Source organism: Hordeum vulgare, chromosome 1H (assembly GCF_904849725.1).
Source record: "Hordeum vulgare subsp. vulgare chromosome 1H, MorexV3_pseudomolecules_assembly, whole genome shotgun sequence".
Lineage (NCBI taxonomy): Eukaryota > Viridiplantae > Streptophyta > Magnoliopsida > Poales > Poaceae > Hordeum > Hordeum vulgare.
In genome coordinates, this window is record NC_058518.1 from 495723392 (window position 1) to 495795270 (window position 71879).

The window sequence follows — 71879 nt, forward strand, 5'->3', positions numbered from 1 at the left end:
AGAGAGAGATATGGGAGGAAGAAGGGGAAGAATGAGGCGGGGGAGCGATGAGGTACAGCTAGAGAGAGATACGGGAGGAAGAAGGAGGCGGGGGAGCGATGAGGTACGGCTAGAGAGAGATACGGGAGGAAGAAGGGGAAGAAGGAGGCGGGGGAGCGATCAAGAAGGGTTGTTGGTCACCATGGCCGTGTCCGCCACCCAATAGCAGCAGGTCCCCGAGCAACCAATCCCAAGCTTTGACGTCTTCCTGGACCACGAGAAAAGAAACCTAAGATTCAATGTCTTCCCTATCCAAGAGCAACCATATACAATATCCGAGGTCTTCCGTTCTAGGAATCCTACTGTGATTTTTTAACTACAACATTACTATAATGTTTGACATTATTTTCCTCTTAACTGATCTCTTTCATTTTATGCTTCATATGTACTGCACTAAAAATGTAGCCAACAGTTTATTATCGGGTGCATTCAAGTGACCTCCTAAATCATGCATGTGAGATATGATGTCTTAGCACAAGGCTACAAATATTTTGCAGTTGCACAGACTACCTTAACTTAGCATATATGCGTGCATCCTTCATACTAATGCACATCCCATCAGAATAAATGTGGATTATCTCGTAGTTAGATGCTTAGAGCATAGGGAATTAAAGTTAAAATAAATCTAGAGGATATGGTTTGTCTTAAGTGAGCAAGCGACTGGAAAAAAAATTAGAGCATTGCCAAATCTGCGAGTGAGATCTAATCTAATTAGAGAAATGATTTTTTGCTGAACTCTACCTGATGTACATAAATTCTCATTTCTTATTTAACATGTATTTCTGTTTAAAACGAGAAAGATGTGGTACAATGTTAAATTAGGATGTTCAACTCCAACTAAACATCTTTTGCAACTCCATTCTGTCTTGCTACCGCAATAGCTTTTTTCTTAGTGGTTTGGGTAACTGATAGTGGGTTTGCTTTTCTTTCATGTATTAGATATGGAGTCCGTGCTTCTCGGATTTTCTGAATTTTATCTTCAATTATGCTGATTTTTCTGTCAGTGAATTTTCAATCAATTATTTACTCATGTCTTCGACTTCTTGTTTCTGCTATTTCCTAATTGTGCTCCCAGTCTGGATAAAATTCATTAGCACATATCCCATACACCGATATTTTGTTTTACATAGTTATTTTTTTTGTTTAATCGAATGTAAACACTGCATACTATGTACTTTGGTCTTTTTCTAGGCGCAAGCCACCAAGTTGTTCCAGTCCAGGGGCAGCCAGGCTCGAGACACCATCATCCTGGTCTCGCCATGTTGGGTGGTGGCAGAGACCAGGCTAATGCTCCTTGTGGTGACATCTAAGTCGCGGAAGGTGTTGCCAACTACGATGTCCACCAATACAATCAATCATATGGTGTCGAATTCATATTCTTTGGTGAAGAATTGTAGTACAACCAACTGAAGGCCACCACCACCATCTAACATGTGCAGTGTCGAATTCATGTTCTTTTGTGAAGAATTGTAGTACAGCCGACTGAAGGTCACTTATCATGCTTAAGATTGTGGCTACTTACAGCCAATCATATGAGCCATTTGTAAAGAATTCTTGTGATGAATTCATGATTTTCTTTTCATTATTCAAGATGATGTTTTATTATGTTAAGTTATAATGATCATGTCTTCACGTATTTTTCTGAGCAACTCAGGCAAATACACCTAGGCATACAAGGTTGGGTTGTAATTAAAAATGGCAATTCATCAAGTTGTAAGCTTCGACCTCACAATAGAAAGTTGCAATTCATCGAGTTGATAGCATCCATTTTGATACTGAAAAGTCACAGCCTAGCAAAGTTCGTAATGTTGAGTTCCAAGCCTTTAGTAGCAAAAAAAATTTTTGCAACTGCCAGATGAATGAAGTACTCCCTTTGTATCTAAATAATCATAGTTGAAAAGAACTAGTTTAATTTTCTCCAACTATAATTATTCAGGTACCCAGGGAGTAGTTAAAACTGAAATAAAAAACACCAGCAGATGGTGTTCTCATTTTAAAAACTGGGTTTTGGACATATAGGGCTATTTTGCAAGGCAAACACAATGGGGTGGTGGCGCAGTTGGCTAGCGCGTAGGTCTCATAGCTAAAGCGAGTGATCCTGAGGTCGAGAGCTCGAGCCTCTCTCACCCCAACTCATTTTTTGTTAGTCGACCTGTACATCTCCATAATACGAACTTGATTTATGTGGTGCTGAGCTCCATCCATGCTGCGTGCTGATCCTTCGAGCCTCGCTCGCTCTCCAATCCTCGCCTAGACCTGCCCTGCTAGGCTGCAATGCTGGTGTAGGAGTACTACGGTTTTTCTTTCCTTCACATTTAGCCAGGAATATGCTACTCACTCTGTTCGCTTTTATAAGGCATTCTAGATGTTTCAGACAGTGCCCAAAACAATTCAATGTGGGCTTTCTGAATCGTACATCTCCATAATACGAACTTGATTTATGTGGTGCTGAGCTCCATCCATGCTGCGTGCTGATCCTTCGAGCCTCGCTCGCTCTCCAATCCTCGCCTAGACCTGCCCTGCTAGGCTGCAATGCTGGTGTAGGAGTACTACGGTTTTTCTTTCCTTCACATTTAGCCAGGAATATGCTACTCACTCTGTTCGCTTTTATAAGGCATTCTAGATGTTTCAGACAGTGCCCAAAACAATTCAATGTGGGCTTTCTGAATCGTCTTATAGAAAGGAACGGAGGGAGTAGTTAATTAGGCAAGTGCAGCCGTGTGTGCTAGTTGTGTTCTCTTAGGATCCTAACTAGGGTGATCAAGCTTGCCGGTTGATAGATAGATTAGGAAATAGTACTAGCGTCCAAGATGCCGCCGCCGGTCAGAAATCCCAGTGGGTTATGAAGGGGGGAGATTGACCATACTGCGACGGTTCGTTGTGGCAGTGCCAATAATAAAAAAATAGCATTTTGATGATATTTAAAAAAAAAATCATTTGGAAATGGCACTTGTGCACATATGTGACATCACATAATTTGGAGATCATAATATCTTACGGAGTAATGAAAAAATATACAAAATCATACCTATTCTTGGTTGTAAAGTCTGTACTTAAATAACATCATTCTTTTGATGTTCTTTGAAATAAAATCTTCAATAATATCCTCATAATCAATCTTCTCCAATACTTCACTCTCAAGTGCTATTATGGCCAAATCAGTAAGTCTTTATTGTGTCATGGTAGTATGCATATAAGACTTCAATAGCTTCAATTTTGAAAAGCTCCGTTCCGTTGATGCAACAGTCACAGGTATGGTCAAAAGAACTCTATATGCAATACTTGCATTGGGAAAACAATCGTGCCGCTTCAAAAACTTTAAAATTTCAACGGGGCCAATATTTTCTTTTGGGATGAAATTTTGAAGAAACATCAACTCCACATACAGTTCATTGGCATCAATGTCGGATTTTCCATCCTTTGTAAGAGCAACCTCCAGATTATCACAAGAAGCTTTCAAGCTCTTCTTATCCAAGGACTGCAATGTTTCGGAGGTAAATAAGAAACCAAATATTTTTTGATAACCCTGGTATTGTTCAAATCTGCTTGTGAGTGAGCTAATTGCTTGATCAACAATACGTACAAAATAGTTTACTCTGAATGATTCCTCTGCAGACTGTGTGGCAATGTTTGTGTCATCTGGGTTCTCATCAAAATGTCTCTTTCTTTTAATTTCCCGTCTTTTACGAAATGTTGTACCAATATCCATCTCAAGTGCAATTCCTTTGGCCGTCTCTAATGCTTCTAAAAAACCAGTTTCCCGATACTCCTTGAAGAAAGTAATCAGTCCTTGCACTTTCTCAATAGCAACATCAATAAGCATATCCTTTGCTTGCAAATGTTTGCTTACTAAATTAACAGCATACAATACCTCATACCAAATGACTATTGCCACTATAAATTCGTACTCTCCAAGTTCATTATTTGCCAAACCTTTAGCCTCACTGCTCGTTTTTATGTCATTATCTGTCTCAGATACCTGAAATAAAATAAAAAAATATGGTATACTTGGAGATATCTAAAAGAGTTGCATCACTATAATATGAGGAAATTGGGTAGGGCCTCCCGAATGTCTGCACATTGAAGTCGAATAGCTTTAACACTGTCAATACGACTCTCCCAACGTGTAGCTGACACTGACTTGAGAGTTAATCCGGTGATGTTCTCCTTCAGAATATGCCACTTCTTAGTAGAATTAGCAAAAATAGTATATATGCGTTGAATAATTCCGAAAAAGTCTTTAGCTTTACCACAAGTCTTAGCCATATCACAAAGTGTCAGACTAAGGCTACGACAACCACAAGCAGAATAGAAAGCTCTAGGATTTACATTCAAAAGTCTCCTTTTGACTCCATGATGTGTTCTTTTCATATTTGACCCGTTATCATAACCTTGTCCTCTCACATCATCTATATCAAGATCAAGAAGCTTTAGTTCATTCTCTAGCACTTCAAACAGTCCTTGCCCACAGAAATATTTTGCACTCTTTATTTTCTTAACAATCTCAGACTTAATAGCAGAAGCAAGCAAATGTATCAACTCATTCTGAATCTTATGATCAAGATAATGTGCATGAGTTTCTTCATTTGTAATACGACGAACATGCTCCTGAATAACCGGATCAAATTCAGCCAACATCTCAACCAAACCCAAGAAATTTTCATTGGTATCTTCGTACAATTTGCTATTGGTACCATGAAATGCTAGATTATGCTTGAAAAGAAATTTTACAATGCAAACAATTCTGAACAAAACTTTTCTCCAGTGGTCCTTTTCACTCTCAAGTTGTCGCTGCATAGCTTTATCAATAGTTTGATGTGTTTGCAATCTACTACGCAACTCATACCAAGTGGTCATATTTAAAACATGATATGCACTTGTCTCATGCTCTTTGAGTCTAGTGCCAAGATGTGTCCAATCATTGTACCCCTCATTTGCCAAATTACCTTTTCGATGCCCTTTTGCAAATAATTTACAACCGAAGCAAAATACTCTATCTAGTTCCTTAGAATAGACAAGCCAATCCCTGTCGCAATGCTCTCCATTTGATAGAATTCTAGTGTAGAACAGTGCAGAAACCTCCTTTTATATTTATCCTTACGACCTTTCTTAAACGACGTGTCCCTTTGAGGGCCCTTTTCTCCTAAAATATCAATTTGCTTAGAATCAAGAGAATCACAATACCTTGGATCAAATATATCAATATGAAAAGAATCACCAACATCTGCGGTAGGTGAAGTATTCAAGTTGCCATCAACATTAATATCCTCAATGTTATCACGGTTTTCTTCACATTCGGCATTATTTTCTGTCTCATGATCATTTTCGACATTATTATCAGCTGCAGGCTCATGATCAAGTGATTGATTATCGGAGGACACTCGTGGCTTTTTTACAACATACATGTCCATATTTCCATACTGAGAATGAGTTAATTTCTCGGCTTTTTGTTTCTTCAAACGCTTTTGATAACCAGATTCATGTTTTCTAAGTGAAGACATGACTTGAAATTGAATCTTGTAATGCTGGACGCCGAATTGATGTAAATAATAAAATTAGCTGCAAACTTGATATAAAAGATCAGAAATAAAACTCACTCAAGGGACAAGAGCTCACGGCAAGCCGGACACTGGTTCCTGTTCTTGTTCGGTTGTTCCTGATTTCTGAAATCTGAATCCTGATTGTTGTTCCGGTTCCTAAATCCTGATTAGCTGATTCTTATCGCTTCCTCGTTCCTGACTCCTGCTGATGAGAAAAAAGAATAAAAAATTCTATTTGCATGTTGCATCATTGCATGAACGTGAAGGAGGTTGGAGGCTGGACTAAATCGCTGCGCTGGAGGCTGGACTAAATCGTTGTTCGCTGACGCTGGAGGCTGGACTAATTGCTACTTCCTGTCCGGTGCTTACTGGTTTTGTGATTCCTGACTCCTGTCTCCTGATGAGTGATGATCGCTCCGCGCCTCCGCTGCTGCGCCGGAGCCTGGAAGCCCTAGCCGCGAACAGACGAACACGAAGGGACAGATAGAGATCGCAGGGATAGGGCATTGATGCGTGGGCGTGTCCGCGTGTGTCATCTCGATCGCTCGCCAGCGCCAGAAGGCCCAACAGCGCCGCAACGGGGGAGCAGTCCCAGTCAATTTTGGAGCCTGTAGGCCCATCTAACATCATTAAGCCTAATAAAACTGTAAATAAATTTTGAGGCCCCTAAAAACTGGAGGCCCTATGCGTCCACACAGGTGGCACACCCCCAGGACCGGGCCTGAGCTAGGGTAGGGATAGCTTATTCCAGCTTATTCTAGAAGCCAGCAAATGAACTGGCCGCTAGTAGCACTAAAGATAACACATTGCAATTCCTAGAGGGTAGGTCATAGAAGTGTTGTGGACATCTACGACTGAACTCTGCTGTCCATGTTCCCGAGAATGATGCAGTCCTAGTAGATGTACATGGGGTTCTTAGTCACGGGTTAGCTGAATGTCATGTTGATGTCTTCGCAGAACCCAAACAACCTCACCACCTCGGCAAAGACCAGTGGCAACAACACTGTGGAAAAAAAAGAATTAGGGATCTAGAGGAAGAGGCGTAAACAGGCAGGAGCAATGCGTTGGCACAAGAAAAGATAGTGATCCAAGAACATGCGTCGGCAATGATGTTATTGTTTAGTGTCACGGTTCAAGCAGATGATACTTAGAATTCAGATAATTTTTTACTGGGGATTTAAAACAAATTCGATGTTCATTTGAAAATAATGGTAATAAGAGATACAGTAAACACGGTGGGGTATGTTAGAGCATCTCCAACACACACGTCTCCCTCCCTCCCTCCCAACCCTAGCCGCCTCCCCCTCCCCCTCCCTTCCTCGCCGCCGCCTGAGGCAGCCGCCGGGCAAGCCCGGGGCGTCAAGGATGGTGGAGGTGGGGCCTGGGCTGCCCTGCCTCTATGTGGGGAGCCCCGTATCTGGAGCGGCGCCGCCATTGATGAGGCACGACAGGCTAGCAGCCGTGCGGACGGTGGATCTGTCGTCTCGGCAGCGCGGGCGGCGAGATCCGGTGGTCGTTGGCGTCCGACGGGCTTTTGCGGTGGCCGGTGCGCGCGATCTGGCGCCTCCCCTCCTCCCATGTTCGGCGTGCGGGCCAGCCTGGTCGGGCCGCGCTTCCATGGGTCGCCGGTTTTGTACAGGAGGCGTTGCTGGTGGCGGGGATCTAGTTCGGGGCGAAATCCCTGGCCGTCCATGACCGGCCGCGTCGACGGCGACTCCTGAGGGCATCGTTCCCCTCCTTGGAGGCGTCGGTATGGACTGATCTCCTCATTTCCCCTTCCCCTAGGTCTCCCGAGCGAAAGTCTTAACTTTGTTGGGCGGCGGTGGCGCTTACGGCGTCGTTCCCTTCTTGAAGGCGCCGCTTTGGGTACCTTGGGGCTGGGTGGCGTTTGTGGGTGGTGGGCTACGGCGGTGGTGCGGCCCTATCCTAGCATGGATCTCCGTCAGTTGCTTGGAGATGGACTCGCGTAGGTGAAGGTCGTCGTTTGGCGTCATGGTGGCGTCGATGGTGGAGGCACCTCTACCTGATCTGAAGATGGACCAGTGGAAGATGGTGGCGACGACACATGTGAGTGCGCCGGACCGGTTTGTGCCCCGGACCCGGTATGTGGTTGGGTCAGGGTCTCCGGCTTTAGATGTTAGGCTTAGATGAGAGGTCTGGATATTTGGTCCAGCTTGCACCCCTTCATCATATGGATAGAAGTAGCGACAGATGTTGCCAAGATGGCGGATTCAGGCATATTATTGTACTGCTTTGTAAGGTCCTCGAGAATAATCAATAATATGGCCGCATGCATCTCCCAGATGCAGAGGCCGGAGGTCATCCTTCTTTTTCTAAAAAGTAAACACGGGTGGGGAGGGGCTGTCAGATTTTAATTTCGATCCAAACATAGCATAGTATTGTTTTCTATGCAACTACCATACTTCTGTTGATCGTTGGACACTCAAACTGAAGCTTCATAAACTATTTCTCAAGGGAAACTTGTTATAAGAACTTGTTGTCACATTTGGAAACATTGAAAGGAAAATTATTACTTATGGGAAAACTAACTTTGTAGGTTAATTCTGGACACTTATATATCATATCTGGATCAATGCATGATCATCTTGATCTAGATCCAAGCAAACATGAAAAAAGAAAACAAAATATTTGTACCGACCAATCTTAAGTGCAACACTATTACAAAGAACATAATATATAGTTGTACCGAGCAATGCCAAAATAAATTCTATTATAATAGTTTTCTAGGAGAGCATCCAGACTGCAAAATAAAATTACCATGACACCAACACACAAAGTTACATCAAAGTCAGCTATGTCAAGAATTATAGAACTGCCAACAACAATGACAAACTAAAGAGGAAATAAAATTAGCGGAAGGAATCTAAGAACTCAGGAGGAGGAAATACGTCACCGCAGAAGTATGATGCATACATTTATATCGTCTCTTTAACAGATTAACACTGGAAAGTGTGAAGGGTTCTAGTAGTAGCAAAGTTTGTCCGAAACGGAATTTTGCCGAACTGCGCAAAAAACTGCCCACATTGTAGGAGCATGACTCTATACCACAATCTCCGAATTCATGCAGCGAGATAGAATCTCTGAATTCATACTATGTGCACGTTCTAGAAGCATTATACCTTGCAAACTGGACATATCATCAAAGAGATGGGAGTAATCACATTTGAACGACATACATACCATACATAGTATATCTCTGCAGCAAGTAACTGGGCTTGTCCAGAAGAAAAGAAGCCAGGACAGAGCAAATACAAAATTATGACACAGAGACTACACTGAAACTACCAAAATATGTATTCCAATTAGTCACTTTCCTCTGCAACACATCAGAAAATCAATTAATAAATGAATTAAGATAGAAGAGAGGTAAGAAAATTTAGCCTTTATTTACTGAAGAAAGCCAAAATAGAGCAATCGCAATAGTGGAACGAAGCCATTAATAGAAGTTCTTTCTGCAACACATGAAATATCAATTAACAAAGCAAATAAAGTAAAGCAGATGTAGGCTGCAAGAGAAGAAGAAAATGCATTAATTACTTCTGTTTACCAAATATCATTTTCCATACTACGGAGCATCAATGATTTGTTTGTATACAATTTTTCAATAATATAAAATCAAAATAAAGAGCACGTCTATCAACATTCTTTCATAGTGTTAGTCTTCCAAAAGCATACCTTTTCCCTCAGTTTTGTCAATGACATTCATGCGATTAAAATGCCCTTCTGATTCAAGTAAAAGAAGATTAAGGTTGTAGATCCCAAAAGAGAATAGTAAAGAGAGCACCAGCTATCACGAATATTGAGCATTCATCATGCATAGTTTTTTTGGAGATAAGAATAGCAAAATGATATAACTGCATAAATTTGGAATCGACTGCTTATCCATTAGATAAACTGGACCATGATATATGAACAATACCTTATCGTCACTCAGATTGAACTCCATTATCTTCTTGCATTTCTTCATACAGTGTGCAATGCTTGCATCCGTCAATGAGAGCACCCACCAAAAGTCCAACGATTAGAATTGCTAGTTATGAAAAGTAAAGGAAACCTCGAGCAAGTGACATGCCCAACAATCTAATAGATAGGCAGGGCCAGAAGAACTTCTGACATGCATTTATGTTCAGGAATTCTAGCTCTTCTAACCATCCTGCAAATAAGCACATATTAAACCAGTTGCAGCTCCTAGTCATATGTAGAAAACACCTAGAAGTTACATACAACACAAATTCCATCATTTAGTTTACATAAAGAAAATGCCGGTCGTCAATATCTTGAGCAAACTGAAGCTCGACTATGTTGAGATGGTGATGCCTTGCTTAAATAAGAATGGAACAACCCATATCACGAAAATAGGTAGCAAGATCAGTGGCAATTTCCGGGGAGCAAGGGGTTAGGAGAGAGGGAGGCAGGGTCACGTGTAGGTGTGATGAGAGCGAGGTGGGCATGAACAGGTCACCACAAGGTACGGACGACGCGCACACATACCACGCATAGGTCATCCTTGACCCGTATGCGAAGTCGAGGAACATAGAGTGGCCTGCGAGCATCCGCCATCGCATTGAAGCCAGAGGTGGCTAAGGTTTGTGAGGAAGTTGCTTCGCGTGACCATGCCGAAGATGAAGATGATCTATCCCATTGAAGAGAATGATGGGAGAGATGAGAGGAGATGCGACATAGTGGGGATGGAGAAGAGAAGAGGCACCGTGGTGGGGATGGAACGACCAACAACGGGTCCATAGTCAGTACCTAGGTGACAATCTCTCTTTCTTTGATCCTCAATACAATGATCATCACATCTTCACTTTGACCCATACGATGTAATTCCTTTTGTGCGGTGCATTTGTTGGGATCCAATGAATTGTGGGTTTATGTTTAGATTATTCATGGTAAATATTTGAGTCACCTCTGAATACTTATATGATTCTTATGTGCATGATTATGATAGCTTTGTAATTCTCTCTGATCTATTGAAATAGTTTGGTCAACTAGATCGATACTTCTTTGATGAGAGAGGTGCGTTGTGGTAGGTTCAACTTGGCGAATTCTATATCCTAGTGACAGAAGGGGACAAGATGCGTCTTTGTGTTACTGCTACTAAGGATAAAACATGGGGTTTATACATATTGCTTGAGTTTACTTTGTCTACATCATGCCATTGTTTTCCATGTATTACTCTGTTTTATTTAATTCCCTAGATGCATGTTCGATAGCGGTCGATGAGTGGAGTAATAATAATATGTGCAGACAGGAGTCGGCCTATTTGTTTGTGGACGTGATGCCTATATACACATGATCATTGTCGTGAATATCGCATAACTATCCATTTTTCTCTCAATTGCCCAACAATAATTATTTTACCCACCATATCTTATTTTTTCCATGAGAGACGCCAATAGGAAAAGCTATGGTCTCCGGGTTTATTCACAATATATTGATAAAACCTTCATTACCTCCAGATGGAGGGAGTACAATTATCTACACACTCCGCTGGAGGGAGTACTCCCTCCATCCGAAAATACTTGTCTTAGAAATGGATGTATGTAGACTAATTTTAGTTATAGATACATCCATTTTATTCATTTCTAAGACAAGTATTTCCGGATGGAGGGAGTACAATTATCTACACACCTCACTTGCTTGCAAATAACAAAACAAGAGAATTGACAACCCTCTTGCCCGCGTTGGGTGCAAGTTGTTTGTTCTTTTGTATGCAATCGCTGAAGACGGTTGTGGTTGATATTCCTATTGGTTCGATAAACCTAGATTTCATAACTGAGAAAAATACTTACACACTTTATGCTGCGATGATCCTTCCTCTTCATGGAAAACCCAACGCAGATCACGAGTATTAGGTGCGGTCGGTAGCCGGAGTGTTGACGGAGACGTGCCTGGAGAGCTCGTACTTGCCTAGCAGGACACAGATCAGCATGCGCCACTTGGGGAAGTTTGACTTCTGGAGGTTGAGGACGACAGGGACGTGCGTTTTCATGCTGGCGACATTCATTACTAGGAAAAAGCCTACTAGTAGGACGGGTTAAACATCTAGTAGCAGTGCAGGTGCCCGCGCTACAACTACGATGCTACAACTAATTGGTAGTAGTAGCGCGGTGCATCCCGCGCTACTAGTACATGTGTTAGCAGTAGCGCGGATGCCACACGCGCTACTACTAACTATCTGTAGCGCGTGTCTGTGACCCGCGCTGCTACTATTAATTTGAAAAACCAAAAAAAATCATGACCCATGCTGGAGAAGAGGGTCGCTTCGACGAGTAGGTCATGTGCACCGCCGGCCGGAGATGGGAAGGAGATAAGGCATCGTCATCCTGTACACCAGTGGATGGGAAGGAAACCCATTAGGGGAGGGAAGGGAAGGGAAGAGAAAATCGGAGATGGGCGAGAGAGTACCTAGCTTCACAAGCAGGAACGCCCGTCCGAGAAGAAGCACACGGAGAGGAGGAGCTCCATGGGGTCGTCCGCCGAGCAAGAGCGCACGTACGTCCCGGCTCGCGACTGTTGGGACAAGTTGGAGCTCCAGGTCGAAGCCCATGGCGGATCTACGGGCAGGCGCCATGGCTGCCGCCTGACCTTCTCGTGGCTCGAGGGGAGGGGAGGGTATGTGATGGGATGGATGGGTGGAGAGAGATGGGCCATTGCCGACGACGGCGAGGTCAGGAGGAGATGGGACGACGTTGGGTGGTGGTGCCAATGCGTGAGGGGAGGGGATGGGAGAAATGAATCGGAGAGAGCGGGAGAGTGACGGGAGAGAGGAGGGATTCGGGGGAGGATATATGGGGACTTCACGGATGTTAACTTAGTAGTAGCGAGGGGTAAAAACTCGCGCTACTACTACTAGCGCTAGTCTATACCCCGCGCTACTACTAGTGCATGTCCCGGGGGGCAGGGTTGAGACCACTTAGTTATAGCGAGGGGTAAAAGCCCACGCTACTACTATCAACCTAGTAGTAGCAGGGCTAAAAACCCGCGCTACTAGTAAGTACCGGTAGTAAGGGGTAAAAACCCGCGCTACTAATAAGCGTCTATCTATAAGCTTTTTCCTAGTCGTGATTGACGATGAGGGAGGACGGAGATGCTGCCGGAACCACAGTGGAGGAAAGGACGCCGAATGCCATGGCGGCGGAGGCAGCAGAGGACTTGGCTGGTGAGGACATTGCGGCAGCGAATGCTTGGTCTATATCAAAAAAGCTGATATACCATATAAACGGGAAAGTGTTTCTAAGGGAAGACACCTCTTAATGGGGCGATAAGCAAACCATCATCAGATGACATGTGAAGATGGAGTGGCGTTGCTGGATAGCCCCTTGTGGGTTCTTGGCGGTAATAACGTTTTTTCCTGTATCACGCGTCCAATCACTATTGAAGAATCGGGGACACCTGATGGCCCCTTGAGTGGAATCTTGGTGATTGTCCTTGTTGATGCTGGCGGACGTGCCTTGATTTGTCCCTCGTATACATGGTATGTCTGATTGCGGTTATGTCCATGTAATGGCTGCGTGCGTGTATCACCGTCGAAACTTGACAATTTGGCTTGCAACTATAACTTATTCTTTGAAAGTGGGGGGTGGCAGTACTTGGTGACTTAAGTTCGGTTGTGCTATTGAGCACAAGTCCTCGAGCTCCAGAGTGAAAATTCTAGATGACCTTTACTGGTTGTACGTGGCAATGTGGTGTTCCACATCATAATTTGTTGAGAGTCATTATTCTAATAGTTTGCTCGGACTTCTTCTTTGGGGTGAAAACCCCAAGATTTTGTTGGATCTCGCGACGACGACGCTTGCGGGGTGTTCCTTTTTTGGTGGTATCATTATCGAGGTGATTTTTCTATAGTGTGGTCGTGTCATTGGTGGTGGTTGAGAAAGGTGATTTGTGGCACACATGTACGAGGGCACCGACCCCATTTCCTTGGCTTTCAATTTTAAATCTTTTATATATTTTAAACAAAAAGTCCAAATATGTTTCATCTAGTGTTTTGTATGACGAGGGCTTCGAAATAAGACCACTTTTGAATATGTTTTGCCAAGTTTTTAAAACTTCATCAAGTTTCGACTGCTGAAACTTGACACGAACGAACAATAAAATCACTATCTTTCAGAAATGAAAACTTAAAACTTGGTTTGCTCTCATTCAGAATTGAAACAACTTTGCTGATAGTGAAGCAATCATGTGGCCACGCACGGTTGGGCAAGTGGTGGCTGATGCTAATGGTTATTTATACAGTCTTGAGTTTGCTTCAGGACATAATTTTTTTATGTGTGTAACGCGCGCGTGTTTTAATTGTATGGAGGTTGGATCGATGCTTGTATTCTTTTGATGTGACATTATAAATCAATAAAACCTATCTTATATTGAAGAAAAATGCTATAGCGAGGAGCCTGTCCTCTTGTGACATTTAAAAAGAGAGATACAAGATCATCCGAAGAAAAAGAAAAATAAAAGCCCTTCCGAGAATTGGGAGTGACCACACCCCTCTTCTGATTGATACATTGGCTAGGAGAATTACATCTTCAAAATTATTCAGATTTGAGAAGTGGTGGTTAGATCAACCTGAGTTTAAAAACATAGTTGAGAATTCGTGGAAAACCCCAGTCTCTATGAGAGGTGCTATAGAAGTTTGGATGTGTAAATCTAAACGTCTTAGGAAGAAGATTAAAGGCTGGAGTATCAATATCGACTCGGCCATTAAGAGGAAAAAGAAAGACCTGATTCAAGAGTTTGACATTTTAGATGTGTCTGCCGAGAATGACCGCAGTTCTGCGGAGGATAAAACTAGGATGAAAGAAATCAAGTTGGACCTTGAGAGTATTATGAGGAAAGAGGAGACTGCCTTGTGGCAGAGATCTAGAGATCGTAGAATTAAAGATGGTGACAAGAACAATGCGTATTTCCACGCTCTAGCTAATCATAGACATCGTAAGAATCACTTAACGGAATTAGTTGGAGATCATGGGACTGTGCATACCACGGGGGAGATGTTGGATGTGGCGACTTCTTTTTATAAAGATTTATTTAGCCATGAAGAGAGACATAACATTCATCTGGGGCCTTCCTTTTGGAAGGAGGAGGAGTTGATTTCTGAAGAAGAAATGAGAATCTTCAGAAAAACATCTCTGAGATGGAAGTAAAAGAGGCCATCTTTGGCTCTTATAATAATGGTGCTCCTGGTCCTGATGGATATTCCTTTTTATTTTACCAAACATTCTGGGATCTTTTAAAAACTGACTTTATGGCTATGGTCAAAGATTTTGAGGAGGGTAGATTAGATATCCATAGACTCAATTTTGCGCTGATTGTTTTGATTCCTAAAGAGCCTGGGGCCAATACTATGAAGAAATTTAGACCAATCAGCTTGAGTAACCGTGCGGTAAAAAATTTCTCTAAAATTCTTACCAACAGATTATCTCCTATTAGTGATAGATTAATCTCCCCTAATCAAACTGCTTTTATTAAAGGGAGATATATCCTTGAGAGTGTGGTGCTAGCTCATGAAGTTATCCACGAGATTAAAAAGTCTGAGATGCCTGGGCTTGTGCTCAAATTAGATTATGAGAAAGCATGTGATAGAGTTAGTTGGGATTTCTTGTTTGAGATGCTGGAATCCCGTGGTTTTGGTGCTAAATGGATCTCTTGGATTAAATGCCTGTTATTACATAGCACCTTTAGTGTGCGGATCAATGATACTACTGGTCCTTACTTTGTTGGTGGTAAATGTCTTAAACAAGGTGATCCTATCTCCCCTATACTATTCAACCTGGTTGTTGATGTATTTTCTAAAATGCTTATCAAAGCTGCCTCGTGTGGGTTGGTCTCGGGCCTATTAGATAATATCATTCCAGGGGGAGTTGTTAGTCTCCAATATGCAGATGATATTCTCCTCTTTTTAGAGGATTCATATGATAAAGCTAGAAATTTTAAATGGATCTTATCCTGTTTTGAAAATTTGTCACGGATGAAAATTAATTTTCATAAAAGTGATCTCATTACTATTAACGTGGCTGAGGATAGAACGAGGGTTTTTGCCCAGATTTTCTGCTGCAATTTGGGATCTTTTCCTATTTAATATTTGGGAGTTCCTTTACACTATGATAAATTGAGAAAGGAGGACCTCCAACCTTTGATTGACAGAATCATTAAAGGTATATCTGGCTGGTTGGGTAGATACTTAACATACAGAGGCAAGATTATCCTGCTGTGTGCTTGCATTGTAAGTATTCCGGCCTATCTAATGACAGTCATGAAATTTCCAAAATGGGCCATTAAAGCTATTAATTCCCAGATGTCTCACTTCTTATGGGGGAACATGGGGGACCAACATAAGTATCATCTAGCCCATTGGGGCCTAGTTTCTAGGAAGAAAGAGTTTGGTGGTTTGGGGATACCCAACATTAGAGAATTTAATATGGCCTTACTAGCTTCACGGGGAAAAAGATTTTTTAATGATGTGGATAGTGACTGGAAGAAAATTCTAAGATATAAATACAATGTGTCTAACCCAAATATACTTTGGTCTAGGCAGCAGGGAGGCTCTCCCTTTTGGAAGAGTGTGACCTGGGCTTTGAATGCCACTAGAACCTTATATAGATGGAATATTGGTAATGGTAACCATATTAGTTTTTGGCATGACATTTGGGCTGGAGATTGTTCTCTGAAAGTAAGATTTTGGAGCCTATTTGAGATATGTAATCAAGAGGTCTGTACAGTTTCTCAGGTTTGGAATGAGACATCTCTTAGGTTGTCCTTTAGAAGGTGTGTAGATAATAATGATATGAATGACTGGAATAAGCTCATTGATTTTATTAAGAGCTTTTGCCTAACTGATCTACATGATAAACCAATCTGGGAATTAGAATCTAATGGGATCTACTCTGTACGCTCCTTCTACAAGTTTATAAACTTTGGTGGTGTGATTTCTCCTTTTGGAGATAGCTTATGGAAAACATTGTGCCCTCAAAGTATTCATGTGTTCCTTTGGCTTTGTTTATATAATAAAATATTAACCAGAGATAATGTTGCTAAAAGGAAACACCTTGATGATTTTACGTGCTTGTTTTGTAATGAACCTGAATCTATACAACACCTTTTCTTTGAGTGCATTAATGTTGGTGTTATCTGGACAACTATATCTGAATTTTTTCATTGCAATAAAATGCGTTGTTTTCGTGATGTAGCTTCCTTTTGGAAACTGAATAAGAAGAAAAAATTGCTCAATATGATTATTGATGCCTCCTTGTGGAGTGTTTGGACACTAAGAAATGAATTTTGCTTCCAGGGGCGCACTTGGAGAGGTCTAGGTTGCGTCCTTGTCAAGTTAAAAGGGATTTTGCAACAATGGTCGGCTCTCTGCGACACTGCTCAAACGGTTATACTGAAGAACTTCGTCACAATGCTGGACAGGCGCCGGGGGGAGCTGTTCTCTTCTCCACCTGACTGTAATATATAAGAGTTGTTTTTCGGTGGTTTAAATTGTAGCTGGGCTGAGTACTTGTTTTCCTTTCCTAAGAAAAGGGGCGGTAGGGAGGATGACCTACAGGTTCGAAAAGACGTAATCGTTTCGATGCGATGTTTGTCCTGGCTTTGCTCTGCTTCAATAAAATGGGGCAGGGAGGGAAACCCCTTTCTTTCAAAAATAAATAAATAAAACCTTTGCAAACTAATATAAGATGTTTTAGTCAAAATGTGAAACCAGTTAAACCTTATGTAATGGTTTAATGTGATTTAAAAAAAAATCTAGGTCTAATATAAAATTCATCAGAAATACAAAATACTTCAAACATAATAAAAAAATACATCGTCACCATTAAACCACTGAACAACCACTATCACTGAAAGAATACTATCACTACGAAGACATTTTAGCTTTATATAAAGTGATAGAGGTCGGACTGAAGAAAAATATAGTACAGTACTATAAAAATAAAATAAATTTTCAAATGAAACTTGCTCTGAGGTTTTCTTAAAAGACAAATAAGAACTCTTAGAATAATCCCATTTATATTTAGCTAAAAAGGGAAGATATACTTTTTGAGGGGAAATCAGAGCTCCCGCGGTGCCGCCCTAGCGACAGCGTCACCGCCGGCGCCCCAATCCCAATCCCAATCCCACTCCCACTCCCATCCCGCCTCCCGCCTCTCACGTGCGCCGCCGCCGCCGCCGCCATTCCCCTTCTTCCTCGCCGGCGCGTCGCGTTCCCGCTTCCTCCACCCCGTCCCGGTCTTCGGCCACTGGGGTTCGACTTCGAGGCACCCGGCGCACCATCCAGATCCGCCCCTGCTCTCCGCCCGAATCGCCATGGCGGGGCAGTCCGACCCGCATCTCTCCCTCTTCTCGCCCTCCGAGGTAATCCACCCCTTCGCCCACCCGTATCTGTATGTATCCTTGTCGACCCAGGAGGGCCTGTTCCCTCGCTGCTGGCTCCATTTGTGATGGCGGCTGGTTGGTTGGTGCAGGTGGAGTTCGTGGCGGAGGACGAGATCGTGGAGATCGTCCCCAACATCCGCATGGAGGCCCTCAACATGATCTGCGTGCGTGCTCTCAACGAATTCTCAGTTTTACTTATCAGTATCTTTCTCCTAGTCCACTAGTAGTTATGTGCACTGCACCTCCATTGCTTCAGATTTTATCCGGCCATTTATAACACAGTACTTGTCTAGATACTTTATGCATCATTTGCTGTCTAGTCACTGGTACACTTCGATGTTCTGCTGACTGTTGGTTGCTGTATAGCATCATTATGTGGGAATTCTTGAGAGGGTTGGGCCAATTTTAGAGGTCAGTCATGTCTAGGGTATGTTTGGTTTCTACTGCCAAACATTGGTGAAGCAATCCTCCACTCTGGGTTGGCTAAAATTTTGGCAACAATTTTTGAATGGAGCATTAAAGGATCTGCAGGGAACCTTTTTTTTTTTTTTTTTGCAACAGACCAAGCAATGGACAAATGTCAAGTGGTGCTACACATCTCGCCAGTCTTGACTAACATTGTACTCACCTTCACCATGTAGGGGGATTTCGGACCCTTCTTCCCCCAAATTCCAAGCAAGGTCCCTCTGTGGCTCGCTGTGGCGCTCAAGAGGCGTGGCAAGTGCACCATACGTGCACCCGAGTGGATGACTGTTGGTGAGTGCTCGCTCGCTCGCTTGTTTTAGTAGCTTCATTTCCTGTCAAACCTGTATCTTAGCTTATAGGATTACATTTGCTACATGCCAGCCAGTGCATATATGACAATTCATACAGGGGAGCTCTGTACCTCTAACTTATTGAGTGATGCATGTGACCAGTGTGCACTTTTTCTGAATTTTTGTGTGCTTGCCCAGTTATCCTTCAGTTGCACCATCTGGTGAAACTGACACTGCTTATATCCTCCTATTTCGCCCCTTAAATGTTTGTTATCTTTGTTGCTAGAGCGCTTAACACAGGTGTTGGATGCAGAAAGAGAATCACCTAGAGAATTTCAGCCATTACCATTCCACTATATTGAAATATCTAAGCTTCTGTTTGATCAGTAAGCAGACCTTGCAACTTTCTGACTGCTTTTATTCTGTAGTAAGAACCTATGTAGCTCCTTTAAAGAAACATCATATATAGCCTAAGTCTCTTCTTTTTGTGTGCAGTGCTCGTGATGACATCACAGATGCTTACTTGGTGAGTTATAAAGAATTCTGAAGGAAAATTTGTACTGTCTAGTTTGCTATGTTTTTCTTAAAAGATTCTTACTTGTGGCTTTGATACAGGTGAGATCTTTGATCGAGGATATCAGAGATGTCAGGTTCCATAAGGTAGAGAGTGGATTAGAGACAATATCTGGCCGTACTCATGCTGTGAAGGTATCTTTTTCTCCTCCACGTCCAGTCACTGGCTCCTAAAATTCTGCTGTTAAAGTTATCATGGAGATGTGTAATATGTCGCCTTTTTTCTCCATTACATTAACAGTTCTGGTGTTTTTATTGAAGTGATCTTATATTCGTATCCTAGGTTAACCTTCTCGTTTCTCATGGAACTCTCTAGTTAACAATACACTTCTACAAAAGTTTGAACACATCTAGGGGTTCTATGAGTATTCAAATGTTGATAATATGATTATGGGTTACAAAATTATGAGGGGTTCTGATTTTTTTAAATTTTATTTGAAACTGGAACATTTCATTCCATACTTAAATCCGCCCAGCAAAATTGCTGACGACCAAAGATGATACAAAGTCTGGGGCCTGCTCATGCCACACAGAAGTGGCTACGGCTACGCTAAAGTATATACGGTAGTTCATGGGCAGCTTTATTACATTCACGCTTTCAGAAATGAAATTCGAAGCTGTCAAAACTAGCTTGACATAAACTTCGAGTCTCCCTCAGGAGGACTCCGATAGACGCTGAATCATGTTCTCTTGACTTTGGAGCATTCACCAGATTGAGGGAGTCAGACTCAAAGGTAACTCTGTGCAGCCCTAGCTCTAGCCCAGCCTCAACCGATTTAATGCACACTGCTGCTTCTGCATGTAACGGGCTAGACAGGTAATCAAGCTTCCCAGCAGCCTCTGCGAGGAACCCCCCCTGATCTGTTCTGAAGATACATCCCCATGCTACAGCTCCTAAATCAGCATGAAATGCAGCGCCAAAGTTCACCTTGATGAAGTTCTCCTTCGGCGTGCACCACACAGCTTTGTCCTTCTGGACAGCTTCGGCCTGCTGCATTGGGGCTGGTTTCGCAAAGTCCATAGTGTCCTTCCTGACTGCAGCGCACACATCCTCAGTTCATTTCACCTTGTCTCCGGCATTTGCTTTATTTCTGGCGGACCACCACATCCACAGCAGAACAAGAGCATCATCATGCCGCTTGCTGTTCAAACTCCATAGGTGATCAAACATCTCCTTTCGGTTCTGGCATTTCACAAACTCTAGGCGGACATCGTTCAAGTCCAGCTGCCTCCAAACCTGTTTCATGTTTTTGCATGTACAAATAGATGGCCCCTGTCCTCATCTAGCTTCCCGCACATTGGACAGATCGTGTCGAGATCAACCTTCTTCCTTTTTATGTTCATTCTCAGAGGTAAGCTATTCCGAGTGAGCCTGCAAGTGAAAATCCGTACCTTACCCGGCATGGATAGGTTCCAGTAACGACTACAAATGTCAGCACCATGACTTGCACCTGATGAGGATTCAGCATCACGGCATAGTCACACATCCCTTAGTCGCATGCCGAGGCGATAAGCTGATTTTACAGAGAACCTTCCCTTGGGGTCAAAGTGCCAAGCAATATGATCTTTCATGCCATCATGGATTGGAATAGCTAGAATATCTTTTGCATCTTCTTCACAAAAGAGGTCCACAACCAACTGATCATCCCATGTTTCCTTTACTGGATCCGCCAGGTCGCTTACCCTAGTAATGACAGCGTTGCCTCGGACGGACCTCGGCTTTGTTCTGTCACCCCGCGGTATCCATGGTCCTCCCACACCTTAATGTTATCCCCTGAACCCACTCATGAAATTACTCCTTCCTTGAAGAGTGCAATGCCTTTGAGAATACTTCTCCATGTGTAAGAAACGCCAACCTTCGTCTCTGCCTCCAGGACTGAACAGTTTTGGTAGTACCGAGCTTTGCTGCCTTGAGCACAAAGAGTATCCGGGGCGTCCAGCAGCCGTCACCCCTGATGGACAGCATTGCGAGGTTGAAAATGTGTAGATCCCGGAAACCCAGGCCTCCCTCCTTTGATGAGCCTGGCATACTGCTTTACCTTTGTCATACATGTTTCTTACAGTATTACTGCACATTGTTTATTACTTGTGGTGCAGCAATCTGAGCCTAGTTTTTTGCTCACTATGTTTTATAAGTTAACAAGCTGATATCTTGCTTACTGCCTTGTGCTTCCTTTTTTCTGAATTTTGACAGCTAAAAAATCTCTCTGCAATGGAGGTGAATATCGTCCGTCCATTTATGGTGAGAACTTTGCAGGCGTTCTACAAGCATGACAGCCCGCAGATGATTCAGCAGGCAGACAATACAGGGAGCAGATCAACACCAGTCACAGACCGCGGTCCAAGAGTAAGCCCTCTTTCTTGTAGTCATGATTTCTGCTGTCCTCTAGGAAGTAGCTTCCTTTAGCAGATTCTCTCCAAGGTGCATGTTGCTCACGGAACGATTACCTGCCACAAATCTAGTTAGCTTGATCAAGCTGAGCGGGCCTATATGACGGATAAATAAGTTTGGATGTTTCAACTAGACACAAGAACCTGTACTCCGTTTTTTCATGCTTCTGATAACATGCCTAGTAAAATCTTTTGCTTAAATCCGTGAACTCCTAATTGTATGGATTGTCATCAAAAGTTGCACCTAACAAATCCCCCCTTACCTTTTGCTTGTGCAGAGAGACCTAAGGCGCAGGTAACGAGTATACTTGTGCCGAAACAGCTAAGGCGCATGTAGTGAGCAAGACAGTGGATTGTAGTGAAGAAAGGTAACCGCTGCGCTGTTGTGATGTGCTGTAATGTTATTAGCTGAAAGCCATTTTAGTTCCCTCGGCGTGTGGATTTTATCCTACTGTATCGGATCATGATGGATGTGTGTTTATCTATTAACCACAAGGTTTTAGAATGGTCCTACTTCCGTGATTGCGTTTTAAGGAGGCCACTGTGGTTTCCCCGCAGTTTGTGGTATGCCGCTGTATCAGCCGTGACGTTGTACTGGTCTGTCTGTTGCTTTACCAGTTATTAGGCGATCATGAGTGCATTGATATTACTCCCTCCGTTTAAAAATAAGTGTTTTAACTTTATACTAGGCTTGAGACACTTATTTTGAGACAGAGAGAGTATGTCATAACGACCAATGATCGCTGCAGCGGGTCCGATGCCGAGTGTTTGATTTTGGATGTCGACATGAGGATGCACTTTGAGATGTTGGTTGGTCGGAGTCGGCACTCTGTTGGATGCGCTTCGAGTGGTCTGTGTTGACAGGCTGAAGTGGTTCCTGAATGCGATGGTCCCAGAAGAAGATGGAGGGTGTTGTACTACTAACGTGAAAAAAAAAGTTGGATGGGGTGAGAGAGGCTCGAACTCTCGACCAATGATCGCTGCAGCGGGTCCGATGCCGAGTGTTTGATTTTGGATGTCGACATGAGGATGCACTTTGAGATGTTGGTTGGTCGGAGTCGGCACTCTGTTGGATGCGCTTCGAGTGGTCTGTGTTGACAGGCTGAAGTGGTTCCTGAATGCGATGGTCCCAGAAGAAGATGGAGGGTGTTGTACTACTAACGTGAAAAAAAAAGTTGGATGGGGTGAGAGAGGCTCGAACTCTCGACCTCAGGATCACTCGCTTTAGCTATGAGACCTACGCGCTAGCCAACTGCGCCACCACCCCGTTGTGTTTGACTTGCAAAATAGCCCTATATGTCCACAACCCATTTTTAAAAATGAGAACACCATCTGCTGGTGTTTTTTACTTCAGTTTTAACTACTCCATTCATTTGGCAGTTGCAAAAAACAAAAAAAATTAGATGGTACTCAAGGCTTCGTACTCAATATTATTTTGAGTGGCATCCATGCTGCAAAAAGAGAAAAATTGATTATGGTTGTTCGTCCTCTATGGAGGGAGATGCACTTAAACCAACCGCATAGTGTGTAAGGATGTCTCCACGATGGTGTTATTTTGCTTTCGAAATGAGAATGGCTCGGACGGCTATCATTTTGATTTTTCTTAATAAGAGGGCTCATTTGCCTTGATTTCTGATATTAGTAGGGTACTAGTTGTTGATTAAAAAAAGATCAGCATAGATAGTTGAAGGCATGGGGACCAAATATGCATGAGTTTGGGAAATCACTGTTCAAGCCCTATCGGATGGGACCACTTTGAAACTCCCATTTAAATAATGATGTAGATATGTAGATATAGATATATGTATATTCATTCCAGGGTCCTCAGTCTTAGTTTAGAATTCAATCTGGTCTTCTTCTTCGACCTAGGTTTTGGATCAAAAACTTATGACTATTTGTGGACTTGCTTATGTAAGAATTGAATCAACAATTTTTCTGCTACGAGCTACGAGTTGGTCCAGTCCGCCTTAAAAAGGAAAAAAACTGGAAAGAAGAGAGAACTCTATCTGAATGAAATGCAAACAAAGAATTTGACTTTCTCACTCTGATTTAGAAGCAAATTTCCATAGAATTCAAAATCAAATATATTTCTATAGTTTCTAGAAATGTGCTGCCTCGAGTCTTGGCTAACAAAGCCCGTGGCATACGGGAGGACTAAATAAAAAGTTATTGCGCATTAAAATTGAATTCTAACCAAAAATCATTAAATGGATATAAATGCCCATGAATGCAATTCCAATGGTAGGGGAGTTCAAGTCGAGTCTCCTTATGCTTATTAAAGCCATTGCATTGAGACGAAGAATCCATTTGCTATTCTAATATTCTGGTAGGTAAATGCACTAGCGATTGATTGGCCGCGAGGCTGATGGTTGACTATTCGTCTAACAGATCAATCTTGACCGACTACCATCATTATCATTACAAAGAAAAGAATTTCCATTACTATATGACTCAGTCATAGTATAGTAATCCAATGGTGCATGCTACTCATCCAATCTCCACCCACATGATTTGGAAAGTGCGATTGAGAATTCTGCGTTTGCTAGTGACGTCAAATACCTTCCTTCATCTTTGTATGGGATCTGAGCTCTCGAAAGCAATTCATGCTTTCACAATGAGGCGTCCCGTAGGCAAATTAGGATTCCCGTACAATGAGGCGTCCAAGATTGCATGTGGTTGATCCGATGGATGTGATTCTTGCAGCAACATGCATTGATACGACAATGGAAGAACTTCGTGTTTGCATCTCCTTCTTTAAGATTGGACAATCTGGCACATTGACTTTTGCGAGAACTTTGAAGGACGACCAAGCTCAAAACATGCCTCTTGAGCCTAGAACAGAGGTCAAGCTCCGTACTGGAGAGGAACTGATGCTCCTGGGCAATGTTAAGGCGTAGCATGACAAGTAGAGTGGCATGAAAGAGGATCTTAGCCTTGGAGAAGAGGCGCTTGCTCCATTCAGAGAGGCACATGGCGGTTTTCTTGAGCTTGTGGTGCAAGATGAGAAAAGGCTCCATGTGTGCGACACGTTCAGCCCAAGCACTATGGACAACCTCATGAAAACCAAGGAGAGAAGTCCAAAAGTTCTCGAACTTGAAGGAACACGACCTTCGGGGGCCCTTTTCATCAGCGAGCAGGAGCGGACAATGGTCAGGAAGGACGACAAGGCGTGCAGCAGATGGGTGCTAAAGGTAGTGTCCCACTTCGGAGACAATGAGCACCATGATATCTCAAACAAAAGAGAGAAAGGCATCATTGAGACTAGTAGCAGAAAAATACGAGAAATCACTTGGTACATAGGGCATCATATACACTTCCTGAAAAAAAGAAAGAGAGGGGCAGCATCTACAGAATGGGGAGATGTTGTCTATCACAACATAAATCTTAGTTTTCATTGACTCGAAACAAAACTGCACAAATTAAATTTATATGACGTGAGCAATTATGCTAAAGGTAGTGTCCCACTTCGGAGACAATGAGCACCATGATATCTCAAACAAAAGAGAGAAAGGCATCACTGAGACTAGTAGCAGAAAAATACAAGAAATCACTTGGTACATAGGGCATCATATACACTTCCTGCAAAAAAGAAAGGGAGGGGCACCCTCTACAGAATGGGGAGATGTTGTCTATCACAACATAAATCTTAGTTTTCATTGACTCGAAACAAAACTGCACAAATTAAATTTATATGACGTGAGCAATTATGGGGATTACACATTTGTTACTGTATTTTTGTTGGAAATTTGAATCTGACATGGCAATTATCTGTTTATCACATAAATGAGAGCAACAACAAAACAATATAGCTTCCGATTGACAAGATTTCATAAAGGTTTCGTGGTGTAGTTGGTTATCACGTCAGTCTAACACACTGAAGGTCTCCGGTTCGAACCCGGGCGAAGCCATTCTTTTTATTGTTTTTTTGGCAATTTCCCATCGTGTAAAGAAAAAGGTAAAAAAAGAAAGAGTGGCCCATACAGGTCTCGAACCTGTGACCTTCGCGTTATTAGCACGACGCTCTAACCAGCTGAGCTAATAGGCCTTTTGTGTTTGTCAATTCACTTAGCCTTTTTTATGTTTGCTTCATCCAAACCGAAGAACTAGCTGACATTGCTTACCTATAAATTTATTTTCAATTCTTTGCATACGTATAGTTGAGCCTATAAATTTATTTTCAATTCTTTGCGTACGTATAGTTGATGTTTATTGCAGACATGATCCTTAATTGATCAGTTTTGGTGCCCTCTCATTAGACAACCCATGGATGACTGATCATGTTTTTCTTGACTAGTAAAAGTGCTCGTGCGTTGCACCGGGTTAGGTTATTGATATTTGGATCACGAATTTTGTATGTGAAAAGCTCCGTCCTCAATCTTTGTCGACATCTACTTGAGCTCCACATCGTCATCGAAGTGCAAGTAGAGATGCAAACATATGAACTTTCATACAAATAGAGTGAAACTTCACACCGATTGGTCATATAGTTACCACAAGACCATCATGAGAGTTTTACTTATATTATCTCTACAAACAACATGAAGGAACAAAAGAGACACACATTGATGCGAGTGTGAGCAGACTCCTCCGTGGACCACAGCCCGTACCCCCCTCGCGTCGCTCGCGTCGTTCCTGTGGCGACCGAAAGATCATCACACCCCCATAACCTATTACACGAGTAGTTGTTTGATTTATGTCTCATATTAAACAGATAAAATGTTTTCGTTCACATGAGCAAACGGCTAGAATAAACCTCATTAAAATAGGATGAGTGATTTATTCAAGGGCAAATAGTAGCTAAAACAAATACTACTGACGGAAGAACAAGAAATAAGGAAATGGAGAGATTATACTTGTGAGTGCACGAAAGATTATTCCAAAGGAAGTACTTTCTTTTAGCCAATCGCTCAAAGCAAAAGATTAGTGCAATGGGTAAGAAGTACACAGCTTCATAGAATATCTAGTTTTTGTAAATCATGTGCTCTACAAATTTCGGAAATGTGCCACTATAATTGTACAAAAATCTTGCTTTTGAAATCTGCCACTGTAATTGTACAAAAATCTTGCCATTGAAATCTGCCAAACTGTCCACATAAGTTCTTCACTTCGGTCATAACCCAATTGATGAAAATAAGAAACTCTGCTAGTTGCATATCTTTTAAGGCAAGAAAATAATTAATAATTACACCTCTCTGTAGTCCGTATTTTCATCCAATTGGGTTTCTGCACGAGTGTCTACTCATTCACAATATACATACAAATTTAGATAGCAGAACATTGTAGATCAGTAGGAAATTTTCATGGTAAAATTCATGTCAACAAAAAGAACGTGCATAGAGCCGTGTGAGATTTGGGGCCACAAAAGTAGTAAGGAAAAGGAAGAAACAAACGAAGATAAGGACATTTTTGCTCGGTAGTACTCGTTGGTCCGTGCTGAAGAGAAAGACATGAGAATGGACAGAGAAGCGCTGCTCTACGTTGTGAACACACCCATCAGTTCATGCACATAAAGGGCACCATCCTCAAGCAAAATCAACTAAAAAAATTGACGTCAAAAAAAGAGGAGTATATCTTCTAAACTCAAATTATAGCTACAACAAAACAATGCTCGGCCTTCTCAAGCAAGGGCAAAATTCAGAGATGTACGTACTGAGGAGGTGTTCAAGTTGAGCAGACGCGAGGTACTGGATGTCAAGGGGTACAGTCAAGGGGTACAGGGGTGTACATCATCATTTGCAAATTGGTTAAGGAAAATCCTCAGGTTGCGACCGGATGAACCATCGTCGGTGATTGCTTGCCGCAACTTTGTCTTCCACGCCGCCGAGCTTGCCCGTATGGCCGTGCCCTCCTCCGTGTCACCCATGATCATTTCTAGGCACCTCGCGAGCTCCTCCGCGACCAGAAGCCTATCAACATCGGCCGCGGCACGCACGCCGACGCCCCACTGGACGACCAGGCGCGCGTTGGTGTCCTGGTCGGACCACTGCGGCACGGCGACGACCGGCGCGCCGCACGCCACGGCCTCCAGCATGGAGTTCCAGCCGCAGTGGGTGACGAAGCACCCGACGGCCGGATTTGACAGCACCCGCACCTGGTCGCACCACCCAACCACCATGCCCCGCACATCGCCGGCGACGTCAAAGCCATCGTCTCTGTTGTTGTTCCGCACCACCCACAGGTACGCTCGGCCGCTCGCGGCGTGGCCTCGCTTCAGCTCGTCCTTCTGCCGCTTGCTCACCGCCGACATGCTCCCGAACGACGCGTACACCACCGACCCTGCTGGCTTTGAGTCCAGCCACTCCATGTACCCTTTTTTGTCATGTTCAAAGAGGTCTCCTACGGCGACGGCGGCGGTGCCACACTGCTCGTGCCGCCCTCGCCCTCCGTGAAGAGCGACACCACGGCTGGACCGACGGGGAACACATCCAGTTCAGGAACGGACGCGAGAGCACCAGACTCTAATTCTTCGACGATGTTCACGAGCACCATGGCTCGCCTGCTTCCTCCAGCGCCGCTGCCGCCACTGTCGACGTCCAGGTCTAGCTGCTGGAACGTCCTGCGGATGTCTCCGAACGCCGCAGCCAACCTTCCGTCCGTAAAGTTGGTGAAGAAGCTCGGGAGGTCACGGATCGCCATCGGCAGGAGGCCCGGCATAAAGACCGTGAACCCCGACTCAGCAGCATGCTCCGTCACGGTCCTCTCGTACCCATGGAAGTAGTGGTAGTACACGGCCAGCATCGTGGCTGGCTGGATCGAGTAGAGCGCGCGGGGCACACCGCGTTCACGGGCGACCTCGACGGCCCACCACATGAGCATGGCGTACACGATGCACGTGACGGGTCGGCCCCGCGCCGTGAGGCGGTCCGGCACCATGGAGAAGGTCTCGCGGCCGACGCGGCCGAACGCTTCCACGTACCTCTCCGCCTCATCCCCGTCGCCGGCGAAGAGGCTAAAGCCGTGGTCATAGCCATCCGAGTACGGGACGTAGGAGATGGCGCCGTCCTGGACCTCGTCGCCGGGGGACGCCAGCGAGGCTCGCTGTATTATGTACTGTGGGTTGATTTCGGGAAAGCACAGGGGTTTTCGTGTAAAAACGAAAAACGATTCGTTTCTCACTTAAAACCGGACTGCGGGTTGATTTTGGAAAACTCCAGGGGGGTTTCTGCAAAACAACCACGACGGACGGAAGAAGCACTGCGTGCTCTATTATTATGTTTTTCTTGATTTGTCCATCTACATAGTATAAAATAGGCCGGCCCAAATATTTTCATTTTGGTCTTATTGGATGTTTTGGCTATGTGCATCGTGCTATGTAGAGGTCAGACATGCCCTAAGTATGGTTGTACCAATTCGATATATCGATGGAATGAAAATGTTTTTTGTCGAAAAAAATCTACATAGTAGCAAAAATCGACGTATCCGATTTTCATGGACCTTTCAGCTTGATAGCGAAAATACTTATGCACCACTACCCAAAATTTATGATGTGGTGGATCAAGTTTCCCAAAATCGCATTGGTCAAATGGTAAAAAGTCCCCCCTCCCCCTGACCAATGGGCCATGCTCTTATATGTTGGAATTGACTAGTCTAGATGAAAGCGCTGATATTTAAACGGTTTCGCCTTTTGGGCGACATTTTTTCCTACATAGAGGTGATGTCGAAGACCTCCGACTCGTGTCAACTCTTAGAGTATCGTTCCTAGGTGAAAACCAAGTGTCATCGTGAAGGATCGGTGATGTTCATGTCCTCAAACCTCTTTGACCGAGGACATATCTTTCTTTCTAAAACATCGTTTTGGAGATCATATTAGTTGTAGGGTTCGGCTCACGGGACAACGGTTGACCGAGGACGAAAAATGGGTGAGGTAGGTTCTTTTGCCAGAATCTGGGGATTCTCCCAGAATCCGACCCCTCCCCATCTTCTTTCAGAATCTTTTACGCCATTTGTTTTACAATCGAAGCTAATTAGACCATAACTATATATGATTGTAAAGTAAGTGGGGTTCAAAGTTTCTGGGAGAAGCTAAGGAGGGGTCAAGATTCTGGGAGAATCTCCAGATTCTGTCAAAAGAACTGGGCTAAACCTAACGCCCTAGCGGTTGGCATCAAGCAAAAGGCACCAAGCCATCAAGGCATCGACCGGCGGCCTGGCTGACTCACGCGTAGGGGGGGGGGGAGGTCACGCTCCAGCGGGCCGGCTCCATGTGTGGCCGAATAATGCGTATCACAAGACAATTATGTACACACATATATAAAAAAATGAGACCTCGAAATTTATAGGCCTTGTGCGGGCCGCACAAAACGTACAACGAACCCGATCCTATTTGGGGCGTTCTACAATCATGATAGCCCACAAATAATTCAACACGCATATAATACATGGAGCAGATTCACACCAGTCACGAACAAGGATCCAGGAGTAAAACCTCTCTTTTGTAGACATGGTTCCCACTGTTTTCAAGGAAGTATTTCTTTTGTTTTCCTTATAAGATTACTCTAGTGTGCTAGCTGCTGTAGAGATGATTGCCTATCACAAATCTAGTCAACAATGCATAACAAGCCCACAATATGATGCATAAGGCCAACTCCGTATGACCCCAAACGAACGTCTATTTTGTTTGGACTTTGTCTGTTTGGGTATGACAATGAGGCGGCGTCTAGCTACAGGAGAGGAGATGGCCCAGGCTCTGATACCATGTAAACATGAAGAATGGGTAGAAATGGTACCCTTGAGGTGCTCCTGATCGTATTACACTCAATATATATGTACAAAGTACAGACTTTACAACAAGGGCGCGAGGCGCCGGGGAGTGGTGACGTGCATGAGATCGTGGGATCATGCGGTCGTGCCTGCTAGTGGGGAGAGAGGAGTTTGACTGTCTAACACCCCGCCGCAGTTTGAGCGTCCGGCGGCTGGATGCACAAGATGGATCGAAACTCCTCGAAGGCCGGTGTCGGGAGTCCCTTGGTGAGAACGTCAGCGAACTGCTGCGTTGTGGGGACGTGGAGAACACGCAGCTCGCCGAGGGCGACCTTCTCGCGGACGAAATGTATGTCAAGCTCGATATGTTTCGTCCGACGATGGTGAACTGGGTTGGCAGCCATGTAGACGGATGATATGTTGTCGCAGAAGACCACGCTGGCCTTTGGCAGCGGCACATCAAGCTCGGCTAGGAGTTGACGAAGCGAGCAGCACTCGGCGACTGCATTGGCAACCGCGCGGTACTCAGCTTCGGCACTAGAGCGGGAGACAGTGGCTTGCTGCTTGGAGGACCAGGACACATATTCAGAACCTGATCCCGATCAGTGACGGCGGCGCCGAGCTCGGCGAGGCGGTCGACGCAGTCCTTGAGGCGGGCGAAGTATGAGAGGACGGATGCCGAGCCTTGATCGATGCGACGGAACTCGGTGGAGAGGAACACCACCTGGTGTTCGGCGTTCTTTAGGAAGAGGTTGCAGATGGCGGCCCAGACGGTGGCGGCAGAGGCGCCGTGCTGATGAATGAGCCCAAAGACCTCCGGGGTGACACGGTTGTAGAGCTACGACACGATGTGGGCGTCGTCCTGGCTCCAGAGTGAATCATTGAGGCGCGGCGCCCCGGAGATGTGGGCGAGGACATCAAGCTTCTCGAAGGTGACCTCGAAGAGGGTGCGCCAATGGGAGAAGTTGGGCGGGTTGAGAGACAACATGATAGGGATGTGATGGTTAATGAAGACACTCGCCAGAGGGGAGGGGTTGGGAGCCGCCGTTGAGGAGGAGGCGCCGGGGTCGGGGACGAACAGCGCACTACGATGGAATGTGGAGGGTGTGAGAAGAGGTGGGACGGCTTGGGTGTGTGGTGGAGTCGCTGGAGAGCCGCTGGTAGCAGCGGAAGGGCGAGCAGGGGGAGAAGGGGGTGGTGAAGGAGGAGGTGGGGGCGACGCCATGGCAGGTGCGTCACGAGGGAGGAGCAGCGGAAGGGCGGTCTAGCTACAGGAGAGGAGATGGCCCGGGCTCTGATACCATGTAAACAGGAAGAATGGGTAGAAATGGCACCCTTGAGGTGCTCCTGATCGTATTACACTCAATATATATGTACATAGTACAAACGTTACAACAAGGGCGCGAGGCGCCGGGGAGTGGCGACGTGCATGAGATCGTGGGATCATGCAGTCGTGCCTGCTAGTGGGGAGAGAGGAGTTTGACTGTCTAACACCCCGCCGTAGTTTGAGCGTCCGGCGGCCGGATGCACAAGCTGGATCAAAACTCCTCGAAGGCCGGTGTCGGGAGTCCCTTGGTGAGAACGTCAGCGAACTGCTGCGTTGTGGGGACGTGGAGAACACGCAGCTCGCCGAGGGCGACCTTCTCGCGGACGAAATGTGTGTCAAGCTCGATATGTTTCGTCCGACGATGGTGAACTGGGTTGGCAGCCATGTAGACGGATGATATGTTGTCGCAGAAGACCACACTGGCATTTGGCAGTGGCACATCAAGCTCGGCTAGGAGTTGACGAAGCCAGCAGCACTCGGCGACTGCATTGGCAACCGTGCGGTACTCAACTTCGGCACTGGAGCGGGAGACAGTGGCTTGCCGCTTGGAGGACCAGGACACCAGCGAGTCGCCCAAGAACACGGCGTAGCTGGAGGTGGAGTGGCGAGTGTCTGGGCAACCGGCCCAGTCCGCGTCGGAGTACGCGGTCAGGTCGAGCGGGGCGCCGCGGTGCAGGTGAAGACCATGAGTCGTGGTGCCGTGAAGGTAGCGCAGTATGCGTGTGGCGAGGGCCATGTGAGGAAGCCGCGGATCATGCATCACCAAGCAGCACTGTTGAACGGCGTAGGCGATGTCGGGGCGTGTCATCGTCATGTACTGGAGTGCGCCGACAAGGCTGCGGTACTCAGAGGCGTCCTTAACAGGAGTGCCATCGGTGGCGGACAGCTTGGAGCGTGTGTCGACGGGCGTGGAAGCAGGCTTGCAGGCATGCATGTTGGCGCGGTCGAGCAGCTCTTCCGCATACTTGCGCTGGGAGAGGAAGAAGCCATCCGTCGTGCGCGTGACCTCGATCCCCAGGAAGTAATGGAGGGGACCGAGATCCTTCATCGAGAACTCGGTGGAGAGGAGTCGTTGAAGATGTTGCAGCAGTGTCGACGACGAGGCGGTGAGGACGATGTCGTCGACATAGAGGAGCAGGTAGGCGGCGCCGGCGTCGCTCCGGAGGATGAACAACGACGGATCGGCCCATGAGCTGACGAAGCCGATGGTGCAGGCGTAAGCGTCCAACCGAGCAAACCAGGCGCGCGGTGCTTGTTTGAGGCCGTAGAGTGATTTATCAAGGAGGCACACATGATCAGGGTGCGCCTCGTCGACAAATCCCGCGAGCTGTTGGCAATACACTTGCTTGGAGAGACGGCCGTGGAGGAATGCATTGCTGACGTCCATCTGGTGAACTGGCCACTGGTGGGAGGCAGCGATGGTGAGCACGACCCGGATCGTGGCAGCCTTGACGACGGGCAAGAATGTCTCGTCGAAGTCAACGCGAGGGCGTTGAGAGAAGCCGCAGACGACCCATCTTGCCTTGTACCGTTCAAGTGAGCCATCAACCTTTAGCTTGTGGTGGAAGACCCATTTGCCGGTGACGATGTTGGCCCCGCGGGGATGAGGCACGAGGCGCCAGGTCTTGTTCTCCATGAGGGCCCTGTACTCCACCTGCATAGCAGCCAACCAACAGGGATCCCGTAATGCGTCACACACACTTTTGGGAATGTGGGAGATGGCAGCGACGACTGTGGTAGTAAGGTTCTGCTGGTATTTTGGGTTAGGGAAGAACTTGCTAGCGCAGGCACGGGTGAGCATGTTGTGAGTGGGCGCAGGAGGATTAGGGCGACGGGAAGTGGGTGGAGACTACTGCGGCTGCGGGGATAAAGTGGACGGTGTGTCGGGAACGACTGCCGAGGGACCGGTAGCGGTCGTGGCATCGACATTAGGTGGGGTGGTAGTGGGTGGTGGTGTTGTCGGTTGTGGGCTAGCAACCACGTTAGATCGCTGGACTGCCATGGTGGGACGAGGGGAATGCAGCGAGCGAGGCCGGCGGGGCATGCATGCATGGAAGGGTTGCTCGTCGGTGTCAAGCGTCGATGGTGCGGCCATGGCAGGGGGAGCGGTGTGGAAGGGAAAGCTGGACTCATCGAAAACAACGTGGCGTGAGATGATCACGCGTCCGGTTGCGCGGTTTAAGCAGCGGTAGCCCTTGTGATCGGAGTAGCCGAGGAGGACACATGGGGCGGAGCGTGGAGCGACTTTATGCCGTGTCGAGGGCGTGAGGTTGGGGTAGCAGAGGCACCCGAAGATACGAAGCGACGAGTAATCCGGGTGCGTGCCGTAGAGAAGGAAGAAGGGTGTGTGGTTGTGGCGTGGATAGCACGGTCTTCTGTTGAGAAAAACGTGGCCGTTTGAAGGGCTTCAGCCCAGTACTCGTATGGCATGTGGGCGTGAACCAGCAGGGAGCGGGTGAAGTCGTTGAGGGTGCGGAGCGCGCGCTCGTCGCGACCATTCTGAGGCGATGTGTACGGGCATGACAGACGCAACACAATACCTAAAGAGGAGAGAAGCTCGCGGGCAGCGGAGTTGTCGAACTCCCGGCCGTTGTCCGTTTGGATCGTAAGAATAGGCAAGTTAAAGTGCGTGCGGGTGAAGTGAAGAAAGTTGCAAAGGGTTGGAAACACATCGGATTTGTGACGGAGGGGGAAGGTCCAAGCGAAGTGGTTGTAATCATCAAGCACAAGCAGATAATATTGACAGTCAGAAACGCTTAATTCAGGAGAGGTCCATACATCACAATGCACAAGTTGGAAAGGGAAATACGAAATATGATCTGATAAAGCAAACGGGAGCCTAGTGCTCTTTCCTAATTGACAGGCATGGCAGACAGTAGACGAGCCGCTGGTGTGGTCGATGGCTGACTGACGAAGGGTGCGACGAAGAGCATCATCGCCAAGATGACCAAGACGTTGATGCCAAGTGTCACGGGACACGGTGGTGAGTGCATGGTGCGCGCGCGAGGAAGACGACGACGATGTGGTCATGGGATAAAGCTCATCGTCAGTGGAGTTACAGCGGAGGATCGCCTTCTTCGTGCTTCATTCCTTTACAGAAAAGCCAAGGTCATCAAATTCGACATTAAGAGGATTATCACGGGCAAGCTTTTTAACAGATAGGAGATTGCGAACTAGGTGAGGGGAAACGAGGACATTGTTGAGAACGATGGGGTTGGCGGTGGTGGGTATGTGGTGCTGGCCAATGTGCTGACCGCAAGGGAGGAGCCGTCGCCGACCACTATGTGTGAGGAAGTGTAGGGTCTAGAGGAGGAGAGCATACCAGACGACGATGCCATGTGAGAGGTGGCGCCCGTGTCGAGGTACCAGTCGGCAGGTGGAGGCGCCGTCTGGTGCTGCTGCATCGTCATGGTGTTGAGCGTGTGGACGAGCGCAGTTTGGTCCCAAGTGGGAGTAGAGGGACCAGGTCCACCACCAGGCGCGACGCCGTGCAGGGGGTGGGGAAGCAGGACACCAGGCTGCCAGACGACGGGAGGCGCTGTGGGAGGCACGCCGGGGACGGTGGGGTGGTGAGTTGTCGTGCCACCGAACGGGGCCCCGCCGCCTGGTCAGGGACTAAGGATGCCGGCACCTGGCGCATGGGGGCGCCATGGCATGGGCCAGGCATGGACCATGCCGATCCAAGGGGCAGCTGAGGGTGTAGGAGGACGCGCCTGATGGTTGCCCCCGCAGGAGTTGTTGTTGTTGCTGCATCTGCCCCTCAAACGCCCACCGTGGCCACCGCCGGAATTGCGGTTGGAGGCGCCCTGCCCGCCGCTGCCGGCGTTAGTGTTGGTGGGGACGCGAGCCACATGCAGAGCGGTCTCGGTGGTGTTGTCAGTGTTGGGGAACGTCGCATGGGAAACAAAAATTTTCCTACGCGCACGAAGACCTATCATGGTGATGTCCATCTACGAGAGGGGATGGTTGATCTACGTACCCTTGTAGACCATACAGCAGAAGCGTTAGTGAACGCGGTTGATGTAGTGGAACGTCCTCACGTCCCTCGATCCGTCCCGCGAACCGTCCCGCGATCAGTCCCACGATCTAGTACCGAACGGACGGCACCTCCGCGTTCAGCACACGTACATCTCGACGATGATCTCGGCCTTCTTGATCCAGCAAGAGAGACGGAGAGGTAGAAGAGTTCTCCGGCAGTGTGACGGCGCTCCGGAGGTTGGTGATGATCTTGTCTCAGCAGGGCTCCGCCCGAGCTCCACAGAAACGCGATCTAGAGGTAAAACCGTGGAGATATGTGGTCGGGCTGCCGTGGCAAAGTTGTCTCAAATCAGCTCTAAAACCCCACTATATATAGGAGGGAGGGAGGGGAGGAGGCAGCCTCAAAACCTAAAGGTTTGGCCAAAATTGGAGGTGGAGGAGTCCTACTCCAATCCTACTTGGAGTAGGATTCCACCTTCCCACTTGGAAACTCTTTCCACCTTGTGTTTTTTCCTTTTCAAACCTTATGGGCCTTAGTGGGAACTTATTCCAGCCCACTAGGGGCTGGTTTATCTCTTCTCATAGCCCATGAGACCCCTTGGGGCGTGACACCCCTCCTGATGGTCCCCGGCACCCCTCCCGGCACTCCCAGTACACTACCGATGAGCCCGAAACTTTTCCAATAATGCACGAAAACCTTCCGATAACCAAATGAGGTCATCCTATATATCAATCTTCGTTTCTGGACCATTCCGGAAACCCTCGTGACGTCCATGATCTCATCCGGGACTCGGAACAACATTCAGTAACCAACCATATAACTCAAATACGCATAAAACAACGTCGAACCTTAAGTGTGCAGACCCTGCGGGTTCGAGAACTATGTAGACATGACCCAAGTGACTCCTCGGTCAATATCCAATAGCGGGACCTGGATGCCCATATTGGATCCTACATATTCTACGAAGATCTTACCGTTTGAACCTTAGTGCCAAGGATTCATATAATCCCGTATGTCATTCCCTTTGTCCTTCGGTATGTTACTTGCCTGAGATTTGATCGTCAGTATCCACATACCTATTTCAATCTCGTTTACCGACAAGTCTCTTTACTCGTTCCGTAATACAAGATCCCGCAACTTACACTAAGTCACATTGCGTGCAAGGCTTGTGTGTGATGTTTTATTACCGAGTGGGTCTCGAGATACCTCTCTGTCACACGGAGTGACAAATCCCAGTCTCGATCCATACTAACTCAACGAACACCTTTGGAGATACCTGTAGAGCATCTTTATAGTCACCCAGTTACGTTGCGACGTTTGATACACACAAAGCATTCCTCCGGTGTTAGTGAGTTATATGATCTCATGGTCATAGGAACAAATACTTGACACGCAGAAAACAGTAGCAACAAAATGACACGATCAACATGCTACGTCTATTAGTTTGGGTCTAGTCCAACACATGATTCTCCTAATGATGTGATCCCGTTATCAAGTAACAACACTTGCCTATGGCCAGGAAACCTTGACCATCTTTGATCAACGAGCTAGTCAACTAGAGGCTTACTTGGGACAGTGTTTTGTCTATGTATCCACACAAGTATTGTGTTTCCAATCAATACAATTATAGCATGGATAATAAACGATTATCATGAACAAAGAAATATAATAATAACTAATTTATTATTGCCTCTAGGGCATATTTCCAACAGTCTCCCACTTGCACTAGAGTCAATAATCTAGTTCTCATCACCATGTGATTCCAACGAATCCAACACCCATATAGTTATGGGGTCTGATCATGTCTTGCTCGTGAGAGAGGTTTTAGTCAACGGTTCTTTACAAATCTTTATGTCATCTTATAGATGCTGCTACTACGTGCTATTCAGAAATGCTCCAAATATCTACTCTACTATACGAATCTGTTTCACTACTCATAGTTATTCGGATTATTGTGAAAGCTTGCATCGACGTAACCCTTTACGACGAACTCTTTAACCACCTCCATAGTCGAGAAAAATTCCTTAGTCTATTTAGTTACTAAGGATAACTTTGACCGCTGATCACTGATTCAATCCTGGATCACTCTGTGTACCTCTTAACAGACTTGCTGCAAGGCACACATCAGGTGCGGTACTCAGCATGGCATACTCTAGAGTCTATGACTAAGGCATAGAATACGACCTTCGTCTATTCTCTTTATTCTGCGGTGGTCGGGTTTTGAGTCTTACTCAAATTCACACCTTACAACACAGTCAAGAACTCCTTCTTTGCTGATCTATTTCGAATTCCTTCAAAAACTTATCAAGGCATGCATCTTGTTGAAACTTCTATTAAGCGTTTTGATCTATCTCCATAGATCTTGATGCTCAACGTTCAAGTTGCGCAATCCAGGTACTCCTTTGAAAACTCCTTTCAAACAACCTTGTATGCTTTACAGAAATTCTACATTACTTCTGATCCATAATATGTCAACCACATATACTTATCAGAAATTCTATAGTGCTCCCACTCACTTCTTTGGAAATACAAGATTCTCATAAACCTTGTACAAACCCAAAATCTTTGATCATCTCATCAAAGTGTATATTCCAACTCCGAGATGCTTGCACCAGTCCATTGAAGGATCGCTGGAGCTTGCATACTTGCTAGTATCTTTAGGATCGACAAAACCTCCTGGTTGTATCACATACAATGTTTGCTCAAGGAAACTGTCGAGGAAACAATGTTTTGACATCCTATGTGCAATATTTCATAAATAATGCAACAACTACTAACATAATTCTAATAGACTTTCAGCATCACTACGAGTGAGAAAGTCTCATCATAGTCAACTGTTTGATCTTGTCGGAAACATCTTTGCGACAAGTCGAGCTTTTCTTAATAGTGACTTATCACCATCATCGTCTGTCTTCCTTTTAAAGATCCATCTTTACTTAATAATCCTATGACCATCAAGTAGTTTTTCTAAAGTCTACACTTTGTTTTCATACATGGATCCTCTCTCGGATTTCATGGCCTCCAGCCATTTGTCGGAATCCGAGCCCACCATTGCTTTCTCCATAACTCGTAGGTTCACTGTTGCTCAACAACATGACTTCCAAGACAGGGTTACCGTACCACTCTGCAGTAGTACGCGACCTTTTCAACCTACGAGGTTTGTAGTAACTTGATCCGATGCTCGATGATCACCGTCATCAGCTTTCACTTCAATTGGTGTAGGCGCCACATGAACAACTTCCTGCGCCCTGCTACACACTGGTTGAAGTGATGGTTCAATAACCTCATTAAGTTCTACCACCCTCCCACTCAATTCTTTCGAGAGAAACCTTTCCTCGAGAAAGGATCCGTTTCTAGAAACAAACACTTTGCTTTCGGATCTGAGATAGGAGATCTACCCAACTGTTTTGGATATCCTATGAAGATGCATTTATCCGCTTTGGGTTTGAGCTTATTCGACTGAAACTTTTTCACACAAGTGTCGAAGCCCCAAACTTTCAAAAAACGATAGTTTAGATTTCTCTAAACCTCATTCTATGCCGTGTCATCTCAACGGAAATACGCGATGCCCTATTTAAAGTGAATGCGGTTGTCTCTAATGCATAACCCATAAACGATAGTGGTAATTCGATGAGAGACATCATAGCATGCACCATACCAAATAGTGTGTGGCTATGACGTTCAGACACATCATCACACTATGATGTTCCAGGTGGCATGAACTGCGAAACAATTTCCACATTGTCTTAACTGCGTACCAAAACTCGTAACTCAGATATTCATTTCTATGATCATATCGTAGACAGTTTATCATCTTGTTATGACGAACTTCACTCCTGAAATAGAATTGAAATTTTCAATATTTCAGACTTGTGATTCATTAAGTAAATACTCTTGTATCCACTCAAATCGTCATTGAAGCAAGAACATAATGATATCCACTGCGTGCCTCAGCACCCATCGGACTGCATACATCAAAATGTATCACCTTCAACAAGTTACTATCTTGTTTCATCACAATGAAAACAAGGCCTTGCTCATGTGCTATGATTTGCATGTCGCTAGTGATTCAAAATCAGGTGAGTATAAAGATCCATCATCATGGAGCCTCTTCATGCAATTTATACCAACATGACTCAAGCGGCAGTGCCACAAGTAAGTGGTACTATCATCATTACCTCGTATCTTTTGGCACCAATATCATGAACATGTGTAACACTATGATCGAGATTCAATAAACCATTGAAGGTGATTATTCAAGCAAATAGAGTAACCATTATTCTTTTAAATGAAGAATCGTATTGCAATAAACACGATCCAATCATGTTCATGCTTAACGCAAGCACCAAATAACAATTATTTCGGTTTAACATCAATCCCGACGGTAGAGGGAGCGTGCGACGTTTTGATCATATCAACCTTGGAAACACTTCCAACACGTATCGTCACCTCGCCTTTAGCTAGTCACCGTTTATGCCGTAGCTATCATTTCGTATTACTAATCACTTAGCAACCAAACCGGTATCCAATACCCTCGTGCTACTAGGAGTACTAGTAAAGTACACATCAACATCATGTATATCAAATATACTTCTTTCGACTTTTGCCAGCCTTCTTATCTACCAAGTATCTAGAGTTGCTCCGCCTCAGTGACTGTTCCCCTCATTACAGAAGCACTTAGTCTCGGGTTTGGGTTTAATCTTGGGTCTCTTCATTAGTGCAGCAACTGTTTTGCCGTTTTACGAAGTATCCCTTCTGGCCCTTGCCTTTCTTGAAACTTAGTGGTTTTACTAACCATCAACTATTGATGCTCCTTCTGGATTTCTACTTTCGTAGTGTCAAACATCGCGAATCGCACAAGGATCATTGTATCTATCCTTGATAAGTTATAGTTCATCACGAAGTTCTCACAGCTTGGTGGCAGTGACTTTGGAGAACCATCACTATCTCATCTGGAAGATTAACTCCCACTTGATTCAAGCGATTGTCATACTCAGACAATCTGAGCACACGCTCAACGATTGAGCTTTTCTCCTTTACTTTGTGGACAAAGAATCGTGTCGGAGGTCTCGTACCTCTTAACAAGGGCACAAGCATGAAATCATAATTTCATCTCTTTAGAACATCACTTATGTTCCGTGACGTTTCAAAACGTCTTCGGCGCCTTGCTTTTAAGCCATTAAGTATTTTGCACTGAACTATCGTGTAGCCTTCAGAACCGTGTATGTCGGATGTTCGCAGCATCCACAGACGACGCTCGAGGTGCAGAATACCGAGTGGTGTATTAAGGACATAAGCCTTCTGTGCAGCAACGAGGACAATCCTCTGCAAAGTTTGCTACTATCAACTTTCAACTAAATTTTCTCTAGGAACATATAAAAAACAGTAGAGCTATAGTGCAAGCTACATCGCAATTCACAAAGACCATTAGACTATGTTCATGACAATTAGTTCAGTTAATCATATTACTTAAGAACTCCCACTCAAAAATACATCTCTCTAGTCATTTGAGTGGTACATGATCCAAATCCACTATCTCAAGTCCGATCATCACGTGAGTTGAGAATAGTTTCAGTGGTGAGCATCTCTATGCTAATCATATCAACTATATGATTCATGCTCGACCTTTCGGTCTCATGTGTTCCGAGGCCATGTCTGCACATGCTAGGCTCGTCAAGCTTAACCCGAGTGTTCCGCGTGTGCAACTGTTTTGCACCTGTTGTATGTGAACGTTGAGTCTATCACACCTGATCATCACGTGGTGTCTCGAAACGAAGAATTGTCGCAACGGTGCACAGTCGGGGAGAACACAATTTCGTCTTGAAATTTTAGTGAGAGATCACCTCATAATGCTACCGTCGTTCTAAGCAAGATAAGGCGCATAAAGGATTAACATCACATGCAATTCATAAGTGACATGATATGGCCATCATCATGTGCTTCTTGATCTCCATCACCAAAGCACCGGCACGATCTTCTTGTCACCGGCGTCACACCATGATCTCCATCAATGTGTCGCCATCGGGGTTGTCGTGCTACTCATGCTATTACTACTAAAGCGACGTCCTAGCAGTATAGTAAACGCATCTGCAAGCACAAACGTTAGTTTAAAGACAACCCTATGGCTCCTGCCGGTTGCCGTACCATCGACGTGCAAGTCGATATTAACTATCACAACATGATCATATCATACATCCAATATATCACATCACATCGTTGGCCATATCACATCACAAGCATACCCTGCAAAAACAAGTTAGACGTCCTCTAATTTGTTGTTGCATGTTTTACGTGGTGACCATGGGTATCTAGTAGGATCGCATCTTACTTACGCAAACACTAGAACGGAAATATATGAATTGCTATTTAACCTCATCCAAGGACCTCCTCGGTCAAATCCGATTCAACTAAAGTTGGAGAAACCGACACTCGCCGGTCATCTTTGAGCAACGGAGTTACTCGTAGCGATGAAACCAGTCTCTCGTAAGCGTACGAGTAATGTCGGTCTGAGCCGCTTCGATCCAACAATACCGCGGAATCAAGAAAAGACTAAGGAGGGCAGAAAAACGCACATCACCGCCCACAAAAACTTTTGTGTTCTACTCGAGATTACATCTACGCATGAACCTAGCTCATGATGCCACTGTTGGGGAACGTCGCATGGGAAGCAAAAATTTTCCTACGCGCACGAAGATCTATCATGGTGATGTCCATCTACGAGAGGGGATGGTTGATCTACGTACCCTTGTAGACCATACAGCAGAAGCGTTAGTGAACGCGATTGATGTAGTGGAACGTCCTCACGTCCCTCGATCCGCCCCGCGAACCGTCCCGCGATCAGTCCCATGATCTAGTACCGAACGGACGGCACCTCCGCGTTCAGCACACGTACAGCTCGACGATGATCTCGGCCTTCTTGATCCAGCAAGAGAGACGGAGAGGTAGAAGAGTTCTCCGGCAGTGTGACGGCGCTCCGGAGGTTGGTGATGATCTTGTCTCAGCAGGGCTCCGCCCGAGCTCCGCAGAAACGCGATCTAGAGGTAAAACCGTGGAGATATGTGGTCGGGCTGCCGTGGCAAAGTTGTCTCAAATCAGCTCTAAAACCCCACTATATATAGGAGGGAGGGAGGGGAGGAGGCAGCCTCAAAACCTAAAGGTTTGGCCGAAATTGGAGGTGGAGGAGTCCTACTCCAATCCTACTTGGAGTAGGATTCCACCTTCCCACTTGGAAACTCTTTCCACCTTGTGTTTTTCCCTTCTCAAACCTTATGGGCCTTAGTGGGAACTTATTCCAGCCCACTAGGGGCTGGTTTATCTCTTCTCATAGCCCATGATACCCCTTGGGGCGTGACACCCCTCCTGATGGTCCCCGGCACCCCTCCCGGCACTCCCAGTACACTACCGATGAGCCCGAAACTTTTCCAATAATGCACGAAAACCTTCCGATAACCAAATGAGGTCATCCTATATATCAATCTTCGTTTCTGGACCATTCCGGAAACCCTCGTGACGTCCATGATCTCATCCGGGACTCGGAACAACATTCAGTAACCAACCATATAACTCAAATACGCATAAAACAATATCGAACCTTAAGTGTGCAGACCCTGCGGGTTCGAGAACTATGTAGACATGACCCGAGTGACTTCTCGGTCAATATCCAATAGCGGGACCTGGATGCCCATATTGGATCCTACATATTCTACGAAGATCTTACCGTTTGAACCTTAGTGCCAAGGATTCATATAATCCCGTATGTCATTCCCTTTGTCCTTCGGTATGTTACTTGCCTGAGATTCGATCGTGAGTATCCACATACCTATTTCAATCTCGTTTACCAGCAAGTCTCTTTACTCGTTCCGTAATACAAGATCCCGCAACTTACAGTAAGTCACATTGCTTGCAAGGCTTGTGTGTGATGTTGTATTACCGAGTGGGTCCCGAGATACCTCTCTGTCACACGGAGTGACAAATCCCAGTCTCGATCCATACTAACTCAACGAACAGCTTCGGAGATACCTGTAGAGCATCTTTATAGTCACCCAGTTACGTTGCGACGTTTGATACACACAAAGCATTCCTCCGGTGTCAGTGAGTTATATGATCTCATGGTCATAGGAACAAATACTTGACACGCAGAAAACAGTAGCAACAAAATGACACGATCAACATGCTACGCCTATTAGTTTGGGTCTAGTCCAACACATGATTCTCCTAATGATGTGATCCCGTTATCAAGTAACAACACTTGCCTATGGCCAGGAAACCTTGACCATCTTTGATCAATGAGCTAGTCAACTAGAGGCTTACTAGGGACAATGTTTTGTCTATGTATCCACACAAGTATTGTGTTTCCAATCAATACAATTATAGCATGGATAATAAACGATTATCATGAACAAAGAAATATAATAATAACTAATTTATTATTGCCTCTAGGGCATATTTCCAACAGTCAGCAGCAAGGCAACTCTCCTCGAGGAGAAGGAACGCCCGGCAACGGAGGAGTGTTGGGAACGGAGTCTGCATCGTGAGGATTGGGACAGCATAGCGGAAACGGGGCTGCAGGCCACGAAACATATTCAGAACCTGATCCCGATCAGTGACGGCGGCGCCGAGCTCGGCGAGGCGGTCAGCGCAGTCCTTGAGGCGGGCGAAGTATGAGAGGACGGACGCCGAGCCTTGATCGATGCGACGGAACTCGGTGGAGAGGAACACCACCTGGTGTTCGGCGTTCTTCAGGAAGAGGTTGCAGATGGCGGCCCATACGATGGCGGCAGAGGCGCCGTGCTGATGAATGAGCCCAAAGACCTCCGGGGTGACACGGTTGTAGAGCCACGACACGATGTGGGCGTTGTCCTGGCTCCAGAACGGATCATTGAGGCGCGGCGCCCCGGAGATGTGGGCGAGGACATCATGCTTCTGGAAAGTGACCTCGAAGAGGGTGCGCCAATGGGAGAAGTTGGGCGGGTTGAGAGACAACACGATGGGGACGTGATGGTTAATGGAGACACTTGCTAGAGGGGAGGGGTTGGGAGCCGCCGTGGAGGAGGAGGCGCCGGGGTCGGGGACGAACAGCGCACCACGATGAAATGTGGAGGGTGTGAGAAGAGGTGGGACGGCTTGGGTGGGTGGTGGAGTCGCTGGAGAGCCGCTGGTAGCAGCGGAAGGGCGAGCAGGGGGAGAAGGGGGTGGTGAAGGAGGAGGTGGGGGCGATGCCATGGCAGGTGCGTCGCGAGGGAGGAGCTGCAGAAGGGCGGTCTAGCTACAGGAGAGGAGATGGCCCAGGCTCTGATACCATGTAAACAGGAAGAATGGGTAGAAATGGTACCCTTGAGGTGCTCCTGATCGTATTACACTCAATATATATGTACAGAGTACAGACGTTACAACAAGGGCGCGAGGCGCCGGGGAGTGGCGACGTGCATGAGATCGTGGGATCATGCAGTCGTGCGTGCTAGTGGGGAGAGAGGAGTTTGACTGTCTAACAGTGCGCACTGAAGGGGAAGAAGGAACTACAGTCACGGGTGCAGCTGGATGCCTACAACACTTGCATTATTGAGGTAATCGTTCTTCTACCAAACTAAACTAACTGCATCATGTGCACCTGGGAATGGCATGTTTGCCATGCATGTTACACCTCCAGTTCCTCACAACTCTTATTGTTTTCTTTTTGAAAGATCCAGCATCGTTGGCATTCATTGATTATAGCAGAAAGCAACGAAACACAAGATGATGAAGGTTCAAGGATCAAAAGATCTTAGGATCAAAAAAAGAAAAGAAAAATAGCAGCCCTAAAAAGGTGCAGCCCAACACTCCAAACAAACCATACTAGGCAGCGTAGCTCCAACTCCGACGGTGAACAATGGTGGAAAACAAGGCGAGGTTGGCGTCACTACGGGTCACCGAACGAACCGCCTGTCACGCGTCATCGTATACCACCAGTCCTTCATCGCGGCTTCGACTTCACAACAACAAACAATCAAGGCACACCCAGGACACAGCAGAGAAGAAGAGCCGGCTACCAGGTTCAAGACCACGCCTCAGATATTGCTCATCGCCGTCATCGTTGCCACAGAAGCCACCGTGCATGTCCAGTCATAGGAAGCATCGAAGGGATCAAAGTCTTCAAAATGGTGTCCAAAAGAGGGGAACGACGTTGAAGACGACGCCAATGCCCGACCCTACAACAGGATCAGGGCTTTCACCCGAAGGACTTGATTCGGAAGAACTGGATGGGAGATTCCCAACGATGCCTCCAAGAAGGATAGCAACGCCCGCATGCGTCGTTGCCGTCGGCCGGCGAGGCTTTCACGTGAGCAGCCACTCTCGTGCAGCACCAGCTCGAAACGGGAGGAGAGAAAGAGCCCCCCTGCCGCCGAGCCACGGGGGCTTTGCCCGACGACTCCTGTCGGCGGTGGCGAGGGGCGGGGGTGCGATGGGTGTGGCCTAAAGGCAAGAAAGTTTGATTCACGAGTCTTATTGTGGTGGTCGTGTTCTTGGATTACAAATCTTAGCTTGGTATTTTTCTACTGCTCTGATTCAGTGAGGATTATGGTGGGAGAAGATATTTGAAAACAGAACTTTTCCCAAGTAACTCCAATGGGTTATATTGACAGACTATCGAAGTGACACCATACACACGCATACTTGATGTGTTTTTTTGGAAAAGGAGGTTAAACCTCCGGCCTCTGCATTAATCGGTGCATGCAACCATCTTTATTAACTATTTCACAAATGTCTAACAAGAGTATACGTCAATCCATCCAAAGCCACCACTCACACCTATAAACTCGATAATGTGGAGTGCTCTCACTCCACATATCTAAGACCGGTGTTGTCGCCAATCCATCCACGTAACATATCGGGAGCAACAACCGATGCAGCACACCTAAAACGCACACCTCACGCACACATTTTAAAAGCCGTCATCATCATCGAACCACTGACCCATCTTCAGGAAAGAGATCCGCATCATCCATGCCAGTCCAAACATCCGTCGACGCCACCACGGCGCCCAACGGCGCCACCGCCCTGCGCTCATCCGTCCAGATGCGAAGACTCCGGGAGATCTGTGGTGTGTAGCACCTGCCAACCAGGCATGACTCAGCGTAGCACCTGTCGGCCAGGCATGACTTGATAGCTCCACCAAAATTCCGTGCAAGACGAAACCGCTCCACCTCCTGCCTCAGTCTGCCAACGCTGCTCCACAAACGATGCTCCCAAGAGAGAAATGGCACCGCAGTACCGCCATCGTCCGATCTGGAAGACCAAATCCTAGGGTTTCCCCCAAAGCAGTGCCCACCACCAGCAACCGTTCAGGACCCACACAGTGCGCACCACCACTCAGCCCTCTAAGCGACGCCTTCAGGAAGGTCACGACGTCAAGGACGCCGCCGCCGCCCACCGGAGTTAGGGTTTTCACCCGAGAGGCAAGGAAGGGGAGCAGAGGAGCAGATGTATACCGACGTCTTCAAAAAGAATAACGACGCCCTTGAGCGTCATCGTCGGCGCGGCCGGCCTGGGCCAACCAAGGGGTTTCCCCCAATCCGAATCTCCTCCACCGGCTTCACCCGCAGGTTGGGCTCCGGCAACCACGCCGACACCGCCAAGAATCCGTAGGCGAGAGGCCCACATCAGGGCCGGAGGAGAGCGGCCAGATATGCCGCTGCCGCCCGCCATAGCAGCCACGTGACGGCTGACCAGGCAGCGCCGACGAAGGGGAGCAGCACACCTCCACAACGACGCTTCCAAGAAAGATAGCGGCACCCACGGGCGTTGCCGTCGCGGCTCCGATGAGGACCAGAGCAAGGATTTCTCCCGGAGCTGCGTTGAACATGCACCGCCACCGACCCGCTGAGCATGGCCGCCACGCACCACCACGACCCCCAGGCAGGGTCACGGGTCACCACACCGCACGCCCTGGCCACCGCAGTCGCGCCTAGCCGACGCTCTCTGCCACCGCAGCCGCGCCCGACCGCCGCTCCCTACCACCATGGTCGCGCGCCCCGCACAAGATCCGACCATGGCAGCGCCGGATCCGCCGTCAGGCGCCACCGGTGGGCGAGATCTCGCCGGATCCCGCAGCCGCCGACGCGGGGCGCCGCCACCAGAGCCCGAGGGCCGACGCGAGGGGCCCCGCCGCATCCATCCCCAGGGCGCGCGCGGCTTCGCCGACGTCCCCTCCGGCAGTGGCGAAGCGGGAAGGGGGCAGAGAGGGGGGCCGGTGGCGGCGCGGGAGGGTTGGCCGGTAACGACGCGGGGAGGGGGCGTAGATGGGGGCCGGTGGCGGCGCGAGACGACGCGCGAGACTGGGGTCGTCTTGTACTGCTTCCGGCATACTTGATGTGTGTCAGGGGTAAGGCGGTTCTATTAGTGTCTCTTAATCTTTAGCCTCACAGTGTGCACGTCGCCAAGAGTGAAATTAATTCATGTCTTTGTATATTCTTTGATAAAGCACACTCGATTAAAAACAATGTAATTTCCGTTTTAAATGAGAAAAATAAGACAAAAAGTGTAATGTCGCTTTTAGATGATTGCTATGTTTATTTTACTTTGCTATGCTTCCACTCTTTTTGCAACTGCATCTCACAATATGTGGTTTCTTTAGCTGAACGTCTAGAATAAACGACTATTGTGACATCCTGCCACGATCCTTAGCAGAACACCTACACTTCTCATTAACATTGGAGCGACCAAGCTCCCCGGGTCATTCTTCTGGGCGATCATTTCATCTACTGAAATCTGTTGTATCCTACATAGAGAAAGGTGTAACAGCTCCCGGGTGCCTAGACATCATTCAAAAAAAAATCTGAAACTTTGCAACATGAAAGATAGTCGAACTCTGTAGTTTTTTGCAAGTTTTAGTGCCAAAATATCATGTAGAGAAAGGTATACCAACAAGTTTCAGATTTCACTGCTAAAAGTGCTCAAAAGTTTAAGAACTGAAATGTTTTTCCTATGTAGAGCTCCTTGAATATTTCTTTGACATGAAAACTTGCAAGCACCTAGAAAGTTTGATCATCTTTGATGTTGTAAATTTTCAAGTTTTTTTTTGTTTTGATTTTACTATTCATAGAGGATGCCTAGGCACCAGCTGAAAATCCACGCTCGTCCTGCATAAGTGGATTTCCCCCTAAGAAATAGTAAGTCGCTAAGTTCATCAGTTGAGAAGTCTTGCATAACAGTACAGTGAACAAGAAGCTTGCATCTTATTGATTTTATTCATTTGATGGTTATTAGGCTAAGTCGAAGCACTAGCGGGACATATAAACACCAGATCACCTTACCGAAAAAGGCTTTCGCCCCACTTTGTATATAAAGCAACGATCAGAGACACACATCCGGATACAACGCGTCACCACCCGACACAACACACACACCCAAGGCAAGATAAAAGGGTTCGATGCACCGCAACACTACCCAATCGACCACCAAGCACACTACAGATCACCCCACCTCAGCTTCTGCCGAAATCTTTGAGCCCCATATTTTACAATCCTATCTAGTTAGGGTATAATTAGCTAGCATTGTAAAACAAATGAGGGACAAATATTCTGAGAGAAGCTGGGGAGGGGTTGGATACTGGGAGAATCTCCAGATTATGGCAAAAGAACTGGGCTTAAAACTAGGGAGATGCCTTGTGTATGCCCGATATTTGAAGCGTTAGTATTCATCGATTAGAAATGCGAATGAAATTTATTTGATGTGAGTCCTTGTCATATTGGTTTAGTTGCCTTCTATTGGTTCTTACATCATGACATTTTCACGTTAGTGAGCGTAACATTAAAGCAATACAGCTTTTGCTTGACTTCAATTGTCTTATAGAGTCTCTTAAAAAATAGATCACAAAGGTTTCGTGGTGTAGTTGGTTATCACGGGAGTCTAACACACTGAAGGACTACAGACTTGTCCCTTTATTCGAGGAAATGGACAACATCATTCATTCATATTCCAAATTGTTCAGTACACACAATGGTCCTCATAATTTCAGGAGCCTCCTTATATCAACCGGGCCCAACATCATGTTATATTGATTTCGCTAGAACATGTGCTGGCACATTACACACTCAGTTTACATGAGTAAACTTACAAGTTGAGAAGTTTGAGTCCCTATTTTATATATCAAACACAATAGCACCTATATGAGATTTATCAGCCATGTTACTATTTACTTTGGTAGCCAGGGTGAAACAATCACATGCCACCACAATATTTTGGAACCCAGCTTACTCCACAAATAAGAGCGCATGACGCATTGCAACCGAATTCTGGATTTTCAACTCGGTCCGTGCATCATCTTCAACCAGCTAATACCAGGCCCAAGTGATTTCGAATTAAAACACCAATACCCATGCGTTTGGATTCACAAAAGATTGCAAGATCTACATTGATTATAACCAACCCTTCCGACTGCGAAGATCATTTTAGCATTGATGCTAGGTTCTCACACCCGTTGGAAATCTGAAGCACATTGAAGCACATTTTTTCACTGTATTTTTGTTGGAAATCTGAATGTGACATGGCATTTATCTATCTATCACGTGAATGAGTGCAACAACAAAGCAATACAGCTTTCTATTGACTTATAGTGTCTATGGAACAAGATATCACAAAGGTTTCGTTGTGTAGTTGGTTATCACGTCTAACACATTGAAGGTCTCCGGTTTAAACCCAGGCGAAGCCAATCTTTTTTTATCGGAATTTCCCATCGTGTAAAGAAAGAGAAAAAAAAAATGCTGGCCCATACAGGTCTCGAACCTGTGACCTTCGCGTTATTAGCACATTTTTTCACTGTATTTTTGTTGGAAATCTGAATGTGACATGGCATTTATCTATCTATCACGTGAATGAGTGCAACAACAAAGCAATACAGCTTTCTATTGACTTATAGTGTCTATGGAACAAGATATCACAAAGGTTTCGTTGTGTAGTTGGTTATCACGTCTAACACATTGAAGGTCTCCGGTTTAAACCCAGGCGAAGCCAATCTTTTTTTATCGGAATTTCCCATCGTGTAAAGAAAGAGAAAAAAAAATGCTGGCCCATACAGGTCTCGAACCTGTGACCTTCGCGTTATTAGCACGACGCTCTAACCAGCTGAGCTAATAGGCCCTTGTTGTCGTTTTATAGTTAGTGGAAATACTTTCAGTCCATCCAAACTGAAGAACAAGCTGATATGCATATGTATAATTTATTTTCAATTCATTGCGTACGTATAGTTGATGTTTATTGCAGACATGATCATCAATTGATCAATCTTGGTGCCCTCTCATTAGACAACCCATGGATGACTGATCATGTTTTTCTTGATTCGTCCATCTATATAGTATAAAATAGGCTGGCCCAAATATTTTCATTTTGGTTTTATTGGATGTTTTGGCTGTGTGCATCGTGTTATCTAGAGGTCGGACATGCCCTAAGTATGGTTGTACCAATTCGATATATTGATGGAATGAAAATGTTTTTTATCGAAAAAAATCTGCATAGTAGAAAAATCGATGTATCCGATTTCCCTCTTTCATGGACCTTTCAGCTTAATAGCGAAAATACTTATTCACCACTACCCAAAATTTATGATGTGGTGGATCAAGTTTCCCAAAATCGCATTGGTCGAATGGTAAAAAGTCCCCTCCCCACCAATGGGCCATGCTCTTATATGTTGGAATTGAGTAGTCTAGATGAAAACGCTGGTATTTAAACGGTTTCGCCTTTTGGATGACATTTTTTCCTACATAAAGGTGATGTCGAAGGCCTCCTACTCGTGTCAACTCTTAGAGTATCGTTCCTAGGTGAAAACCAAGTGTCATTGTGAAGGATCGGTGATGTTCACGTCCTCAAACCTCTTTGATCGAGGACATATCTTTCTTTCTAAAACATCGTTTTGGAGATCATATTAGTTGTAGGGTTCGGCTCATGGGACAACAGTTGACCGAGGACCAAAAATGGATGAGGTAGATTTTTTTTCGACCATTGCGGCTTCTGTTTGCGATAGAAATGTGTGAATGACACTAGACGACCTATGCTTCTTATGACTTCGACATGAGGAATCACTTCTTCACCGCTCCCGTCCGAGCGCCTCCTGGTTTTGCTATAGCGTATTCCCGGCGCGTCGGGCTACCACCTCCTTCAGTCAATGCTTCCGTCCTGGCGCCTCCTGGTCTTGCCACCACGCAAAGCTAACGCACCAGGCCACCGCTTACTTCAGTCATCGCTCCTGTCCGGGCGCCTCTTGGTCTCGCAATCGCACAAAGCTGACTTGTCAGGCCACCGCCTACTTCAGTCGTCGCTCCTGTTCGAGCGCCTCCTGGTATCGCCATCGTGCGATGCTAGCGTGTTGGGCACCCGAGCCTCCGCTTGCCACCCTCGTCGGAGCGCCCTACATTCAGTCGTTATGACACTTTGCGCATGTAAGTCGATGTACCATCGTCATTCTCGCTTATAATTTTCTTGCTAGCTACTCCTAGTTTCTTAGCATGTTCAGGACTAGCAGGGCATTGGATCGATGGCGGGCTCTTACTGAACGGCATGTCGGCCAACGAACTACCACTGAATGTGGACTCGACACCAACCCCTTCATGACACTCTATCCTGGACGGGGGAGTCTGCTCTCATCAAGGCATCAATGGTTCTCAACAAAGGGGAGAGAAGTGGATCATTGACACCCACAATTGAGGCATAGACTAGCCGGGCCACCACGTCCTTCGAGAAAGAGAGGAACACGAGTCGGTATGCGCCACCCATGGTGTTGAAGTCGGAGAAGAAGACTGCACCGGTCGTCGCACCTGGTAATCTTCAAGCTGAGGGAGAAGACGAGCCCGAGCATGGCATTCGTGTTCTTCAAGGAAGACTACATACGGAGCAAAATGAGTGAATCTATACTCTAAAATATGTCTATATATATTCGCATATAGTCCCTTAACGAAACATCTAAAAACAACTTATATTTAGGAATGGAGCGAGTAGATGAGTGATGCTGTCATGATAAACTTACGCTTCTTGCATCTCGTCATTGACAAAAGATTGTAAAAAAAGCACAGATTAACGGATCACATCCCCTATGTCGGCTGCTCATCTTGCCAAAATGGGCTCACTTTTTTTTTGAGTGGAAGGGCTCACTTCATTTGTGCTCAGGGCAACACTTCAATTCCTAAGATCGTTTGCAAATACATCTCTGTTTTTTTTTGTTAGTGTTTCTCCACTCTACTGAATCTGAAGGATGTCTACGTTTCATCAAGCCCGCACTCCTCTGCATGCCAAAGCATAAGTTTTGCAATATCCGGATTCATAAGCATGCGCTTCACACACAAAATGATAAGCAAGTACCAAACAATCTTCACGGGAATTTCCTTTAAGTCTCGCCTCTTCTCTTTGCCTTCTTGGATTCGTTTTTATCTTCATCACTGTCATTGCTTTCTTTTGTTTTGAATCTTGGAGCTTTGCACATTGGGCACTCACACAAATCCTTGTACTCATCATTACGATACAAGATACCGGCATGTTGACACCGACGAAAAGCTAACGGCAAACTAGTTGTTTCCCGTAGTGCACGCATCGATTTTCTGTACTACCAATCCCAGAGATGCTCCGTTAGGGATGGAAAAAACGTTTGAAGCTTCGGGGGGATTGAAGGTCTTGTCAAAACGTTTGAAACAGCGCCAAGCAGCATGCCCTTCACGTTTGTAGATCTGACACTTCTCATCCCCCCTTCCTCCTGAAGACAGGGCGCCACCATTTTGGAGAAGAAGTTGCCACTGTCGCCCCCACCATAGCCAGCACCAGGGTTCCCCCCCCCCCCCCCCCTAGCTACCAAACGGAGGGCGGCCAGAGTTGTTGTTGCGGGAGCCGCCCTTGGAGGCAAGGTTGATGGAGAAGCCGTTGCTGCCGCTGTCGTTCTGCGCGTCGATGCGCTCCTCCGTAGTGTTCAACAGCGAGAAGAGTTTAGTAAGACCGATCTTTTGATCAACCTTGGGGCGGGAGGATAGGGCTGCGACATACGGATTGTAATTGGAGTCCAGTCCTTGCAAGATATAGGAGACCAGCTTGTCATCGTCGATGGGCTTCCCGGCCGCCGCCATCTCATCCGCAAAGCCCTTCATCTTCGTGAAGTAGAGGGCAACGGGTGAGTCTCCTTTCTTGGTGTTGCCGAGTTGACCACGCAGCTGGATATGGCATGCCCTGGAGTGGGACGCAAACATATCTTGGATCGCAGTCCATATGCCGGTGGCAGAGACGAGGGAGTGCACCTGGAAAAGAACATCTCGGGACAAAGATGTAAGAAGAAAAGTGAGGACCTCCTGATCCTGCGTGTACCAGAGAGCATGGATAGGGTTTGGAGTAGAAGAGATCTCGTTCTTTCCTGAAACCTCTGTCTCGGTGATCAAAACAATGGGCGGCTCGGCCATGGTGCCATCGAGATAGCCCATGAGACGAGCAGCGCGCACATGTGGAAGGACTTGGGCCTTCCACACCAAAAAATTATCCCTAGCTAGCTTTTCGGTAATGGTGTGACCTAGCGCAGCAAGGGAGGAAGCCATATTGGAGCTTGAGGAGGAAGATGACATAACGATGTGGAAGAGGTAGGCGCTTATACCATGTGGAAAGGCTGGAAGCGTACGCATCTAGCAGGGACGCGTTGTATGTTTATATAGGCACAAGTGCCGAACAGATATACATCAGACAAGTTAGGATCAATCTCCTTTTATCTACAGTTTAAACACAATGAGATAGATAGATATCCTAATAATCTAACTATGCAGATCACGCACGCACGCCCTACTAACTTGTTGTACAAGTATCATGTATTGTACAGATAATATATTGTCTAACACTCACAGTCATGACACCCGCATCATCGATGCCATAGCAGACCTCCCGCTAGCCTCAGCACTAGGCATGCACTCTAACCTGCAGGTTGTACGAACAACATTATGTGCCTTAAGAAATTGTAACAAACAGGCCCAAAAAATACAATGGGCAATTGACCTAGTGAATGTAATTTGTTTCATATTCCATACTTTTTACCTTGGAGAACAAACCATGAAGACCTATCAGGCAATTTTTTCTTGTAACTATGGCATTCTCACAAGGAAAACCTTGGTCTGCAACAGCTCCTATAATAACAGCAGCATCAGGCTACAGGTTTAGCAATGTTATGTGCATTAAAGACATCTTCAATTGTTCAACAACAATAATGGCACTAAACAGAGGTAAACCTGTTCTGAAGCAAGGCATACAGGAAAAAAATCTCACCATAGAAGTTCATCCCCTCGAGCAAGAATCCAAAAAAACAATAATTCATAGTTTCCAAAGGCACGAACAGGATGCAAAAAAAAGGACATGCTAAAACACTGCCACTAAGCTATGAACAATGTCATCCAAAAGTACAGCTATGCCAGTTAGTAAAAATAATCATGTCACAACAATTAGTTGTGTGCATATGAAATAAGGATCATCTTGGAGCGGCCTCAAGGAATAGCATCACGTAACAAAACAGTAGCTTTTAAGGCATACATCTCAACTGCTTTCAACTTAGTAAATGATGTAAAACTAACCATGCCAATGAAGCAACAAAAAGGTATTAGCTTTGTTACGTGACATGCAACCAACAAAAGTTATTTTTTCAGAGTGAAAATAATACTAACCGTAAAGCATGAATAAGAAAGTTGTATTGTTGTGGTAATCAACAGACACCTGAAAAAAGTAGCTATCCAACCAATTAGATAAAATACCTTGATTTGGATATATCTACAATCAAACTTTTCATAAATAATCTTTTGTTCTTTCGTCTGCAACATAAGCTATAACCAGATTGATCAACAAATCTCTATAGCTAACTATTTCTATGAAATAATATTAGGAAACTTTAACCATGGCATAAATATATAAAAATGTGATGAGCAATAAAAAGGAAAGACCAAAAATGTAAATTTCGTTGATTGTAACCTTAAGGCAGTGAACTAATCTCCAACAGTGCTAACTGATGCCAATAAATTAACTACCACTATTTTCTCCCTCCAGGAAATCCCCAAACATTTAACACAAGCATCAAAGTGGTCATCCAGATTCCCCCAAAAGAAACACTCACCCTAATTAACAAGGAGATGCATGGCAGCACATGGCAGATTACACGGGAGAGAGAGAGTGGATGAAGACGCGGACTACATGGCGTCCTTGTCCACCACACCTCAGTCCTCCTCCTTCGCCTGCACCTCGGCCTCCGTGATCGTCATCGCCACCACAAGTGTTGGCCTGGTCTTGGTCCCCTCCCTCTTAGCGGTCGGATGCAGCTCTTTGGTCTTCCCCGCCATAGATTCCTAGGATGATGTTGATGGTGACTGGTGAGGCGATGCGGGAAAGAACGGAGGCGTCATCGACAAATAAGAGAAAAAGAAGAGGCCACACCGTACAACTGCCCACCGCTGCTCACCTTGACGGCTCGACCGCCTCTGTTATGTCGCCGACGACACAGGAGGAGGCCGAGGTGAATGGGCTTGAGGACCAACGATGGGGTCGACGGTGCTCATCCCGACCCCCTTGGAATCTAGGGGAAGGGGGCCATGGCGGCGGCTGCACTGGGAGAGGAGGCGGCGGCGCTCAGAGAGGAGGCGGCGATGGCATCGACACTGAGCTGGGTGATGGCGGCGGCAGCGCAAGCACGAAAGGGAGAAATAAACGAGAGAGAAAGGAGGGAGTCGCTCGAGTCGCTCGCTCCTTTTAGGTTTTCACCGTTCGGTGAATACTTTGGCTACGAACGACCAGAGAAAACCCGAACGATTCACTTAAGCCCCACCAAACAAGGCCCACCAGTCATGCACATAGAAGTGAAACGTATATGTAAAGAAAGATGGACAGTTCAGCCTTTGACAACACCATAAAAAATACTCCCTGGTCCTAAAATAACTATTTCAATTTTATATTAGAGCTAGTACAAAGTTATACTAAGCTTAAGACATTTATTTTGGGACGGAGGGAGTACAATGTAATAGATCGTGCGACCGAGACGAAGGAGGGAACGCAAAGCCCCCAGGATGACGGGTAGCCTAACATCTTTTATAGATACAATAAGCGAGATAGAACAAACCTACAATAACCTTCAAATTCACAAAGAAAACACAAACACACAAGGGACTCTACAACAACAAGCTCGACACGGCCCTACACTGCTAACCCATCCATTCCCATGATTCCATCCAAACAAGCACTAAAGTAGGACAAAATTCAGGAGGCGATCTTTAAGCCGTGATGCGATGGCTCTTTTACTTGTTGTAATTAACCTGGCACATCCATAAACAGACAAGGGATTACGTTACATGGTCTGATCTGTACAAAACCCAAGTGAAGAACATATACTAGATGCATGCATATGCATGCATCCTCCGGTTCAAAGTAAGGCTCCAACTCATCTGCTCCGCACTTGGAAGCATTACAACATGCCAAGAATCACACACTGACGGACTTTGTCGTGGCAACTCCAGCTACCTAGTGTTGTAGCATTGTCGAGTCCTTCAAAGATCCATGTAATTGTTAGGGGGTAGGGAGCAGCAACAGCATTGTGGGTGTGGGTGTGTTACACCAACACATGCTGGTTGTTTGACTGAATCACTTGATGTGGAGCGCTTCCAATGGCCGACCCAGCAGCGACAGCACCGTGGCGGCGATGTGCCTCGGCGTGAGGCCGGCCTCCTCCATCTGGTCCTCCGCAGCGCCGTGGTCAATGTACCGGTCCGGCAGGAACATCGATCTCAGCTGCAGGAACATCACGCCACAAATCTAACCATGAGCTGAAACTTCCAAGGAGGAATGTTTCCGTCTTCTTCTAATGGCCAAAAAATGGATAAAATGGTGTTTACCTTGAGCGGGCCGTCGAGGAGGCCGCTGAGGCTGAGGTAGTGCGCTACGTGGGAACCGAAGCCTCCGATGGAGCCCTCCTCGACGGTGACGAGGATCTCGTGCTCGGCGGCGAGGTCACGGATCAGCTCCGTGTCCAGCGGCTTGCAGAAGCGGGCGTCGGCGACGGTGATGAACACGCCGTGCTCCTTCAGCGCCTCCGCCGCCTTCAGGCATGCCTGCACCATCGTGCCATATCCTAGCAGCGCCACCCTGTTGCCTCCGACGAGCACCCTCCCCTTGCCCACCTGCATGGGGGTGCCCCTGTTGTTGAGAGGCAGCACGGCGCCCACGCCATTACCCCGTGGGAAGCGGAAACAGCTTGGGCGGTCGTCGATGGCGCTGGCGGTGGCGACCATGTGCATGAGCTCGGCCTCGTCGGCAGGCGCCATGACCACCATGTTCGGCAAGCAGGCCATGTACGTCACGTCGAACGCGCCGCAGTGCGTGGGCCCGTCCGCGCCGACGAGACCCGCCCTGTCGAGCGCGAAGCGCACCGGCAGGCGCTGCAGGTCCACGTCGTGCACCACCTGGTCGTACCCGCGCTGCAGGAACGACGAGTAGATGGCGCAGAACGGCTTCATCCCCTCGGCGGCGAGCCCCGCCGCGAAGGTCACGGCGTGCTGCTCCGCGATGCCCACGTCGAAGCACCGCTCCGGGAACCGCTTCTGGAAGTAGTTGAGCCCCGTGCCGCCGCCCATGGCCGCGTGGATCGCCACCACCTTGTCGTCCACCTCCGCCTCCCGGATGAGCGACTCGGCGAAGTACTGCGTGTACGACAGCGTCGGGCTCTTGGTCTTGAACTGCTTCCCCGTCGTCGGATCAAACTTGACCACGCCGTGCATCTTGTCGGCCGCGGCCTCCGCCGGCGGGTACCCCTTCCCCTTCTCCGTCACGATGTGGATGAGCACGGGCCCGGTCGCCGGCATGGACTTGACCTTCTCGAAGATGGTGACGAGGTCCTCGAGGCTGTGACCGTCTACCGGGCCGATGTAGTAGAGCCCGAGCTCCTCGAAGAGCGTCGAGCCCGGGGCGCTCATCATGCCGCGCGCGTACTCGTCCACTTTAGCCGCCACCTCGTGCGTCGAGCCGCCGATCTGCTTGGTGACGTTCTTAGCGGCCTCCCGGAGCCGCCGGAACTTGGTGCTGGACTGGAGCGTGGTGAGAGCCTTGCTGAGCGCGCCCACTGGCTTGGAAGGACCGTCGAGGGTGGCCGTCGGGAGGGAGACCTGCTTGTTGTCGTTGAGGACCACTATCATGTTGGAGTCGAGGTAGCCGGAGTTGTTCATGGCCTCGTAGGCCTGTCCGGCGGTCATGGCGCCGTCTCCGATGACGGAGATGACGTGGTTCTTCTTGCCCTGGAGGTCACGCGCGACGGCCATCCCGAGCGCCGCGGAGATGCTGGTGGAGCTGTGCCCGGCGCCGAACGCGTCGTGCGCGCTCTCGTCGCGCTTGGGGAACCCGGCGAGGCCGGAGGTCTTCCGGATGGTGTGCATCCGCGACCGGCGCCCCGTGAGGATCTTGTGCGGGTAGGACTGGTGGCCGACGTCCCAGATGATCTTGTCCTCCGGCGTGTCGAACACGTGGTGCAGCGCCACCGACAGCTCCACCACCCCGAGGCTCGAGCTCAGGTGGCCGCCGGTCTTGGACACCGTGTGCACGATCTCCACCCGGAGCTCCGCGGCCAGCTGCTCCAGGTCCTGCCATGCCAACCCAGATTCGTTTAGCTAACTGCTAGTATTATGTCAGACAGTCACATAGGCATGCAGCCAGAGCTGGAGGACAAAAAATATGTACCGTGGTGGAGAGGTTTTTCATGTGGACGGGGTGGTTGATGGTGTCGAGCAGCGGCGTCGCTGGCTTCTCGCTGGAGTAGTCGATCTTCCACGCACCCGTCGCCGGCTCCTTCCTCATCGCCACCTTCCCGTCGCCGGCGCCGGGGCTGCTAGCAGCGCTCGCACGCAATTGGAACTGCAAACACGCGCCATCATACTCACCCCGTCAGCAACACATACATCAAATACATACTCCGGCGAACCGGCACGGGACGTCTGCACGCAAAAGTTAACAGCCAGACATTTTCGTACCTGCCGGCGACAAGAAGCGTGAGCAATGGCCGGGGCAGTGTGGAAGGCGGAAGGTACCGAAGCTTGGAGCGCCATTGGAGAGACACCGTACGTATGTGGAAGTGCACGCACACGACGCAGCTACTCGTTGCAGCTTGCAGTTAACTGTTTCAAGTACAAGTAGAAAATCTCAGCCGGTAGAGGCGGCGGGAGGAAGGAGAAGACGAGGAGCAGAGGTGGGTTGGAGGCGATACATAGCAGGAGCTGCTCATTATATAGACAGTAGATTATCGACACAATCTGTTGTTTCTTCAACATTTCTCCATATATGCAAGCCATTTTGTGCTGGAGAAAGCAGCGACAGGCTTGGACTGGAGCAAGAGGATCCTTTTCCCCACCATGTTTTTGGAAACAAACGTGCATGTTTGAACGCAAAACATGTGAGTCACAGGGTCAGTGTCGATCGCCACTGTGTGTTTTGACGTCCGATCGCCTGAAGCACATGTTGTGGACTAGTGACTTGTTCCCTTCCGTCTCAAACTTACGCTTGTTTTTTTACAGCCGTTACACTGAGCAGACGACCAGAATAAGTCGTTAGGGATAACTAGTCACGTACCCGTACATCTGATGCACGGGCTGGTCAACGTTTTGACCAACAATGCTAAACATACGTAACTTTACATGAATTTTACAAACAGGTGAATTTTGATTGGAGATTAAGGGAACGAAGGCTCCATCCCTTAAAAATCAAGGAGTGGTTAGTTAGAAAGAAATAATCCTAGTCAACGTATAACCTTATGTAACTCTTTGTATGTCTAGCAGTTATTGCAAGGAAAATATACTTGGTTCCTGGTTGTATATAGATCTTATATAAAGAAAAACAAATTAATAATTAATTAAAAAGTCAGAATACATTTAAAGTATTGTTAAATTAACCTTGACTTTACTGTACACTAGTATACAATTTTTTACGGAAAAAGTCAATGTTGACTTCGGGGTAAAAAGGCAAAATGTATTTGCTATTATAGTCACTATTCATACTATTTTGGTCGAAATTTTATCTTTTTAAAAAATGAGTCAAAGTATAATTTTCTTTTTGTGGATTTTTTTACAAGTACAATGAAAGGTCTGAGTTTATTTCAAAAATATTTTCAGAATTTTTTACTTTTGTTGAATTTTTTTGTTTTTTTTTGTTTATAGGGTGTATATACATTCAGGTTTTAAAAATTCTATTTATTGCATGAAGAATAAAAAGAAATATATCTTCCTTCCCTTAACTTTTGACGGAGTCTAGATTTGGTTCCTCAACTTCGAAACCGGACAACTTATAGCCCAACTATTGAAACCATGCAAGGTTCGTCTCTGGTCTTGGATTTGACCGGCTTTGTGTGACTCACACTGGTTTGCACCGGTGCTGATTCAAATACGCGCAAGAATTTCAAATCCATGATTTTTAAATTCAGATATTCTTTTTAAGTCCATATAATTTTGAAAATTCACGTACTTCTTTTCAAATCCATATTTAAATTTTTTTTTGACTAGTTTTATGAAATCTAAGTTTTTTTCCTATGTTATTGTAACTTTATAAAATCTGAATACCAGTTTAAAATCCATGAACTGTTATTAGAATTCGCGTACTTGTTTCAAATCTGCATACTTTTTCTAAAACACTACGCGAACTTGGAAAAAGTAGATGAATTCTAGTTGGCACGGTCAAAACCGGGATGAGACGGCACCCAAACTGGTTAAAACTATAACAAGGTATGTGTCTTGTCCGGTTTCATTAATTAAGGATATAAGTTGTCCAGTTTTAAAGTTGAGGGACTAAATCTAGACTACGTGAAGTTTTTTTTAAAGGAGGATGTACTTTCGGCCTCTTCATCTCAATGATGCATGCATTAATTTTATTAATTATTTATAAAGACCATACAATGTAATACAACCGTAAGCTTGAAGCCACTATTTAGACAAGACTTGTTGCTACTCTTATCTCTTTGATGAAAGGGTGCCGAATATCCGAACCAAATACCAAACATACATCACACCAAATCCTAACATCTAAAGTCGTATGCCCCATCCCAGCTACATAGCAGGACTGGGTCACAGACCGGACCATCGCACTCTCAGACACTGCCACCGCCATCTTCCATATGTTCATCTCCAGAGCAGGAACTGATGCATCGACCTTGCTTGGCATACGGTTGACGTCACCATCCTGCACGTATCCGTCCACACGCATCCGCCGCCGAACCTCCGCGACGTCATGCCGCCGGGATCAGCCGTCAGCCATGCAGTAGATGTAACACCGCTCCTTCTCTTGTCTCCTCCAGCCAGCATATGCTCCAAAACGATGCCCCCAGGAGGGACAACGACATCAAAGATGGCATCATCGTCCGATCCAGTAGACCCAGATCCAGGGTTTCTCCTGGAGCATCACGAGTGGGGTGCCACGACATGCAACAACAGGAACGACGTCACACATGCCACCATCGTCCGCCATGACCGTAGCCGGCGTGATTTTCACCGAAAGTCACGGCCTGCGATCTCGCAGCTGATTGGAACAGTACGGAGCCTCGCCGTGGAGACTAAAGCCGATGTCGGTACGTCGGCAGGGAGCCTCCAACCGCCCATCTGCGGTCATGTATGCACCGCTGGTTGGAAAAAAAACCATGTCGGGGCGGATCTAGACGGGACGCCAGATCCGTCGCTTCCGTCCATCCATCTCAGTCATAGACTCCACCGAGGGGAAGTGCACCATGTCGGCCATGGATCTGACTGCCGCCGCACGGGTGTGGGGCGCCGCCCTACCTGTTGCTTGCGGATCCAACGCGAAGTCGCCCCTGCCGCCTCCAGAAGATCCTGCAACACACCACCAGCCCTAATGCTTTGCCGTCGAGCCCGCCTCCGCCGCGGACTAGGTCGGCGGCAGCATCGGTAGGAGAGGAGACGAGAGTCATGGGAGGGACCTGCAGCGCTAGGGTTTGGTCCCCTGGCGTCGCCCAGAGGAGGTGACGCGAGGGGGTCTCGTCTACGTGAAGAATTGAGGGATGAAAAGTGTAACTTTTTCGGAAGAATATGTATACACTAAAAATATTAAAAACAGTTAAGAAATTAAGAACTTCCCCTATCAAGTGTTACTATTGAAGAGCATTATTATTCGTTTGCCTGAGTTGCATAAACAGAGTAATTAAGGTCTAGGCCATCTCTCGTTTGGTGTGTGAATCCAATATATTGCAGGAGCTTTAAATCATGTCATAGGCTTTTTTTTTGAGACATACTTATTCTTTTAAAACGGGGAAGTAAGTAAAAAACAATTCAAATCATGATCATGACATCATAACAAATTGATTATGAAGAAATTAAATGGCTACAGTCATACTCTACCACTTGCATCACACAGTGCAGAACAACACTAAACGACACACCTAGTCTCCTATCAGGCTATCACTTCCAACTTTAGTCAAACAATCCTACCCCAAATAATAGAGCACGATAAAATTAATTGTATGTAAAACGTGGATCTGCAAGTCGCGGAACAGAGCCAACAAATATGCTTTTCTATGAATGGATAAAAAAGATTTCAAAGGAAAAACTGTAATAACATTAGAATTTAAACCGTAAGGTTTGAGACTGAATCAGGGAGAAAGGACCTTTGGCTCCTCTCCCTCTCGCATAACCTAGCTGTCGTTGCCGCCGGGCCTCCCTCCCTTCCTACTCTCCTCCTTCCTCGCCTCCGCCCGAGGGCGTGGTAGGGCGAAGCCCGGTCGTTGCCGCCGGAGGTGGGGCTCTCTCGTCTCCTTGTGCAGTGGCCTTGGCACAGGTTGCGGCGGCTGGTCGGGGAGACGGCGCTCGGCTTCGGGCGCGGCGGTGCGGCGGGCATCGGTGCTAAGGCGCGTCAGCGGTGGTGAGGGGGCAGCGCGGCAACGGTGGGAGTGGGCACCCTTGGCTGCGGTGGCCGCCTCCTACCGGGGCACTGCTTGGGGGGGGGGGGGGGGGGGGGGGGGTCGGCGCTGCAGTCCAGGTGCTGCAGGCCAGCGGGTGGTGACGGCGTGACGCGTCCGGATCCGCTCTTGTCACTGCGGGCTGCGGACGGCCTGGGCCGCACGCGGCCTTCTTGCCGTGGCGCGATGGTGAGAGGGCAGCGCGGCAACGGTGGAGGTGGGCGTCCCTCGTCTAGTCGGGCCCTTACGGTTGGATGGCGGCACTCGGCGCCGGAAGAACTTCCTCGTGAGCTACCTCGGCTGTGGTGACGGGTCGATTTGGTTTCCCTCGTCGAAGGGTGAGCGTTTGCGGATGGCCTCGCGGAGAGCTATGCCGGCGCCATGGTGACGTGTTCTACGAGGAGCTCGGTTGGAGGGATGAGTGGACTCGATGTGGTCGTGTCACCTATCGCCAGCAAGGGGTGTGCCGATCTGGATTCGTTCGCTCCCCTTTCTCCCCCATTCCTCAGTCGGGGGCGGGCTGCGTAGTTCTCCTAGCAGAGCGTGTGCGAGTAGATTTGTCGCTGAAGGGTCGTTAGTTGGTCATTTGCGGGTGGTTGACGGAGTTAGGGTGCGATGGTGGGGTGTGAGCCTCAGGGTACACCACTTGACTAGTCCTTTGACTGGCTGACGGTGGCGGCGGCCATTGACGCCATACCCTCCCTGAAGGTTCCATCGCAACACTCCCCCTCATGTCGTCTTGCTCCAGGTGAAGACCTGATCTTCGCGGATCGAGTGGTGGCGACTATCCTTGGTCGTTTCCTTTCTTGGAGGCATCGCTTCGGAGGCCTCGCTTCGTTGTGTCTGGTTCACCTTTCTATTGTTCTTGATGGGTGTGTCGATGCCCGGCATCTTTGTATCTTGCCTTGCGTGTATGCGTTATGTGCGTTGTTCGGTCTCTTGGATGTATTCGATGATGGTTGCTTTATATAATGTAAAACGGAGAACCATTTTTAGGTAATTTAAACCGTAACAAACAAAGTTAAGCAGTAACATGAAAACATTTGATGTCTTTTTGAGCCACATGTCGACTTTTGATTTTTCTGCTTGCTAAATAAGGGCATGCCTGCCAATAGATAGCAGAATTTTACTTGGCTGCACATTTCTTATGTATGAGCTTTTACAAATGAAAATCTGCGGAAACTGCAAACTTGGAAAGTTGCAGTCGTTATATTACAGGGGTTGTACCTACAGTTTTTGTATTCGGTTAATCTTAGATTCATCTATCCTCAGACAGACTAGACAGGCTGAAATAATTTTGAAGTGAGCAGCAGCATGAACTTGTTGCAGAGAGAAGAAGAAGAAAGACAGATTATCCGTAGAAATTGCTGCATCAGGGAGACAACTGCACTGGTGATACCAAATTAAACTTGGGTCTGGGGAAGGATGGTGTTTTGCTCTCTCGTGGATGGAGACGAGCAGGTGAACCGAAAACCAACCTGCTCTTTGTTGTTCGAACGAAAAACTGCAAACTCCCACAAGGAAAGAAAAACTGCAAACCAGATAATTAAATTATAGGTAAGGTGCTAAAAGTTTGACGCCAGACGTAAATGTAATTTCACTATGTAAATCAGCTTCTTCTTCAGTTTAGATATAAACATAATACCTCTAAGTGAGTTAATCGACAACAAGGGCAAAATATAGACAGTCAAAATTGTTTGCACTTTTGGAGAGAGAGAGAGATAGAAAGGGGGGGGGGGGGGGGGCTTCGCCGGTGCTAGCAGGGAAGAGATGTTAACGGCATCAACCCAAGAAATTGAGGAAGAGATCAACAAATAAAAGTACAAATTCATGAATACTTACTTGTTAGAGATGCCATCATGGAGAAACCGACCCGTGTGGTGATGAGGTTATTGCTCTCCTGGAAGACATCATGTGAGAATGGCGGGCATGGATCATATATATTTGATCTAGTGGGGTACAGAAAACAATTGGTCTAATGAGGCCTTGAAATTTCTAGAAATGTGATTCTCTAATCATACGCTAGAAACCTACATGGAGATATTTGTTTGAACATATGTTTCATAGATTCATATAGTGATATTTATAAGAATATTAAAGCATACACGAACACACATTCACACTATATAATTTTCAAAAACTTAAATGTAGATTTTTGTTACAAATACAGTTTGAACATAGCACAACCCAAGGATATATATTTCGCAATAATTGTATAACAGAGAACAACATAGTGATATTTAGCACAATGTTGCATTATTAATTATGTTGACTAAGTAAATTTACTAGTTAAGATTTTAGCAGGACAAATACTCCCTCCGTAAACTAATATGAGACTGTTTAGATCACTACTTTAATTATCTAAATGCCTTTATATTAGTTTACAGAGGAAGTACAATATATGTATAAGTGTAAAATTTTAGTATAAATTGCGTTAATTTTAATTTGCCGTGAGCCAAAATTTTGTTTGGATAGGCCCTAAACGGGATGGAGACAAAAAATTTGGGGAAAGTACACGTGCACCCAATCGTGGGAAAATAGCTGCAGTCGTCGATAGGATGGGTCATCCCCTGCCGCCATGGCCTTCCCTTCCCCCTTTGTCATTGCCTCCAGTGGCTCCTTCCCCATCGCCACCGCCACCGTCAGGGCCTCCTCTCCACGCACCATATCCGCCAGGCCCTCCTCCTTTACACTCTAAAATATGTCGCGCGGCGGTCAAGGACGTCCACGAGAAGCGCCCAGCCGTCGCAATGCCGAAGGTCTACGACATGGCGTCATCCCTCGACGCGGAGCTACCTCTGACTCTCAGGCGAGGTGGACTTGGCTGGTCAAGAAACGGTGACCGCATCGGGCGCGCAAAAGGCGCCAAGACCAACCAGCTCGCCACGCTGGACGTCCTCGAGCGCTCCGAGGTCGCCGTCGTGAAGACGTTCGTGTCACCGGTCAAGGCTCCAAAGTTGCCGGATGCGGTGGCGGAGTGCGAGTTTACAGCAGGGGGGTCAGCTGGCGGAAGCGCGAGCGTCGAGAAGCAAGCTGCTGGTGCTGGGAGTGGTGGTGACGGAGCGCGAGTTTACAGCGGGGGAGGCGGTGGGGCAGGACGGGCCAGCGGCCAGGCAGGGGGTCAGCGGGCGGCGGCTCAGGTCCAGCGGGACCACCCGGCTGGGGCGGGGGAGATGGCCAGGGCGATCCGCTGCCGCCCTTCCCGCAGCGTCTGCCGTACGCTCGATGCCAGCGCAGGGTCGACGAGGTACGTTGCGGCAGCGATGCCGTTTTCTATTGCACGCAGTGCTCGCTGATCTGGTGCCCAGAGCACGTCTGCGACTGCACCGGAGTTCTGCAAGACATGCCCCTCCCCAATATCTCCGAGCAGATTGTTCAGATATACCAGCCATGCCATTTCCCGGAGCCACCCATGGTTTTCGTTGGAGCATCTGCAGCATACGCGCGTCTCTTCTACCAGTTCTGCCATGTCGGCTACCTGTTCGGCACGGCCGCTGTTCTACCCCTGCAAGTTGTGCATATAGAAATGCATCAAAAGTGGATCTCTCGACTGGTCACTCAGCAACGTCTTCTCATGGTGAGTAGAATGGTGATTCTGCCGGAGCCACAGTTTTTGTTCTGGGAGCCCAAGTTCGCTTTCGGGCCAGCCTAGGCAGCAGGTGCGAGGAGATGTATCTACCTTAGGTTTCTAGAAAGTTTTGACTGCTCCTAGTGTCGAGGGTCCTGCAGTGAACAAATGATCTTTCATTTCTGGTTGATATTTCGAGAACAAAATTTCTGAGTTTTATGTTTTCACATGTTAAGTTGTCTTGCATTTACGAGAATGGCGTTTTGGCTCTTGGAGGTCGAATTTTTGTTCCTAGTGCCGAGGCCTTGGCGTTTTGGCTCTTGGCCTCCATAGGTTTCTACAACGTTTTGACTGCTCCTAGTGCCGAGGGTGTTATAGTGAGCAAACAATCTTTCATTTCTGGTTGATATTTCAAGAACAAATGTTCTGAGTTTTATGTTTTGCCAAGTTGATTACTTGTCCTGCATTTACCTGCTTCATAGAGAGATAAGTGATATTTCCTTCATTCCTAAATACTCCATCTGTCCTAAAATAAATGTCGCACATTTAACATTAAATTACTATAAATTTTATACTAAAACCACGACACTTATTTTGAAACGAAGGGAGTACTTATCTTTCTAGAGAATCAACTACGGACTATATTCGGAGCAAAATGAACAAACTTACACTATAAATTGTGTCTACATGCATCCGTATGTAGTCCGTAGTGAAATATTTAGAAACGGATGGAGTATTATATACATGCAGTGCAGCTTGTCTTTTGAAAGCTTGGTACTCCCTCTCAAAGGCGGAGGCAGTGGGGGGGGAGCGGGGGCCAGACCCCCCTATGGTTCGGCCCCCCTCAACAAGTTGTAGCGGGGACTAGCCTGTTCCCTGATACTATATTAGGCCTAATTATCCGGCTATTAGCAAGGATGTGGGCTAAGCTACTAGTTCAAGCACAAAACAATTCCGCAAGAAGGCAACATGGGCCAAGGCTGCACGTACGCATCTACCATCGTCCGGACAAAACGTACTCTTTAATCGATCGATGCACACGCACGCACTCAAGCGTTGAGGCGAGTTCCTTCCTATACTCTTTCTTCCGCTAGGGCTTCGTTTCGCCGGGCTGCCGGGGGTCACACCGACGCAGATTGGTAATTAGCAAAGCTGTCGTTTGCCATGCGTCAAATCTGAGTAAGATCCTACAAGTCTAGCCTACAGACGACGGTCTGTCGGGCGGCCGCGAAACAGACTACCAGATGCAGAGGTATTGTCAAATTGATTACATACACCTTGACACCAATTAATCATCTGTTTATAGTTAGCATATTTTGTTACTTGCGAGATTAATTACATGTTACATATTGCTTTTTTTGTGGGGTAGGTTACATATTTTATTTGTACCAATATATAGGAACTGTAAGGTCAGGAAGATGAATAAACCATGGATAAGTAATTTCTTCAAGCCAATGCTTCAAACTCTAGTTGAAGATGCAAATCTAACCATGGAGATAGATGTCACAAAGCAAGCTAGTGCACATAATGTCCACAATCTTAGTTCAATTCATATGTGAACATCTCAACATAATGTTCCCAGTCTCAGATCTTAAAGGTATCATTACCGACAACTAAAATAGTAGTTACATATATTTTATTAAAGTGCTTACAAATTGTTGACTAGACAAAAATAAATTAATTGATCAATGGGAAATATAATTTATTTATTTGTCATTAGGATGGCTTCATCATATTAGTTTTATCTTTCAACTTATTGTATGTTTCTTAATAAAACAATAAAAACAAGTTGATTTATTGAAAATGAAAGATATACCATATTTCAATTTCATCATCTTGGAATAATGAAGACGAAGACTAGATAATTAAGTAGTTTGATCGGTCTGCTAGCAATTCATAATTCTACACGTAAATTTAGAAAAGTAATTTTCTATATGTAAAACTTAATTATATGTATATTGATAAATCTTATATGATGAACTTCATCATTATGTTCTTCACACCTCCTATGATCAAATTCTGGCTCCACCCCTGCTCCCTCTATACCTAAATACTTGTAGTTGAAAATAACTAGACTAATTCTCTCCAACTATACGTATTTAGATAGAGAGGGAGTACAACATTCATAAGCCGCAAGATGGGCAGCATGTCACGCGGTAACACGAGGTAGGAGTATTGAACGTCCACACATCACAGGAATGTACAATGTCCACTCATATGTTGAGAGCAGAGTTGTGTCGGATTCATATAGCATCCGGCTTACAATTGTTTTTCTTTTTTCTTTTTTTGTGAGCAATCAGGCCTGCAATTGGTGGACATAAGAGCAACTCCAACCGTATTCACCCATTTCGTCCACACGTGTCTGTTTGGGTCGCTGCGGACATAAAACTTGACCCAACGCGACGACCTAAACGGACGCGCGTCCGGATTTTGTCCGTCCGCGACCCATTTCAAGTCCAAATTTGGGTCGCATTTGCATCGGCGCGGACACGTGACGGACGCCCACCCTCTCTTCACCCTGGTCCGTCAGTTGGTGGCACGCATTGCCACTCTCCTCTTTCTTTCTTCTCCCGAGACTTGCATGGGCGCCTCACCTCCTGCCATCGCCGCCCATTTTTGCCGACGCCACCAACCATCCTTCCAAAGATAGGTCACCCTCTCGACCGCCTCATCTCCCGCCATCGTCGCCCAGCTCTGCTACCTTCTCTCAGTGGGGCGCGAGGCTCTTCACCGGCTAGCTTCTTCCACGACGCCTGCATGATGTTCGACATTTTGCCCGCAAGGTACCAATGGTCTCCGACGATGAGTTTTTTTCAACAACGTTCTTTGTGATTCAGATGATTCTTCATCCAATAATGAGGAGATCGTGGTAACTACATTGGTCTTCCATGGCCACCTAAGTATGGAGCGGTCGTTGTTTAGGGGCTCCATACCAGGGCACACGCCGACACTGAATCACAACTGTGAGAGTGGCCATTTCCTACTCTGGAAGGACTACTTAGAGACCCCAAACCCACTATTCAAACATCACATGTTTTGGCGCCATTTTAGTATTGCTAGGCATGTGTTCAATCTTATTCGATAGGTGGTGGTTGAGTACGATAACTATTTCAAGTGCAAGACGGATGCCCTTGGAAAGATTGGCTTCTTCTCTTATCAGAAATGCACTGCTGCCATTCGGATGCTTGCATACGGAGTTCCCAGTGATCTCGTTGATGAGTATGTTCGGATGAGTGAGTCCACCTGCCTTGAGTCCATGTATAGATTCCGCAGGGTTGTCATAGCTATGTTTAGACCGGAGTACTTGAGAGATCCAATTGTTGCTGATACAACACGGTTATTGGCAATGAATGCCAGTAGGAGGTTCCCGGGGATGCTTGGTAGTACAGATTGTATGCACTCGAAGTGGAAAAATTGTCCTTTTGCTTGGCAGGGGCAGTATAAGGGCCATGTCCGAGTTTGCACTGTCATACTTGAGGTTGTTGCTTCCCAAGATCTCTGGATTTGACACTCTTTCTTCGACATGGCCAGATCTCATAACGATATCAATGTGCTCCAGCTCTCTCCGATATTTGCTAGGATGGCAAAAGGCAATTGCCTGGAGTTCAATGTTGAGATCAATGTCCACCAATACAATAATGCATACTATCTAGATGACGGTATCTATCCATAGTGGACTACTCTTGTCAAGAAAATACTCAACCCTGTAGGAGAGAAGAGAAAGAGATTTGCCCAAGAGTCGGAGAGTGCTAGAAAGGATGTAGAGCGTGACTTTGGCGTTCTTCAATCTTGATGGAGCATCGTTCGGTATGCTGCTAGAACTTGGAGCATCAAAAATTTGTGGGAGATGATGACAGCTTGTGTGATCATGCACAATATGACCATAGAGGATGAGGGGCCAGAACGTCTCTGTGATGAAGGGTTTCAGTTTCAAGATGACAATATTGTGTCTGAGCATGCAGGACCGGCAAGGTTTGCACAGTTCATCGAGTTTCATCATCAGATGTGTGATTGGGAAACTCATATGCAGCTGCAAAATGATTTGGTTGAGAATGTGTGGATCCATGTTGGCAACCAATAGTATATCGGCAACCTTTTCTTTCAAATGTATTTGAGACAATTTAATGTTAATTTGGCTTGTAAACTATGAGATATTTATTATATGGTTCTTGAACTATGCAATGTTTCATATTTGATGTTTAAAATGGCGACATGCTTGCCGCGCGGATGAAAAATGAGTCGACGCGTTGGACGCACGATTGACCCAAATGAAAAATGGACGGACATACTGACCCAAACGGACAAAACGCGTGTTCGTTTGAGTCGCCCGGTTGAAGTTGCTCTAATGGCCTATGATTCTGATAATGTACCACCCTTCCAAATTATACCACGTAATTTGACTATTTAATTTTGTGCTCTGGCTGTTGATTAGTTAAATTGCATGTAGTTTATTTATGTTACTACACAAAATATATATCATTATATTCATATTTGAAAGTACTTTCACTTGATTATGATTAGTTTTGTAATCATTGACAAAATATTGCGTGAGGGATTTACGGGCAAAGTGTGGACTTGGACAATCAAACTACGCTTATACATACTCCAATGCGATGGCCCCGATTATACTCAATAATGTAGACGTAGAACAATCCATCTGTTCGCAGATCGCCTCATTGCCTCGTTAGTTCGACTTCATGATTTCACCAACCG

General features: G+C 46.5%; 2 protein-coding genes, 4 non-coding genes and 1 pseudogene across 6 annotated transcripts; 2 read left to right on the forward strand and 5 right to left on the reverse strand.

Annotated features, from left to right (window-relative positions):
- The first annotated feature begins 17649 nt into the window (after nucleotides 1–17649).
- LOC123449710 (DNA replication complex GINS protein PSF2) lies at nucleotides 17650–22264 on the forward strand. The gene is made up of 8 exons (XM_045127025.1): nucleotides 17650–17957; nucleotides 18068–18142; nucleotides 18620–18734; nucleotides 19020–19119; nucleotides 19229–19259; nucleotides 19349–19441; nucleotides 21501–21653; nucleotides 21976–22264. Exons 1-8 carry the CDS (start codon nucleotides 17910–17912, stop codon nucleotides 21994–21996), a joined length of 636 nt encoding a protein of 211 aa, XP_044982960.1. The 5' UTR covers nucleotides 17650–17909; the 3' UTR covers nucleotides 21997–22264.
- Nucleotides 22265–22877: 613 nt separating this feature from the next.
- On the reverse strand, nucleotides 22878–22964 carry TRNAM-CAU. The gene is given in 2 exon segments: nucleotides 22878–22913; nucleotides 22927–22964. It is a non-coding gene; the product is annotated as a tRNA-Met (tRNA).
- A 2567-nt stretch (nucleotides 22965–25531) lies between these two features.
- TRNAV-AAC lies at nucleotides 25532–25605 on the forward strand. The gene has a single exon. It is a non-coding gene; the product is annotated as a tRNA-Val (tRNA).
- A 63-nt stretch (nucleotides 25606–25668) lies between these two features.
- Nucleotides 25669–25742, reverse strand: TRNAI-AAU. The gene has a single exon. It is a non-coding gene; the product is annotated as a tRNA-Ile (tRNA).
- Nucleotides 25743–27401: 1659 nt separating this feature from the next.
- On the reverse strand, nucleotides 27402–31622 carry LOC123401877 (annotated as a pseudogene).
- Nucleotides 31623–50743: 19121 nt separating this feature from the next.
- Nucleotides 50744–50817, reverse strand: TRNAI-AAU. The gene has a single exon. It is a non-coding gene; the product is annotated as a tRNA-Ile (tRNA).
- A 6115-nt stretch (nucleotides 50818–56932) lies between these two features.
- Nucleotides 56933–59908, reverse strand: LOC123418768 (probable 1-deoxy-D-xylulose-5-phosphate synthase 2, chloroplastic). Its single transcript, XM_045107062.1, has 4 exons — nucleotides 59679–59908; nucleotides 59389–59562; nucleotides 57555–59291; nucleotides 56933–57450 (listed from the first exon to the last, which is right to left on the reverse strand). The coding sequence occupies exons 1-4, from the start codon at nucleotides 59751–59753 to the stop codon at nucleotides 57304–57306; spliced, it is 2133 nt and encodes a 710-aa protein (XP_044962997.1). The 5' UTR covers nucleotides 59754–59908; the 3' UTR covers nucleotides 56933–57303.
- Between the last annotated feature and the right edge of the window lie 11971 nt (nucleotides 59909–71879).

Bases quoted from the DNA above. Each gene is read 5' to 3' on its own strand.
- LOC123418768 (XM_045107062.1), bottom strand. From the start codon at position 59,753: ATGGCGCTCCAAGCTTCGGTACCTTCCGCCTTCCACACTGCCCCGGCC. The intron at 59,292-59,388 runs GTACATATTTTT...TTGGCATGGCAG, and splicing joins TGAAAAACCTCTCCACCACG to GACCTGGAGCAGCTGGCCGC. The intron at 57,451-57,554 runs GTAAACACCATT...ATGTTCCTGCAG, and splicing joins TCCTCGACGGCCCGCTCAAG to CTGAGATCGATGTTCCTGCC.
- LOC123449710 (XM_045127025.1), top strand. From the start codon at position 17,910: ATGGCGGGGCAGTCCGACCCGCATCTCTCCCTCTTCTCGCCCTCCGAG. The intron at 19,120-19,228 runs GTAAGCAGACCT...TTTTGTGTGCAG, and splicing joins TCTAAGCTTCTGTTTGATCA to TGCTCGTGATGACATCACAG. The intron at 19,442-21,500 runs GTATCTTTTTCT...GAATTTTGACAG, and splicing joins GCCGTACTCATGCTGTGAAG to CTAAAAAATCTCTCTGCAAT.